Below are 70744 nucleotides of genomic sequence, written 5' to 3'. Positions count from 1 at the left end.
GCACGAAAGTCTGATACTTATTTCCATTGTGGTCCCAGATGCCTGTTGTGTAGCCCATAAAGATTGAAGCAACTTTAGTTTTATCTCTATGATGGTCCACCTCTTCTGTCCCACAGATCAAGGACCTGAACATCAAAGTTCTGGACCTGAGGGGGAAGTTCAAGCGGCCCAACCTGAGGAGGGTGAGGGTCTCTGCTGATGCCATCCTGCGCTCCCTTCTGGGCTCCAAACACAAGGTCTCCATGGACCTCCGGACAAACCTGAAGTCAGTCAAGAAGGAGGACACAGAGAAGGTATGTTTTGTTTGCCGTGGTATATTTAGTGGGTCCTCATCAGACCAAAGGTAGCAAGCAATAGTGTAAAAAAAAGTCTGTCCTGCTCCTCTCCTCTCTACCTGACTTTCCCTCACAGTCCCTTCAGTTTCCCTTAAGTCATGCAAGTTTGGCTTGTGACCGAGTTTTCAGTGTCTATTTTAAAGAAGTGATCTTTGTGTGTACTAATGTGTGCTGGTGAACTATAGAATACAACTATGGATTTGGGACATCTGACTGGTTCTTGCCAGACCGCTTGTAGTGGGGTTTGACCAAAGTAGCATTAAGTCACAGGTGGGTGAGGGCATCGACAGCCAACTGCCCAGATGGCTCCAGCTAGATGTTTTAACATGGCCCTTAGAATCACCGGATTCTGGTCTGCTATAGTTGACACCTCAGCCCAGAACACCACAAAAAAACATCATGCACCTGAGGAAGATGAGGGGGCACACTCCAACACTCAGACATCATTTACAAACGAAGCATTTTTGTTTAGTGAGTCTGCCAGATCAGATGCAGTAGGGATGTTCTCTTGATAAGTGTGTGAATTGGACAATTTTCCTGCCAAAATGTAACGAGTACTTTTGGGTGTCAGGGAACATGTATGGAGTAAAAAGTACATTAATTTTCTTTAGGAATGTAGTGAAGTAAAAGTAAAAGTTGCCAAAAATATCAAAAGTAAAGTGATGTACAGATACCGCCAAAAAATACTTAATTGTTAAAGTATTTTTACTTAAGTAACTTTGACCACTGCCCATGCCTTCACACCAGTACATTCGCATACTTTATATACTGTTACATGCACACTTATCACATAGTATTTTATACATAAGTTAAGGCCATGCAGCCATATATGTATGTGGTGGACACTTGATACGGTCACATGATATTGTTGTATTATGTCACAAAATCATGTTACAACCACACATATCAATATTCATTATATATATCAATATTTTGCTAAGTGAATGGGTCTCTACAGAAGGTGTAAATGGTACAGCCAAATGGTTACTTGCATAGTAGCAATATCAGAAGTAGATCGTGTCAAAATAAAATAATATACAGTATGTAAAAGAACAATATCAATAAAGATATCAGTGATACACGAGGTAGTTGTATGCATACAATCAGGGGTAAAGTGACTGAGCAGCAGGATAAAAAAATAAATAGTAGCAGCAACATATGGCGTGTGGGTTAGGAGAGAGTCATTTGAATAGAGGCACTGCAGATAGTGCAGATTACTGGTCCGTCCGAACCACACATGAACAGGGAATCTATATTCGGAGAGCATGTTTCTGTCCTGCCCTTGACTTTGGTCAATCAATAAATCAAATGTATTTATAAAGCCCTTCTTACATCAGCTGATGTCACAAAGTGCTGTACAGAAAACCCAGCCTAAAACCCCAAACAGCAAGCAATGCAGGTGTAGAAGCACGGTGGATAGGAAAAACTCCCTAGAAAGGCAGAAACCTAGGAAGAATCCTTGAGAGGAACCAGGCTATGAGGGTTGGCCAGTCCTCTTCTGGCTGTGCCGAGTGGAGATTATAACAGAACATGGCCAAGATGTTCAAATGTTTATAGATGACCAGCAGGGTCAGATAATAATAATCACAGTGGTTGTAGAGGGTGCAACAGTTTAGAGAGTTGAAAACAGCAGGTCTGGGACAAGGTAGCAGATTCGGTGAACAGGTCAGGGTTCCATAGCCGCAGGCAGAACAGTTGAAACTGGAGCAGCAGCACAACCAGGTGGACTGGGGACAGCAAGGAGTCATTGGGACAGGTAGTTCTGAGGCATGGACCTAGGGCTCAGGTCCACCGAGGAAAAGAGAGAGAGAGAAATAGAGAGAGAGAACTAGAGAGAGCATACTTAAATTCACACAGGACACCAGATAAGACAGAAGAAATACTCCAGATATAACAGACTGACCCTAGCCCCCGACATAAACTATTGCAGCATAAATACTGGAGGCTGAGACAGGAGGGGTCGGAATACACCGTGGCCCCGTCCGACGATACCCCCGGACAGGGCCAAACAGGCAGGATATAACCCCACCCACTTTGCCAAAGCACAGCCCCCACACCACTAGAGGGATATCTTCAACCACCAACTCACTATCCTAAGACAAGGCCGAGTATAGCCCATGAAGATCTCCCCCATGGCACGAACCCGAAGGAGGGGGGGGGGGGCACCAACCCGGACAGGAAGACCACGTAAGTGACTCAACCCACTCAAGTGACGCACCCCTCCTAGGGACAGTATGGAAGAGCACCAGTAAGCCAGTGACTCAGCACACGTAATAGGGTTTGAGGCAGAGAATCCCAGTGGAGAGAGGGGAACCGGCCAGGCAGAGACAGCAAGGGTGGTTTGTTGCTCCAGTACCTTTCCATTCACCTTCACACTCATGGGCCAGACTACACTCAATCATAGGACCTACTGAAGAGATGAGTCTTCATTAAAGACTTCAAGGTCGAGACCGAGTCTGCGTCTCTCACATGGATAGGCAGACCATTCCATAAAAATGGAGCTCTTCAGGAGAAAGCCCTGCCTCCAGCTGTTTGATTAGAAATTCTAGGGCAGTAAGGAGGCCTGCGTCTTGTGACTGTAGTGTACATGTAGGTATGTACAGCAGGACCAAATCGGAAAGATAGGCAGGAGCAAGCCCATGTAATGTTTTGTAGGTTAGCAGTAAAACTTTGGTGCAGGGCATGTGATGTCCATAGCCTCTTTGTTGTAAAACTCCCTGATCTTACATTTACATTTACGTCATTTAGCAGACGCTCTTATCCAGAGCGACTTACAAATTGGTGCATTCACCTTATGATATCCAGTGGAACAACCACTTTACAATAGTACATCTATATCTTTTTTTTTTTGGGGGGGGGGGGGTTAGAAGGATTACTATATCCTATCCCAGGTATTCCTTAAAGAGGTGGGGTTTCAGGTGTCTACGGAAGGTGGTGATTGACTCCGCTGTCCTGGCGTCGTGAGGGAGCTTGTTCCACCATTGGGGTGCCAGAGCAGCGAACAGTTTTGACTGGGCTGAGCGGGAACTGTGCTTCCGCAGAGGTTGGGGGGCCAACAGGCCAGAGGTGGATGAACGCAGTGCCCTTGTTTGGGTGTAGGGCCTGATCAGAGCCTGAAGGTACGGAGGTGCCGTTCCCCTCACAGCTCCGTAGGCAAGCACCATGGTCTTGTAGCAGATGCGAGCTTCAACTGGAAGCCAGTGGAGTGTGCGGAGGAGCGGGGTGACGTGAGAGAACTTGGCAATGTTGAACACCAGACGGGCTGCGGCGTTCTGGATGAGTTGTAGGGGTTTAATGGCACAGGCAGGGAGCCCCGCCAACAGGGAGTTGCAGTAATCCAGACGGGAGATGACAAGTGCCTGGACCTGCGCCGCTTCCTGTGTAAGGCAGGGTCGTACTCTGCGAATGTTGTATAGCATGAACCTACAGGATCGGGTCACCGCCTTGATCTTCTCAAAAATATAAGTTTGTCTAGCTGTGTCCAGTCCAGGTGGTGCAAGTACAGGCAGACCATCTATGGGAGGAAGGATGTCAGCGTTGCACAGCAGCTGAAACCTGGTCCCGACAGTCCGAACGCTCCTTGGCGACAACAACGCCAGGCTCCAGAGCATAGAAGCTGTCAGAAGACATTACAACCCTGCACAACAGCAATTCACCTCCCAAGTTTAGATAACGTCAAGTTATGAATAACGTCATGCAATGCAATGAAAATGATTTTCACCTGAAGTGCTGGTACTGCTTGATCTGTGGCAGCGGCCTGAAGTACCAAGTCGGGCGTTGTTGCCAGCCATAGCTTTCCACCAGCACCATACCATCCTCAAGTCCAAACAAAGTGTTCACTCTGGTCTTTCTGAAGCGTTGCTTGATGAGGCCGAAGCACAAGTCGAGGGCAAACTTGGTGTGGCCTGTGATCAGGAAGTGAAGATCCAGACTGTGGTGGAGCTTGTGCATGGTCACCCAGGCACAATACCAGAGCACAAACTTGTTCTTGTTTTGGCCACTGCAGTTATCACAATTCAGGTCCACACGTGTTTCCCCAACCCCGTAGTTGGTGAAGAAATGGTGCATGTAGTTGATGACTGCGCTGCTGCCTTTGCTTGCTTGGGCCAGCTTTCTTTTTGATGAGAGGCATTAGACTATTCTCCTTGTATGACTCGTGGAGGAGAGTCAGGCGTGTTCTACTGATGCTGAAAGACAAATTCCAGACACAAATATTTTAGCATTATTATACAATAGATGTGAAATGGCATTCTGAGATAACATCACTACACTCACTTCAAACACGTAATGTTAGCTAGCTAGCCTGCCATCTAACGTCAGCTGGCTAGCTAGCAGAAAGCTTTAAAGACTGAGACTCTCTCCAATACAACCCAACATTGCAGAGTTATGTGCATAGCAATATAACCAAGTGTCATAGCTACCTAAAGTTAACCAAATAGGTTCAGTGTTAGCTAGCTAACATTAGACTATAACTAGCAATGCGAAATGGCATCTGAGAAAACATCACTAAAGTTACACACAATTCATACACGTAAATTAATGTTAGCTAGCAAGTAGCCATCTAACCTCAGCTAATGTTAGCTAGCTAACAGCAAGCTTTAACTTGAGGTATTTTGTTTAGACATGTCACGTTAGCTAGCAAAAAAATGAACTATAATCCCAATCCATAGAGTAACGTTACTAGCAATACAAACCGATTGTCATAGCTAAAGTTAACCAAATAAGTTAGGTTCAATGTTAACGTTAGTTAGCAAGCAAGCCATCTAACCTCAGCTAGCTAACAGCAAGCTTTAACTTGGGGTCCTTTGTTCAGACATGACACGTTAACGTTGTCTAGCTAAAAAATTAACTACACTGCTCAAAGGGAACACTTAAACAACACAATGTAACTCCAAGTCAATCAAACTTCTGTGAAATCAAACTGTCCACTTAGGAAGCAACACTGATTGACAATACATTTCACATGCTGTTGTGCAAATGGAATAGACAACAGGTGGAAATTATAGGCAATTAGCAAGACACCCCCAATAAAGGAGTGGTTCTGCAGGTGGGGACCACAGACCACTTCTCAGTTCCTATGCTTCCTGGCTGATGTTTTGGTCACTTTTGAATGCTGGCGGTGCTTTCACTCTAGTGGTAGCATGAGACGGAGTCTACAACCCACACAAGTGGCTCAGGTAGTGCAGCTCATCCAGGATGGCACATCAATGTGAGCTGTGGCAAGAAGGTTTGCTGTGTCTGTCAGCGTAGTGTCCAGAGCTTGGAGGCGCTACCAGGAGACAGGCCAGTACATCAGGAGATGTGGAGGAGGTCGTAGGACGGCAACAACCCAGCAGCAGGACCGCTACCTCCGCCTTTGTGCAAGGAGGAGCAGGAGGAGCACTGCCAGAGCCCTGCAAAATGACCTCCAGCAGGCCAAAAATGTGCATGTGTCTGCTCAAACGGTCAGAAACAGACTCCATGAGGGTGGTATGAGGGCCCGACGTCCACAGGTGGGGGTTGTGCTTACAGCCCAACACCGTGCAGGACGTTTGGCATTTGCCAGAGAACACCAAGATTGGCAAATTCGCCACTGGCGCCCTGTGGTCTTCACAGATGAAAGCAGGTTCACACTGAACACATGTGACAGACGTGACAGAGTCTGGAGACGCCGTGGAGAACGTTCTGCTGCCTGCAACATCCTCCAGCATGACCGGTTTGGCGGTGGGTCAGTCATGGTGTGGGGTGGCATTTCTTTGGGGGGCCGCACAGCCCTCCATGTGCTCGCCAGAGGTAGCCTGACTGCCATTAGGTACCGAGATGAGATCCTCAGACCCCTTGTGAGACCATATGCTGGTGCAGTTGGCTCTGGGTTCCTCCTAATGCAAGACAATGCTAGACCTCATGTGGCTGGAGTGTGTCAGCAGTTCCTGCAAGAGGAAGGCATTGATACTATGGACTGGCCCGCCCGTTCCCCAGACCTGAATCCAATTGAGCACATCTGGGACATCATGTCTCGCTCCATCCACCAACGCCACGTTGCACCACAGACTGTGCAGGAGTTGGCGGATGCTTTAGTCCAGGTCTGGTTGGAGATCCCTCAGGAGACCATCCGCCACCTCATCAGGAGCATGCCCAGGCGTTGTAGGGAGGTCATACAGGCACGTGGAGGCCACACACACTACTGAGCCTCATTTGGACTTGTTTTAACCTCTTACATCTAGACGTTCCGCTAGCGGAACACCTGCTCCAATATCCAATGATGGGCGTGGCGTGAAATACAAAGTCCTCGAAAATCCGAAAACTTCAATTTTTCAAACATATGGCTATTTTACACCCTTTTAAAGACAAACTCTCCTTTATCTAACCACACAGTCCGATTTCAAATAGGCTTTACAACGAAAGCAAAACATTAGGTTATGTCAGCAGAGTACCCAGCCAGAAATAATCAGACACCCATTTTTCAAGCTAGCATATAATGTCACAAAAAACAAAACCACAGCTAAATGCAGCACTAACCTTTGATGATCTTCATCAGATGACACTCCTAGGACATTATGTTATACAATACATGCATGTTTTGTTCAATCAAGTTCATATTTATATCAAAAACCAGCTTTTTACATTAGCATGTGACGTTCAGAACTAGCATACCCACCGCAAACTTCCGGTGAATTTACTAAATTACTCACGATAAACGTTCACAAAAAACATAACAATTATTTTAAGAATTATAGATACAGAATTCCTTTATGCAATCGAGGTGTCCGATTTTAAAATAGCTTTTCGGTGAAAGCACATTTTGCAATATTCTGAGTAGATAGCTCGCCATCGCGGGCTAGCTATTTTGACACCCACCAAGTTTGGCCCTCACCAAACTCAGATTTACTATAAGAAAAATTGGATTACCTTTGCTGTTCTTCGTCAGAATGCACTCCCAGGACTTCTACTTCAATAACAAATGTTGGTTTGGTTCCAAATAATCCATAGTTATATCCAAATAGCGGCGTTTTGTTCGTGCGTTCAAGACACTATCCGAAGGGTGACGAAGGGTGACGCGCCCAACGCGTTTCGTGACAAAAAAATTCTAAATGTTCCATTACCGTACTTCGAAGCATGTCAACCGCTGTTTAAAATCAATTTTTATGCGATTTTTCTCGTAAAAAAGCGATAATATTCCGACCGGGAAACCCTGTTTTCGTTCAAAGACGAAAAAATAAAAACATGGTTTTTGATGTAAATATGAACTTGATTGAACAAAACATGCATGTATTGTATAACATAATGTCATAGGATTGTCATCTGATGAAGATCATCAAAGGTTAGTGCTGCATTTAGCTGTGGTTTGGGTTTATGTGACATTATATGCTAGCTTGAAAAATGGGTGTCTGATTATTTCTGGCTGGGTACTCTGCTGACATAATCTAATGTTTTGCTTTCGTTGTAAAGCCTTTTTGAAATCGGACAGTGTGGTTAGATTAATGATAGTCTTGTCTTTAAAATGGTGTAAAATAGTCATATGTTTGAGAAATTGAAGTAATAGCATTTCTAAGGTATTTGAATATCGCGCCACGGGATTACACTGGCTGTTGCGTAGGTGGGACGATTTTGTCGTACCTAGCCCAGAGAGGTTACATTTTTAGCTAGCCAACATTAAAGTGACATGTCTAAACAAAAGACCCGAAGTTAAAGCTTGCTGTTAGCTAGCTAACATTAGCTAATGTTAGATGGCTGGCTTGCTAGCTAACGTTAGCATGAACCTAACTTATTTTGTTAACTTTAGCTATGACAATCGGTTTGTATTGCTACTAATGTTACTCTATGGATTGGGATTATATACTGCTCAAAAAAATAAAGGGAACACTTAAACAACACATCCTAGATCTGAATGAAAGAAATAATCTTATTAAATACTTATTTCTTTACATAGTTGAATGTGCTGACACCATTCAAACAGTTTTAGAAACTTTAGGGTGTTTTCTATCCAAAGCCAATAATTATATGCATATTCTAGTTACTGGGCAGGAGTAGTAACCAGATTAAATCGGGTACGTTTTTTATCCGGCCGTGTCAATACTGCCCCCTAGCCCTAACAGGTTAACTATAATCCCAATCCATAGAATAATGTTACTAGCAATAAAAAGCGATTGTCATAGCTAAAGTTAAACAAATAAATTAGGTTATATGTTAACGTTAGCTAGCAAGCCTGCCATTGAACTCCAGCTGGCTAGCTAACAGCAAGCCTTAATTTGCAATGAAAACAACTTTCTGCCAAAATTAGAAACGCATAATATCTGAAACTTTAGCTAGATTCTTACCTGTATACATGGATGAAAGCTTCACCGCAGACTGCAACCCCATTCATTAAATAAGACGTCCTGTGTCATTTCCATTTGGTTTGCACAGCTTGTTTGGCCCATTGTGTTCCACTGATTTCAAAACCTGGTCAACTTCTTCCGTGACAACAACACTGTTGATCGCCGTTTCTTCCCCATCACCGTCATCAGAAGTCTCTACATTGTCTTCTTAAATTAAAATGTTTTTACCTAAATCAGGGATTTCCTCATCGTCTGATTCATTTTCAGAGTCAGCATGGCACGATCGTCCTCCAGAGAGTAGTCCGTGACAACTTTTTCCCACTGACCTTTGTCGATAGTGCCTGATAAATTCAGGGCAGCAATGTTGAGAGTAGTAGCAACATATTTGCAGTTCTCCATGGCTAAGTTATATCTTTAGAAAAAACTGCAGTAGAAAGGGTTATCTACGCATAACGAACAGTTCATTTTATAGACACAAGATACTACAACACCGAACAATCTGAAACTCATCTCTCGGCATGTCCAGCCCACTCATCTCAGCCAGTCATGGCTAGCGGGAAGGTTCCTGACTTTTTCTTTGGCTAAACCAAATATGTTATTATTACATTGGTTCTTTTACAGAAGTGGTTTAATTGTTGCATTGGTAAACATAGTATTTTGCATGAAAACGCTACAGCAGTGTTTTCCATAGTGGCCTTTATTAAGGAGTTTTATTGCTCTGCCATGGGTGAGCATCCATAGTCATCCCAGACCCTACTGATTTGATTTGATTTTCTTGAAGCTTGCTCATGCGCAGAGTAATTTACGACCCTGTGGGGGCAGATCAGATAAGATCTCAGCCCTGGAGATTCTCACAACAGGCAGGAGAGAGAGTGCCATAAATATTGTCCCCTTCTCAAGCCAAGCAATTAGTTCCTGTCTCTCCAAGAGGTGAATGTTTAGTTTTATGTTTATATTGACGCTGTGTTTATAGCCCTTCGTAGACGTCTTAAAGTGCATTGCCATTTATTCATGTACATATATATTGAATAGTTAACTAATACTGTTTACATGTGTGCATATCTTTGCCTATACAACCACAAACATAAGATTCCAAGTCATTTGGATTATCACACATAAAGAACTACCTTCAATAGAAGCAGCTGTGTCCACGTTTGTGTGTGTGTGCACGTGTGTGTGTGTCCACGTGTGTGTGTGTGCACGTGTGTGTGTGTGTGTGTGTGTGTGGCACGTGTGCATGTGTGTGTGTGTGCACGTGTGTGTGTGTGTGTGTGTGCACATGTGTGCACGTGTGTGTGTGTGTGTGTGTGTGTGTGTGTGTGTGTGTGTGTGTGTGTGTGTGTGTGTGTGTGTGTGTGTGTGTGTGTGTGTGTGTGTGTGTGTGTGCATGTGTGTGTGTGGTGGAGACTATCAAGAGAGTAATGGGCCTCAACATGGTGTTCTAACCAGACAACACTGTAGTGAGCAGAACCTAATCAATCAGCATAAGTTAATAATGGGTAAGGTCATTCACAGTCGATCGCTCTGACGAGTTCCTGCTAGTCGTTTTTACAAATAGTGTGACGCAACGATGAGTTTTGCTGTTGTTTTTATTATAATATACTGTCTGGAGTTTTGTTTGGAGTTTTGTTTAAATTGTCAGGTCAATGTTTCCCTGAGTCTGTACATAAATGACACGATCTAACAGTTTGTTTTTGTACCTTGAAGCTGACCAGGCGTAGGGCTGACAAACTGAAATCCTACTGTCATGATAGTGACTGCCATTGTCTGTGTGCCTGCAGGAGAAGACAGTAGAGGTCAGTGACTGGAGGAAGAATGTGGAGGCCATGTCTGGCATGGAGGGCAGAAAGAAGATGTTTGACGCAGCCAAAGGCCCCGCCCCATAGACACAGAAGAGAATACTAAACACTTGATTACCTTGTTTCGTGTTTCTTTCATTTTTATTAGTCCCGGACATTCAAAATGTACGAATGGTTGGCCTTTTTATCTCTTGTGAGTGTATCTACTTTGTCTTTCAGTGCCATTAATACAATTGTTTTATTCTTTGTTCAGCATGGTTTATACAGCACAAGCTGTAAGCTAATCACAATTTTATGTTATTTTGTTATGGGTGAAAAAGGGCATGAAGACAATTTCTGCTCCTTACTAATAATATTGGCCTGAGAATAAATGATAAAGTAAGGTAAGCCAGCTTTACTTTAAAGCTGTAGATGCTGTAGATGTTTTGTTTGCTGTACATTCATCGTGGCATATCCTTCTACTACAATAAAAATATGATTATTTATGCAAATGTGTTATTTAGTTCATCCGACTAGTGCTCTTAGCGTTCAACACCAAATGAAAGCTATAAAGTATCTACTAGAGTGCACACCATTCACACAACTACACTCTCCTGGTGGTGTCCTTACGAAGGTAACAACCAGATCAGAAAGAAAACATTAATGGGAACCTGTGGGTAAATTATGATTGTCTTGAAATGACTGACGTAAAAATATATAACTAAATATTTCAAAACCTTACTCCAATCATCAGAAAGCAATACAGTAGGACATTATACATACATGAACAAACATGGACTCAAACATAGACTCAGACATGGACTCAGACATGGCATCATTATTTTCAATAGACAGATGGTACTCCTTTGTATCAGAGTCAAATAGAAAATGAAAAATATTACCATAGCTCTTTGTCTACTGAGAACTTTTTGTAGGCCAGGGTACTAAACATTGGCCCTGTCCGGAAACAACCCCAGGTTTAGATCTGAAATAATTTGATAGGTATAAGCAATATGGTAGTAGCTCTGCCTTTCCCCTTGATAGGCCAGGTGGAACATTAAAGAAGGTAGCTTTTTCAGAACCAAATCGATTTTTTTTTTAATGTAAGTGGTATTTTATAGAAGGGTCCAGACTTACCCCAACGAGCGATTCCTTTCCTCATCCTCGTTGTGCAGTACGGGTGATCTGAAAAAAACTAACATTAGCAAAGGCTCCAAAAACACCCAAATAATAGAAACAGTCATAACATGAAAAGGGTCGTCATGACAGGGTGTGCTTTGTTACAATTATTGTTACCAGTTATTAGGCTATTTACCAACCCCGGTATTACTTGTGGAATATTGCTTAAACCCATCCACTCCTCTCATATCTCAACACAAGTGCAGAAGGAGTTTGATTAGGGTTAAGGGGTTATGTCTCAACAGGGCCCACCTCAGTCTCAGAGCAGTAACTGCAGCGAAGGTAGAGGGCAGTGTTACCTAAGTGCGGAACGGACGATCAATGCTGTAGGATAGTCTGTGTTCAGATTTCCATTCAAACTTGTAGTAGGCCTGACAATGTTGCATTAGTAGCTGAATGGAATTTATTAACTGTGGATTGCATCCTAACTTGAATCGTCTGTAACTTATTATTATATTTATTATTTCTGTGAAGAGTACATGGCTTTCCAGTCAGGCTTTGTCCCTGGAGTTCTCAAGTCCTTCAGTACAAGTATGGAGGGATATGCAGTATCACTAGATACTGTAATATCACTTGTATCTAATTTAGCATTTAACCTCATGTCTGCCATGATAAGGCCAGGTATGTATGCATGAGGGCAGTTTTATTCATGAAGGTTATTATAAAGTGTTACCCATGTCAGTTACAAAGACAAGAGGATTGTTTTTCTATAACCACATTAGCATATATGCTCGGTCTCTAACTGTGCATCTCTGAGCTATGGGTAACTCAGTCATTTAATGCTAGGACATTGATTTCAAGATTTTGGCTCTTTGATCCTTAGCCTCTTAACCCTCCTGCTGTGTTCCGTTCGAATTGGACCGATTTACAAGTTTTCTCTCTGAAAAATGTAGTTCATTTAAGGTTCCATGACTCTGTCCACACCGGGCATCTGAAAACACAAAATACATTTTGATGATTTTCATTACATTTTGGGTGTTTTATTTAACTTTTGTACACCTGTGGTGTTCCCGGTCAAAAATGACCGGTCATTAGAAATGAATGGGTGAGACTACAATTAGTGTATAAAATTGAGTTCAGGCACATGCCCAGTCATCAGATGGACACACTTCCTCTCCCAGAGCTCCCACATGCATTTGGGACGGCACGTAGCCAAGTGGCTATTAGGGCGTTGGCCCCGTAACCGAAAGGTTGCTGGATTGAATCACCGAACAAACGAGGTAAAAATCTGTCGTTCTGCTCCTGAACAAGGCAGTTAACCCACTGTTCCCTGGTAGGCTGTCATTGTAAATAAGAATTTGTTCTTAACTGACTTGCCTAGTTAAATAAAGGTTAAAAAAATGCATGTGTGTTTGAGCACATGCAAACACACCTCACTCCGCTTCCATGGCAACTCCCATGGGAACCTTTCCCCAATAGAATCTTTCCCCCATGGGAACCACACATGTCGGCATTCTCACAAACAATTGCAACATTGTTTCAATAATATATAGATTGTCACAGCATGACCATAGAGAGCTCTTGGTTCTCTATGGTATAGTAGGTCAGGGCGTGACTGGGGGTGTTCTATGTTGTTTATTTCTATGTTGGTGTGCTTGGTATGGTTCCCAATCAGAGGCAGCTGTTTAGTATTGTCTCTGATTGGGGATCATATTTAGGCAGCCATTTCCCCACTGTGTTTTGTGGGATCTTGTTTTTGTGTAGGTGCCTATTTGCACTTCACTGTCTTCACGTTTCGTTTGATCATTTATTGTTTTTTTGCTGAAGTTTCACATTATAATAAAGATGTGGAACGCTACTCACGCTGCGCCTTGGTCCAATCATTACGACGACCGTGACAGAAGATCCCACCACAACAAGAAGGACTTGGGAGGAGATCCTGGATGGGAAGGGATCCTGGACTTGGGAGGAAATCCTGGCAGGACAGGATCGCCGTCCTTGGCAGGAGCGGCAGATGGAAGGTTAAGATGGAGGACAGCGATGACGGCGGGTTCGTGGCCACATAGAAAGCCCAAAAACAGCCCCAAAATATTTTTTTGGGGTGGGCACAAGGGGTGGTCGGCGGAGCCGAGGAGTGAGCTCGTCTGGGTGAAGAGGGAGAAACTGGAGGAGAGTGAACGGAGAGAATTAGAGACCGTCAGTGAGTTGAGGGAGAATTTGGAGGAGAGAGAAATGAGAGAGTTATTGAATTGGTGGAGGATGCACGACATTTGCCCTAAGGAGCGTGTTATCGATTTAATGTCACCTGAGTCAGCTCTCCGTACTCGTCCTGAGGAGCGTGCTATCAGTCTGGTGAAAGTTGTACCAGCTCCACACACCAGGTCTCCAGTACGCCTTCCCAGCCCTGTACGTCCTGTGCTAGGTCTCCACACTCGCCTTGAGGAGTGTGTCATTTGTCCGGTGCCATGTGTGCCGGTTCTACGCACCAGGTCTCCAGTGCGCCTCCACAGCCCAGTACGTCCTGTGCAGCTCCTAGCACGTCATCGAACCGGTACCATTGATGCCGGCTATACGCACTAGGTCTCCAGTACGTCTCTACAGCCCAGTACGTCCTGTGTCAGCTCCATGCACCAGGCCTCCGGTGAGCCTCCCCAGTCCGGTATGTCCTGTGCCAGCCCCACGCATCAGGCCTCCAGTGTGCCTTCACAGTCCAGAGCTTCCGGCGACGGTCCCCAGTCCAGAGCTTCCGGCGACAGTCCCCAGTCCAGAGCATCCAGCGACGGTCCCCAGTCCAGAGCATCCAGCGACGGTCCCCAGTCCAGAGCTTCCGGCGACAGTCCCCAGTCCAGAGCTTCCGGAGACGGTCCCCAGTCCAGAGCTTCCGGCAACGGTCCATGGCCCGGAACCTCCTGAGATGGTCCACGGCCAGGAACCTCCGGCAACGGTCCACGGCCCGGAACCTCCGGCGATGGTCCACGGTCCGGAACCTTTGGCGACAGTCAATGGTCCTGAGCTTCCAAACACGGCGTCCAGTCCAGCTCCATGGCAAAAGCTCTCCTCTGCGTCGATGCCCAGTCCAGACACGGCGTCCAGTCCTGCTCCATGGCAGGAGCCTTCCTCGGCATCAAGATCCAGTCCAGGCACAGTGTTCAGCCTGGGTCCATGGCTGGATCTGCGGGATGAGCGGTTTCTTCGGCCCGCACCAGAGCCACCCCCGATGCTGGCGGGATGAGCGGGCACTTCGTCCCGCACCAGAGCCTCCACCAACACTAATTACCCTCCCTATTTGGTTTCAGGTTTTGCGGCCGGAGTCCGGACCTTTGGGGAGGGGGGGGGGGGGGGGGGTAATGTCACGCCCTGACTGAGTGTTCTATGTTGTTTATTTCTATGTTGGTGTGCTTGGTATGGTTCCCAATCAGAGGCAGCTGTTTAGCGTTGTCTCTGATTGGGGATCATATTTAAGCAGCCATTTCCCCACTGTGTTTTGTGGAATCTTGTTTTTGTGTAGGTGCCTATTTGCACTTCACTGTCTTCACGTTTCGTTTGATCATTTATTGTTTTTGTATTTTGCTGAAGTTTCAAGTTATAATAAAGATGTGGAACGCTACTCACTCTGCGCCTTGGTCCAATCATTACGACGACCGTGACATGTATATACTGTATGTGAGGCTCTTGATCATATCTTTGATCATGACACTGGTGAGGAGGAGAGAGTCCTTGTTAAACTTTGACAGAAAGTAGTCTGTGATAAATAGCACAATATGTTTCATCAAAGTATTGTTATATTCAAAATAATCCATGCATTACGTTTTTTTTACTCAAAAACAAGTTGTATGAGCTCAGATCAATGAGGCCTACAGGACATAAATAGAAGTTCAAAACTTGTAATGTTCACAAGAACTTAAGTTGATAAAAAGATCTAACACAAAAAAAGGTGACAATATATGGATTTATAATCAGCTATAATGGGGTGGTCATTTTGGACCGGGAACACAGAATTCATTAACATGAAACGAACACAACAGGAGGGTTAATAACTGCATAATGGTAAACTTAGACGCATGCATCTTATAGTATTCCGAGTGGTGACGCAAGGCTCACAACCTTGGCTATACCCACTGGATATGATTATGGACCTATAGCATTCACATAGTAATGGAGTCAGATTGATAAATGTTGTTTATTATTCAACATCATTGTTACACGTCTACATAATGGAGACCCCGTCATCCTCAATTGATGGGAATTTCCACCAACTAAATAATGGTTGGGCAATTTCCACCAACCCATCCACCAACCCACATAATGGTTGGGAAATTTCCACTAACCCACATAATGGTTGGGCAATTTCCACCACACTATAAATGATGACTCATTCAGTTGATGGGGTGTTCTATATTACACAACATTTACAGGCCAGAAACACACTGTAAATATTTGGGGCAACATGGGTACCTATAAAAAATGTTGAAAGGCTGTGGAGGCATGTTCTGATTCATAATGTCACATCAGATCTGATACGTGTGGGGTCACATTAATAGAGAACGCTGGGGTGTATTAACAGATTTGGCAGGGAGATAAAGAGTGCTGCTAACATGCTGATGCAAGTGAGGCCAGAGGAATAAGACACTGAACAGTGGAGGTGCAGCAGAGGGTGCAGCAGTTCAAGAGTGTGAAGAACGGAAATAGGCCCATACCCTTCAACTGTAGTGTAACAATACTTTTATATCCAATAGGAATATACAGATGTAGGATTTTAATTTGCCATCACTAGCACATTAGAGGATGCTGCCTATATACGTAGACTTGAAATCACTATCCACTTTAATAATGGAACACTAGTCACTTTAATAATGTTTACATATTTTGCATTACTCATCTCATATGTATGTACTGTATTCTATTCCACTGTATCTTAGTCTATGCCACTCTGACATTGCTCGTTCATATATTAATATATTCTTAATTCCATTCCTTTACTTAGATTTGTGTGTATTGTGTGTATTGTTGTGAAATTATTAGATATTACTTGTTAGATATTACTGCACTGCCGGAGCTAGAAACACAAGCATTTCGCTACACCCACAAAAACATCTTCTAAACATGTGTATGTGACCAATACATTTTGATTTGATTTGATTTGGAATTTGAGACAGTTTGCTCCAGAAGGAAAATAATCCTGTAGCAACAGGATATGTGATTTATTACATGGATTATATTTAATGAACGTTTTTGTAGGGGTTGATACATTTTCCGTAAGGGAAAATCAAGTCTGAAATTTCAAAGTGGATATTCCAAACTTTAGAAGCCTGTTTACACCTCAAATACACTGCAAATTTTCTTGCAACAGGGGGTCAAATTAAGATCAGACATCTGTCTGTACATTTATTTCCTAATCTGACAGTTTATTTTTTTCTTACTGTTGTTCCTAATTGGAAAATATTATATGCAATAATTGCTGCCAATGAATAACAGATGAGCAGATTAAGCAGATCAATAATATCTATTCGATGAGGGTGACATTTCATAATCAGAAACAACAGTAGAATGACCCACACATCTAGATATGTCCAGTTAGTTCTGTACTGTATGTGATGTGTATCAGGGCTATCCTGTGCTGCCCCCTCATGCTACCTGGTGACCACTTTGAAGAGATTGGCCCTGTAATAACTCAGGTCAGAGGTCACAAGTCAGAGGTAGCCTAATGTTGAACAATGCTCTTTTGTTCTTTGGCGGAGTGGTGCCTGGCAGAGTTCTTCCTGGCGGAGTGGTGCCAGGAAAATAACCTCTTCCTCAATGTCAACAAAACAAAGTAGCTGATCGTGGAATTCAGGAAACAGCAGAGGGGGAACGCCCCTATCCACGGGACCGCAGTGAAGAAGGTGGAAATCTTCAAGTTCCTCTGCATATATATCACTGACAATTTGAAATGGTCCACCCGCACAGACAGTGTGGTGAAGATGGCGCAATATCGCCTCTTCAACCTCAGGAGGCTGAAGAAATTTGGCTTGGCCCCTAAAACCCTCAGAAACTTTTACAGATGCACAATTGAGAGCATCCTGTCGAGCTGTATCACCACCTGATACGGCAACTGCACCTCCCGCAACCGCAGGGCTCTCCAGAGGGTGGTGCGGTCTGCCCAACGCATCACCAGGGGCACACTGCCTGCCCTCCAGGACACCTACTGCACCCGATGTCACAGGAAGGCAAAAAAGATCATCAGGTGCATAAAAGCTGGGACCGAGACACTGAAAAACAGCTTCTATCTCAAGACCATCAGACTGTTAAATAGCCATCACTAGCCGGCTCAACCCTGCAACTTAGAGCCTGCTGCCCTATATACATAGACATGGAATCACTTGCCACTTTAATAATGGAACACTAGTCACTTTAATAATGTTTACATATCTTGCAATACTCATCTCATATGTATACACTGTATTCTATTCTATTCTATTCTACTGTATCTTAGTCTATGCCACTCTGACATTGCTCGTCCTAATATTTATATATTTCTTAATTCCATTATTTTACTTTTAGATGTGTGTGTACTGCTGTGAATTGTTAGATATTACTGCACTGTTGGAGCTAGAAACACAAGCATTTCACTACACCTGCAATAACATCTGCTAAATATGATTTTATTTAAAGTGATGTCAGACTTCGTTCTGGGGTAAGGTGTTAAAATGTTCCTGTGCAAATGCTTTTCTGTGTTTGTGGAAGGGTCTGCATGTACAGTATTAGCAGGGGCATGAGCTACTCATTGTATGTGATGCTGGCAACCATCTGTTAGGGAATTGGTGCTCACAGGCTGTAGACACATTCAGAGAGGTCCATGTGATCCACAGCAGGGTTTAAAAACGTATGGCTCCAACAGAGCCTGGCATACAATACAATCTTGCAATACAATCCTACATTGTGTCCTTATCTCAAGCCCACACTGCACCCCTCTGGGTAACTCTGCATGTTGTGTGTTCATATATACACTACCGGTCAAAAGTTTTAGAACACTTCAAGGGTTTTTCTTTATTTCCACTATTTTCCACATTGTGGAATAATAGTGAAGACATCAAAATTAACAGGTTTGCCTTCTTAAAAGTTCATTTGTGGAATTGCTTTCCTTCTTATTGAGCCAATCAGTTGTGTTGTGGCGAGGTAGGGGGGCTATACAGAAAATAGACCTATTTGGTAAAAGACCAAGTCCATATTATGGCAAGAACAGCTCAAATAAGCAAAGAGAAACGACAGTCCATCATTACTTTAAGACATGAAGGTCAGTCAATACTGAAAATGTCAAGAACTTTGAAAGTTTCTTCAAGAGCAGTTGCAAAAACCATCAAGCGTTATGATGAAACTGGCTCTCATGAGGACCGCCACAGGAATGGAAGACCCAGAGTTACCTCTGCTGCAGAGGATAAGTTCATTAGAGTTACCAGCTTCAGAAATTGCAGCCCAGTTAAATGTTTCACAGAGTTCAGACACATCTCAACATCAACTGTTCAGAGGAGACTGTGTGAATCAGGCATGCATGGTCAAATTGCTGCAAAGAAAACACAACTAAAGGACACCAATAATAAGAAGAGACTTGCTTGGGCCAAGAAACACAAGCAATGGACATTAGACCGGTGGAAATTTGACCTTTGGTCTGGAGTACAAATTGAGACGCTGTGTGGGTGAACAGATGATCTCCGCATGTGTATTTCCCACCATAAAGCATGGAGGAGGAGGTGTTATAGTGTGGGGGTGTTTTGCTGGTGACACTGTCTGTGATTTATTTAGATTTCAAGGCTCAATTATCCAGCAAGGCTACCACAGCATTCTGCAGCAATAAGCCATCCCATCTGGTTTGGGCTTAGTGGGACTATCATTTGTTTTTCAACAGGACAATGACCCAACACACCTCCAGGTTGTATAAGGGCTATTTGACAAAGAAGGAGAGTGATGGAGTGCTGCATCAGATGACCTGGCCTCCACAATCCCCTGACCTCAACCCAATTGAGATGATTTGGGATGAGTCAGACCGCAGAGTGAAGGAAAAGCCGCCAACAAGTGCTCAACATATGTGGGAACTCCTTCAACACTGTCGGAAAAGCATTCCAACGTTCCAACATTACATATTGTGGGGTGGCAGGTAGCCTAGTGGTTAGAGCGTTGGACTAGTAACCAAAAGGTTGCAAGATTGAATCCCCGAGCTGGCAAGGTGAACATCTGTCGTTCTGCCCCTGAACAAGGCAGTTAACCCACTGTTCCTTGGCTGTCATTGAAAATAAGAATTTGTTCCTAACTGACTTCCCTAGTTAAATAAAGAAAAAATATATATATAAAAAAATGTCAGATGGTGGTTGAGAGAATGCCAAGAGTGTGCAAAGCTGTCTTCAAGGCAAAGGGTGGCTACTTTGAAAAATGTATTTTGATTTGTTGAACACTTTTTTGGTTACTACATGATTCCATTTGTGTTATTTCATAGTTTTGATGTCTTCACTATTATTCTACAATGTAGAAAATAGTCAAAATAAACAAAAACCCTTGAATGAGAGGGTGTTCTTAAACTTTTGACTGGTAATGTATATATATTGTCAAAAGCACAACTTAACTGCAAAAGAGGCAGGTTGGAAAATCAATTCTCATCAAATTAATAGGAAGTCTGACTGAAATATGGGACAAATCAATATTTTTTTGTAAATTTGTGGTGTTTTAATTTGTTAATAAATTGCAGGACATGATTGATTGGTTTGCGGGACTTGGGACGTGGGTCAAAAACGTGGTGACTGTCCCACACAACCCGGGACAAGTGGTCACCCTACCCTGCCTCTCTGTCTCTGACTGCCTCCTAAGGATGTTCCCTGGGGGATGCTTTCTGTCTTTGACTTGAAAAGTTTGCTGGTGCTTGGGTCCTATCTCTGTTTCTTTCCCATCTTGTGGCCATATTGTTGGGCTACAGCGCGGCCCAGCTAGGCTTGACTTCAACCGGCACCTGTTTTTGTCTCACCCCCATGTCGAGCTAGAGACTGTAGAACTGGTGTTATAGTGCTATTATTCCAGAATAGGGGACCCTAGGGAAAAGATGCACAATGCCACTCTTGGTTGGTTGATGTGGTTCATGTTTCCCTCTAGGCAGAGCCACAGAGTTAGTGTTGCCGACCACTGCACAGTCACTGGCACTTTGACTAGGGAATCAATGGTGACCTTTGATTTTCAGCCTTGAAATGCACAGACTGCAACAATGAGAGAGCTGTAGCGAGCTGTATCACTCTCCCTGGAGTGCTGCTCACATTGAGGACACCAATCCAATGAGAAGATACATTTCAGCTGTGCTGTTACACTCAATCAAGCTGTGTGAGAAAAGGGCTGACACACTAAATAATTGCTTTGATCCATTGATGGAAACATAATAATAGAATGCTGTATAGAATTATTAGAATTATGACTTTGCTCTTCTGTTAGTACATTAGTTAGGACCCTACTGTCTTGGTTGGAGAATGCTCTGCTGTCTCACAATATGCACTTGTTCTGCAACAGAGGAGGAGGAGGAGGCCGTGGAGGAGGAGGTTGCAGAGAACAAGGAGGAGGTAGAAGAGAAGAGGTGGAAGAGGTGGTAGAAGAGGTAGGGGAGGAGGAGGTTGCAGAGGAGGAGGAGGAGGATGTAGAGGAGGTTGCAGAGGAGGATATAGAGGAGGAGGAGTTTGCAGAGGAGAAGGAGGAGGTAGAGGAGGTGGTAGCATTTGCATATTTCCATTAGGGAACGCCTACTCGGTGAAGTGCGCGTAGGCAATAAATCAATTCGCTTTTGCATTTCTTCTAAACAACTACATTATTTTAAACTTTGGCAAAGGGTAAAGTCTACACATCTTAGTCCACTCTGTTCGTAACAGATTCTAGTTTTGTGAACAGAAAACTACATTGAGATTGAATGTTTTATCGATGAGAACATTAGTAGAATGTTGGCCAAACTCCATCTCGTTCCATCTTCTCCCACTGCCGGCCACTGGGCTTCCTCGCTCTACCATATTTGGTAGTGAGTGGAAACGCCAAGCAGATGCTTCACATTTACACATCCAGTAAAATATCTGTCTCTGGGTGATTTGAAAAGTCATAGTCAATCAATCAATAATTTAATAATAATTTTGGCAAAATGTTTATCTTTAATTTACAATCTGTAGAAGATATGAGAATAGAGAGGTTCAGTATTTTTGTGAAACATCACAGCACAGTTGAAAAATACATGGCAAATAGAAATCCAAAATGGATGGTGTTAAGAGATAGTTGGGAGGAGTTGAATGGAGTTGAAGGGTGGGACTAATAACAACAAGATAACCAATGTAAAACATACGGGGTCTGTACAATGTATATAGGTTCAGAAATTTTGTGAAATAGCACAGTTACAAATAGAAATCAAACTGGATGGACATCAATAGAGGAAGGACTAAAAACAAACAAAATATAACTATTGTAAAATAGATTGTGTCTGAAAAATGTGTATACTATGTATAAAAAGGTAGAAGCCTAAGTGTTATTGTTTTTTAGTTTACTCCAATTGGGGGAGGGGTGGTATGGTTTGTGGGGAATAATAAAGGTATATTCTAAAAAAAGTATGTATGTGTATGTATGTATATATGTATGTGTATGTATGTATATATGTGTATATGTATGAATGTTTATGTACACATATATATATGGGTATGTATGTGTATGTATGTATGTATGTATGTATGTATGTATGTATGTATGTATGTATGTATGTATGTATATGAATATATATATTTACGCAGAAAATATATGGAAGAAAAAGAAATCAGTCTCATTGTCCTATCTGTGGTAATACTGCTTGTGCTCATGCATGCATCCTAGCTAGCTTAGTAACACTGAAAGTGTACAAAACATTAGGAATAAATATAATGGCGTCGAACGGGATGGCTGTCGTTTTACGGGCTCCTAACCAACTGTGCTATTTTGTTTTTTCACATTGTTTGTAACTTTGTATGTACATAAAGTTACTGCTACCGTGTCTTATATCCGAAAAGAGCTTCTGGACATCAGAACAGCGATTACTCACCTCGAACTGGACGAAGATTTTTTCTTTAATGAGTCCGACGTGAAGGATATACTGCTTTCCCAAGAACAGGTACAAATCCCAGTCATTTGCATGAAGAAAAGGTGAAGATAATTAGGGAGAAGGTCGGGATGTCTTGTTAGGATTCGTAGGCGAGTGAGTAAATCACCATTACCATCGGTTCTATTGGCCAATGTGCAATCACTGGAAAACAAACTCGATGATCTACGGTCGAGACTATCCTACCAACGGGACATTAAAATCTGTAATATCTTATGTTTCACCGAGTCGTGGCTGAACGACAACACAGATAATATAGAGCTGGCTGGTTTTTCTGTGTATCGCCAGGACAGAGTAGCTATGTCTGGTAAGACGAGGGGCGGGGGTATGTGTCTATTTGCCAACAACTGCTGGTGCGCGACGTCTACTGTTAAAGAAGTCTCGAGGTATTGCTCACCCGAGGTAGAGTAATTCATGATAAGCTGTAGACCACAATCTACCAAGAGAGTTTGCATCTGTATTATTCGTAGCCATCTATATACCACCTCAAACCAATGCTGGCACTAAGACCGCACTCAACAAGCTGTATAAGGCCATAAGCAAACAAGAAAATGCGGACGACGTCCCCACAGTGACCGTACGTACATATCCAAACCAGGAGCCATGGATTACAGGCAACATCCTCACCGAGCTAAAGGCTAGAGCTGCCGCTAAAAGGCTCCTTAGCTTCTACCCCCAAGCTATAAGACTGCTGAACAATTAATCAAATAGCCACCCGGACTATTTACATTGACACCTCCCTTTGTTTTTACACTGCTGCTACTCGCTGTTTATCATCTATGCATAGACACTTTACCCCTACCTACATGTACAAATTACCTCGACTAACCTGTACAACCCGCACATTTACTCGGTACTGTATTTCTACTGTGTTACTTTTTATTTTTACTTCATTTTATTTATTTTGTAAATATTTTCTTTACTCTATTTTTTGAACTGCAGGGCTAGGGTCCTTTTTTCTCAATTTCCGCCTGACTGACATGCCTGGACGCCTGGCCCAAAGAGGTTTTAAAGGCTTGTAAGTAAGCATTTCATGGTACGTGACAAATAAGTTTATTTGATTTGACCTTCCTAATGTTGAGTTGCACCCCCTTTTGCCCTCAGAACAGCCACAGTCCGTTGGTACGTGGACTCACCAAGGTGTCGAAGCGTTCCACAGGGATGCTGACCCATGTTGATTCCAACGCTTCCCACAGTTGTGCAAGTTGGCTGGATATCTTTTGGGTAGAGGACCATTCTTGATACACACAGGAAACTGAGCATGAAAAACCCAGAAAAGTTGCAGTTCTTGACACACTCAAACCGGCGTGCCTGGCACCTACCACCATACCCTGTTCAAAAGCCCTTCAATCTTTTGTCTTGCACATTCACCTTCTGAAATGCACACATACACAATCCATGTCTCAATTGTCTCAAGGCTTAAAAATCTTTCATTAACCTGTCTTCTCCCCTTCATCTACACTGATTGAAGTGGATTTAACAAATTACATCAATAAAGGATCATAGCTTTCACCTAGATTCACCTGGTCAGTCTATGTCATGGAAAGATCAGGTGATCCTAATGTTTTGTTCACACACACACACACACACACACACACACACACACACACACTCTCTTTTCATGCACCCATGTGTGTTGTTCATGACAACATGTGTGGCTGTTTCAGTGAAATGCAATTCCGTATATTCTAAATCTGGAATTGGACAGTAGAATAGGATATAGGACAGTAGAATAGGATATAGGATAGTAGAATTCAACCCTCTCTATGGCTCTTGAAACCTGAGATCAAGACAAATGGCCTTAAATGCTTCTGATCTGAGCGAAAATGTCACAGTTGTTGTCGGTGAATGAGGACCAAAACGCAGCAGGTACGTGAATGCTCATCTTGATTTTTAATTATCTTTCAAAACGAACATACAAAATAACAAAAACACGAACGATCAACAAAAACAGTCTGGTAAGGCACAAGGCGAAACACAGAACAATCACCCACAAATCACACATACAAACACACCCTAATATATGGAACTCTCAATCAAAGGCAGATAGACAACACCTGCCTTCAACTGAGAGTCCCAACCCCAATCAACCAAACATAGAAACACACAACCTAGACTAACCATAGAATACTAAACATAAACCAAAACCCGGAATTACTAAATCAAACACCCTTTACACAAAACACACCACCCCGAACCACATAAAACAAATACCCCCTGCCACGCCCTGACCAAACTACAAAACAATTAACCTTATATACTGGCCAGGACGTGACAGTACCCCCCCCTTAAAGGTGCTACCCCAGAAGCACCTTAACAAAAAATAATCCCAAGCAACACCAACAAAAAGTCCCCTTTTCTAAAGGGAGGGAAGGGAGGGTGGCTGCCGTCAACGACGGCACTGTGCTACACCCCCCCTCCCCAACCCACCTATTTCTGGAGGTGGCTCTGGCTCCGGCCGTTCCAGGCTGTCGGGCCACTCTGGCATCGCCGGGGGGCAGTCGGGGCAGTCTGGCAATTCGGGAGAGTCTGGGCAGTCTGGCAATTCGGGACAGTCTGGGCAGTCTGGCAATTCGGGACAGTCTGGGCAGTCTGGCAATTCGGGACAGTCTGGGCAGTCTGGCAATTCGGGACAGTCTGGGCAGTCTGGCAATTCGGGACAGTCTGGGCAGTCTGGCAATTCGGGACAGTCTGGGCAGTCTGGCCACTCCGGCAGTTCAGGGCAGTCTGGCCACTCCGGCAGTTCAGGGCAGTCTGGCCACTCCGGCAGTTCAGGGCAGTCTGGCCACTCCGGCAGTTCAGGGCAGTCTGGCCACTCCGGCAGTTCAGGGCAGTCTGGCCACTCCGGCAGTTCAGGGCAGTCTGGCCACTCCGGCAGTTCAGGGCAGTCTGGCCACTCCGGCAGTTCAGGGCAGTCTGGCCACTCCGGCAGTTCAGGGCAGTCTGGCCACTCCGGCAGTTCAGGGCAGTCTGGCCACTCCGGCAGTTCAGGGCAGTCTGGCCACTCCGGCAGTTCAGGGCAGTCTGGCCACTCCGGCAGTTCAGGGCAGTCTGGCCACTCCGGCAGTTCAGGGCAGTCTGGCCACTCCGGCAGTTCAGCGCAGTCTGGCCACTCCGGCAGTTCAGCGCAGTCTGGCCACTCCGGCAGTTCAGCGCAGTCTGGCCACTCCGGCAGTTCAGCGCAGTCTGGCCACTCCGGCAGTTCAGCGCAGTCTGGCCACTCCGGCAGTTCAGCGCAGTCTGGCCACTCCGGCAGTTCAGCGCAGTCTGGCCACTCCGGCAGTTCAGCGCAGTCTGACCACTCCGGCAGTTCAGCGCAGTCTGACCACTCCGGCAGTTCAGCGCAGTCTGACCACTCCGGCAGTTCAGCGCAGTCTGACCACTCCGGCAGTTCAGCGCAGTCTGACCTCTCTGGCGACTGTTGACTGGCGGGCAGCTCTGACGACTGTTGACTGGCGGGCAGCTCTGACGATGACTGTTGACTGGCGGGCAGCTCTGACGACTGTTGACTGGCGGGCAGCTCTGACGATGACTGTTGACTGGCGGGCAGCTCTGACGATGACTGTTGACTGGCGGGCAGCTCTGACGATGACTGTTGACTGGCGGGCAGCTCTGACGATGACTGTTGACTGGCGGGCAGCTCTGACGATGACTGTTGACTGGCGGGCAGCTCTGACGATGACTGTTGACTGGCGGGCAGCTCTGACGATGACTGTTGACTGGCGGGCAGCTCTGATGATGACTGTTGACTGGCGGGCAGCTCTGATGATGACTGTTGACTGGCGGGCAGCTCTGATGAAGACTGTTGACTGGCGAGGCTGGGTTGACGCACTTGTAGCCTGGTGCGTGGTGCTGGTACTGGGCTTACCAGATTATGTACACGCACCTCCAGGCTAGTGCGGGGAGCGGGAACAGGACGAGTCGGACTGGGTTGACGCACTTCCGGGTCCGCACGAGAGACAGGAGCTGGAAACCCAGGGCTATGGAGGCGCACAGCCGGTCTAGATCTTACCTCCTGCACAACCCGCCTTGGCTGGATGGAACTAGTAGCCCTGTACGAGCGGGGTGCTCGTACAGGGCAGACTGGGCTGTGCAGGGGCCTGATGGTAGCCGTGCGTAGAGCGGGAGTTGGGTAGCCTGGTCCTCGGAGGCGTACCGGCGACCAGATGCGATGCGCAGGCATCCTCCTACCAGGCTGGATGCCCGCTCTAGCACGGCACCTGCGAGGGGCTGGAATAACGCGCACCGGACTGTGCGTGCGTATGGGTGAGATAGTGCGCTCCTCAGCGAAACATAGCGCTCTCCACCCCATACGCTCCTCCATATAACCACGAGTAGCTGGCTTCCGGCTCTTCTTACGCCTAGCCAAACTACCCGTGTGCCCCCCCCCCCAAATTTTCTTGGGGGTGCCTCTCGTGCTTCTCCTTCTGCGCGTACTTGGCCTCGTACCACCGCCTCTCTGCCTTGGCTGCCTCAATTTCCCACTGCGGGCGTCGATAATCCCCAGCCTGATGCCAGGGTCCGGCCCCGTCCAGAACTTCCTCCCAAGTCCACTTCTCCCGCCAGTCCAACTCGAACTCCGTCTGCTCCTTCCTCTGCTGCTTGGTCCTTTGGTGGTGGGTGATTCTGTCACAGTTGTTGTCGGTGAATGAGGACCAAAACGCAGCAGGTACGTGAATGCTCATCTTGATTTTTAATTATCTTTCAAAACGAACATACAAAATAACAAAAACACGAACGATCAACAAAAACAGTCTGGTAAGGCACAAGGCGAAACACAGAACAATCACCCACAAATCACACATACAAACACACCCTAATATATGGAACTCTCAATCAAAGGCAGATAGACAACACCTGCCTTCAACTGAGAGTCCCAACCCCAATCAACCAAACATAGAAACACACAACCTAGACTAACCATAGAATACTAAACATAAACCAAAACCCGGAATTACTAAATCAAACACCCTTTACACAAAACACACCACCCCGAACCACATAAAACAAATACCCCCTGCCACGCCCTGACCAAACTACAAAACAATTAACCTTATATACTGGCCAGGACGTGACAGAAAATAAAAAAAGGTCTGGTTAAAATCAGCATAACAAAGTGAGCGCCAAAACCTCATTCAGAAAATGGAAGCTACTGTATGTGGTGTGTTGTTAAAAGTGTAACTTTTTTGTCAGGCGGGTGTGTCCCTATATTAATTGAATCTACCCTGAGTTGAAAGAGAGAGTGTATACAGTGTGGAAGAGAGTGTTTAAGCAGAGTGGTAAAAGACTGGAGAATCTGTTTCTATCCCTAGGGGCTCAGGAAGGTAAAAGCGATGCAGGTATGGACACACCTAAACCACACCTGCACACCTTCCTTATGTAGTATGACTCACACAGATTCAGGCTGAACCAGACAATGCAGTGTTGTTCAATACCGTCACGGTCTCATCTCAACTGATTATCTAAAACAATAACATGGCGAGTCATAGGTCTATAACCCGTGGGTTAAATACCTCACTGGCTAACTCCATCACTATTGACAGCAACTGCTTGACATGCATGACAGAGCCTGTGTTCGAAAGGCCTGTATATGGACAAGGGACAGAACACCCAGAAGAGGAGAGAAGTGAGCTGGGGGGTAGGAGGACTGGCTGGGGGGTAGGAGGACTGGCTGGGGGGTAGGAGGACTGGCTGGGGGGGAGTAGGACTGGCTGGGGGGGAGTAGGACTGGCTCGGGGGGAGTAGGACTGGCTGGGGGGTAGAAGGACTAGTTAAGGCAGGCGAAGTAGGACTGGATTTTGGGGGGGTGGTATTACTGACTGGGTGGATAGTAGGACTGGCTAGGGGGGTGGGTAGTAGGACTGGCTGGGTAGTAGAACTGGCTTGGGGAGGTGGGTAGTAGGACTGGCTGGGTAGTAGAACTGGCTGGGGGGTTAGTAGGCCTAACTGGGCGAGGGGGTAGTAGAACTGGCTGGGGGAGGTGGGTAGTAGGACTGGCTGGGTAGAAGAACTGGCTGGGGGGTTAGTAGGCCTAACTGGGCGGGGGGGTAGTAGAACTGGCTGGGGGAGGTGGGTAGTAGGACTGGAACAGTTGTTAATCAATACCTTGTTATGGGTGGAGGGGTATATTTTTGTGTGAAAATGAAACAGATATTGTTTGGTTGTGGAAACCAGTTTTGCAATGTTCTACCTAAATTGAATTGTGTCAATAACTGAATTCTCCTTTTTCCCACCTGGGAAGAAGATGGAGCAAAAACCTAAACCAAAGTAAGTATACTGAACCTAAATTATAATCGATAAATTGTACTCAAAAAAGGTTCAGGAGCACATTTCAAACACCATTACAGCAGCAGTTTTTCTGAAGTGTTATCAGAGCTAATGTCTGTTCTTTTTATTATAACTAAAGACAGAAAAGAATGGCAGGCCAAAAAAGAAAACAGAGTGAGAGAAGAGAGCGATCTTAAGTGGACGACGAAAGGAGCTGAATATTGCCCATCTCTGTCACAATGTTCATCGTCTGAAGAGGAGAAATCATCGGACCAATATGCAGTGGTTAGAATGCTCATCTTCTTTTTATTAGAAGGGAAAAAAATACTCATACAAAACAAACAACGAAAAACAGTCCTGTAAGGTGCTCAGACTATACAAGGAAACAACCACCCAAAAACACAAGTGAAAACACACATAACTAAATATGGCCTCCAATCAGAGATAACAACAAACAGCTGCCTCTGATTGGAGGTCAATGACAAAACTAACATAAACTAGAAAACCCACAAAGAACTAGAAAACATAGAACATCAACCAAAACCCTGAAACACACTAAACAAACACCCCCTGCCACGCCCTGACCAAACTATAATAACAAACAACCCCTTTTACTGGTCAGGACGTGACAGTACCCCCCCCCCAAAGGTGCACCAGAACACATAAACCCCACAAAAATAACCCCAAACTAGGGAGGCTACCGTCACCGACGGCTCCTGTGCTACACCCTCACCCTCCCCAATCCTCCAACTACGGAGGTGGCTCAGGCTCCGGCTTTAGTCCCCATTCTAACCTGCCCACCCCTCTTGAAGGCTCATGAGGCGCGTCTCTGGAGACCTCGGGCTGAGGCGCGTCTCTGGAGACCTCGGGCTGAGGCGCGTCTCTGGAGACCTCGGGCTGAGGCGCGTCTCTGGAGACCTCGGGCTGAGTCGCGTCTCTGGAGACCTCGGGCTGAGTCGCGTCTCTGGAGACCTCGGGCTGAGTCGCGTCTCTGGAGACTCAGGGCTGAGGAGCGTCTCTGGAGACTCAGGGCTGAGGAGCGTCTCTGGAGACTCAGGGCTGAGGAGCGTCTCTGGAGACTCAGGGCTGAGGAGCGTCTCTGGAGACTCAGGGCTGAGGAGCGTCTCTGGAGACTTAGGGCTGAGGAGCGTCTCTGCAGGCTCCGGACTGTGGGCCGTCTCTGCAGGCTCCGGACTGTGGGCCGTCTCTGCAGGCTCCGGACTGTGGGCCGTCTCTGCAGGCTCCGGACTGTGGGCCGTCTCTGCAGGCGCCCGGACTGTGGGCCGTCTCTGCAGGCGCCCGGACTGTGGGCCGTCTCTGCAGGCTCCGGACTGTGGGCCGTCTCTGCAGGCTCCGGACTGTGGTCCGTCTCTGTCGGCTCCGGACTGTAGGACGTCGCCGGAAGCACTGGACGGGGAACTGTCGCCGGAAACTCTAGACGGGGAACTGTCGCCAGAAGCTCTGGACGGGGCACTGTCGCCAGAAGCTCTGGACGGGGCACTGTCGCCGGAAGCTCTGGATGGGGAACTGTCAAAGGAAGCTCTGGACGGGGGACTGTCAAAGGAAGCTCTGGACGGGGAACTGTCATCGGAAGCTCTGGACGGGGAACTTTTGCCGAAAGCTCTGGATGGGGACTGCGCACTGAAGGCCTGATGCGTGGGGCTGGCTTTGGAGGTGCCAGACTAGTGACACGCACCACAGGGCTAGTGCAAGGAGCAGGAACAGGACGTACTGGACTGGGCAGGCGCACTAAAGGCCTGGTGCGTGGGGCTGGCTTTGGAGGCACCAGAACAGTAACACGCACCACAGGGCTAGTGCGAGGAGCAGGAACTGGATACACTGGGCCATGAATAAGCACTGGAGGTCTGGAGCACACAGCCTGCACAACCCATCCTGGCTGGATTGTCACTGTAGCCCTGCACGGGTGGAGTGCTGGCACAGGGCGAACTGGGCTGTGCTGAGGCGTGATGACTGCCATGCGTAGAGCAGGCGCAGGGTAGCCTGGGCCTAGGAGACACACTGGTGGCCAGATGTGCTGTGCCGGCGCACTTCTCCCTGGCTGGATGCCCACTCTAGCATGGCACTTACACCCGGGGGACTGGTATCACCCGTACCGGACTGTGCGTGCGGATGGGCGAGACCGTGTGCACTTCCGCATAGCCCGGTGCTCTCAATGCCAAACGCTCCCCATAATAAGCACGAGGAGTTGGTTCAGGCCTATTGCCTGACTTACTCCAACTCCCTGTGTGCCCCCCCCAAAAAAATTTGGGGGGCTGCCTCCTCACCTGAAATGGAGGATATAGTGTCTCATACCTCCGACGCTCAGCCTTTGCTGCCTCCAGCTCCTCCTTTGGGCGCCGGTACTCCCCAACCTGGTGCCATGGTCCCTTTCCATCCATTATTTCCTGCCATGTCCACAACTCTAAGTAGCTCCTCTGTTGCTCCTTCCTCCGCTGCTTGGTCCTCTTATGGTGGGTGGTTCTGTCACAAACTTCGTCGTCTGAGGAGGAAGAATCATCGGACCAATATGCAGCAGTTAGAATGCTCATCTTCTTTTTATTAGAAGGGAAAAAAATATCCATACAAAACAAACAACGAAAAACAGTCCTGTAAGGTGCTCAGACTATACAAGGAAACAACCACCCACAAACACAAGTGAAAACACACACAACTAAATATGGCCTCCAATCAGAGATAACAACAAACAGCTGCCTCTGATTGGAGGTCAATGACAAAACTAACATAAACATAGAAAAACTAGAAAACCCACATAGAACTAGAAAACATAGAACATCAACCAAAAACCCTGAAACACACTAAAGAAACACCCCCTGCCACGCCCTGACCAAACTATAATAACAAACAACCCCTTTTACTGGTCAGGACGTGACAATCTCAAAGAGGACAAACTAATGTAACTGGGTTCAGTTAGAATTCAGCCTCTCTATGTAACTGGGTTCTGAAGAACTTTACACAGGCATATAGTTCTGATAATAGTATGAGGGACATTATCCAATAATTCATGTTAAAATATTACTCTAACCAGATGAACGACTACTCTCTCATTATTAATTATACACACTTGTATATGTGTGAAATAGGACAAATGTAAGCCTCCCACTACTTTATTATTATTATTATTATGCCACAGATGTTCAGTTAACCACTGAGCAGAATTATAGGGTGTTCCTAATTTCCCCTTTGTTCTATGATTTCCACTCTCTCCCTCAGAGAGAAGGCTACTGAACTGTGGAAGTGGATATATCAACTTGAGGCAGAGAAAATTGATCTGCAGTACCAACACTCACAGCAGAAATATGATGTAAGGTTGACACTTACTTTTATTTCTAGACTTTAGGCCATAGTGTCAAACTAAGTAAACAGTATGTTTATACGATTCACATGAAAGAGAAAGTGGGGATCTAGGTCTTTTTTTTTACAACAGCATTGCTTACACATGTACTATAAAATGACATGAGTACATAGATGTATATACTGCTTTCTCATAAAATTAACACGCATATACATTACCACAAAACCACACCCTCTTCATTACTGGAACTACTGTATATCTCACTTGAATGGACTTGACAGGGAGACAAAGAAAAGTCTGTTGGCTGTGATCCAAGAGAAATATAAAGACATGCAGTGCGTTTGGAAAGTACTCAGACTCCTTGCTTTTTCCACATTCTGTTACATCCCTATTCTAAAATCTATCTATCTATCTATCTAAACACAGCACATGACAAAGCAGAAACAGCTTTTCAGAAGTTTTTGCAAATGTATAAAAAAAGAAATATCACATTCACATAAATATTCAGACCCTTTCCTCAGTACTTTGTTGAAGCACCTTTTGGCAGCGATTACAACCTTGAGTCTTCTTGGGTATGACGCTACAAGCATGGCACACCTGTATTTGGGGAGTTTCTCCCATTCTTCTCTGCAGATCCTCTCAAGCTCTCAGGTTGGATGGGGAGTGTTAATGCACAGCTATTTTCAGGTCTCTCCAGAGATGTTCGATCAGGTTCAAGTCCAGGCTCTGGCTGGGCCACTCAAGCACATTCAAAGACTTGTCCCAGCCACTCCTGCGTTGTCTTGACTATGTGCTTAGGGTTGTTGTCTTGTTGGAATGTGTGAGGTCCTGAGTGCTCTAGAGCAGGTTTTCATCAAGGATCTCTCTATACTTTGCTTCGTTAATCTTTTCCTCGATCCTGACTAGTCCCAGTCCCTGCCGCTGAAAAAAAATCCCCACAGCATGATGCTGCCACCACCATGCTTCACCGTAGGGAGGGTGCCAGGTTTCCTCCAGACGTGACGCTTGGCATTCAGACTAAAGAGTTCAATCTTGGTTTCATCAGACCAGAGAATCTTGTTTCTCATGGTCTGAGAGTATTTAGGTTCCTTTTGGCAAACTCCAAGTGGGCTGTCATGTGCCTTTTACTTAGGAGTGGCTTCCGTCTGGCCGTCGTACCATAAAGGCCTGATTGATGGAGTGCTGCAGAGATGGTTGTCCCTCTGGAAGGTTCTCCCATCTCCACAGGGGAAATCCTGAGCTCTGTCAGAGTAAACATTGGGTTCTTGGTCACTTCCCTGACCAAGGCCCTTCTCCCCTGATTGCTCAGTTTGGCCGTGCGGCCAGCTCTAGAAAGAGTCAAACTGATGGAGGCCACTGTGTTCTTGGGGACTGTCAATGCTGCACAACTGTTTTGGTACCCTTCCCCCAGATCTGTGCCTCGACACAATCCTGTCTCAGAGCTCTACAGACACTCCCTTGACATCATGGCTTGGTTTTTGATCTGACATAGACTGTCAACCATGGGACCTTATATAGACAGGTGTGTGCCTTTCCAAATCATGTCCAATCAATTTAATTTACCACAGGTGGACTCCAGTAAAGTTGTAGAAACATCTCAAGGATGATCAATGGAAACAGGATGCACCTGAGCTCAATTTTGAGTCTCATAGCAAAAGGATTGAAAACTTATGAAAATAAAGTATTTGCATTTTATATTTTTAATACATTTGCAAAGATTTCTAGAAACCTGTTTTTGATTTGTCATTATGGGGTTTTGGGTGTAGATTGATGAGGATTTGTATTTATTTAATCTATTTTAGAATAAGGCTGTTACGTAACAATTGTGGAAAAAGTCAAGGGGTCTGAATACTTTCCAAATGCACTGTATGTTATAAATATGATAGATGTATGTATTCACTGTCAAAACTCATTATATAAGTCACTGTGCTGAGGAATCGAGTCAGTGATCATCAGAAAATGTGAGTACAAAGACATAACCTAGATTTAAGGTAACTCCCAAAATAAAGGAAACACTTGATTAAATTAGATATATAAAGCATATTGAAAGCAGGTGCTTCCACACAGGTGTGGTTCACTAAGCAATTAACATCAGATCATTCTTAGGGTCATTTATATAAATGCCCAGTGGCCCATTATTTTGGGGTTAGTGCTATCCGAGATTCTTGGGACATCCCTACCCAAAATCCTTACCATAACCTTAACCCTTACCTAACCCTAACCTTAACCATTTTAAATTTCAACTTCAATGGTGTAAGGACATCCCAAGGATACCACAGAACATTATTTTGGCTACCATGGCTAGATCTCAGTGACTTTGAAAGAGGGGCCTCTAAGTACAAAGATACTGTGTGACCTATACTGAACAAAAATATAAACGCAACATGCAACAATTTCAACAATTTTACTGAGTTACAGTTCATATAAGGAAATCAATCAATATAAATAATTGAATCAGGCCATAATCTATGGATTTCACATGACTGGGCGTGTGCAGCCATGGGTGGGGATAGGCCCACCCACTTGGGAGACAGGGCCACCCACTAGGGAGCAGGCCCAGACAATCAAAATGAGTTTTTCCCCACATAATGTGTTTATTACAGACAGAAATACTTCTCAGTTTCCTCAGCTGTCCGGGTGGCTGGTCTCAGTTGATCCCGCAGGTGAAAAAGCCGGATGTGGCGGTCCTGGGCTGGAGTGGTTACATGTGGTCTGTTGTTGTGAGGTCAGTTGGACGTACTTCTATATCCTCTAAAACGACATTGGAGATGGCTTAAGGTAGAGAAATTAACATTCAATTCTCTGGCAACAGTTCCAATGTAAAAGCTCACCTTGAGCCTCATCAAGTTTCTGCCCCCTCTTGTCTTTCCATCCTCTCCACTCTCTGCCCATTCCCAGTTGTTTGAAATGAATCTGCTGAAAGCTGCTGGGTGACCCTGAGAGGGGCTGAGAGGGGCTGGCGCTGTGGCACAACCGGCCCACCACAATCCAGACAACCAAGGCCTGGGGTAAAGAAAATTGTATCAGAAGAGACCAACCTATAGCTGAACAACCAAAACAACAAATGCATGCACCCCAACATGCACACAACACTCACACCAGTGTATGCACACACAGAAACACACACACACAGTGGGTACAATGGAACCGCAATAGCTGAAAGGCCTCAAATCTGCCTGTGAGGTCACCACTAGTAATACACCTTACAATAAAATACAGAAGACCCAACAATGGTATTGTAAGCATGTCAGCCCTACCGTCAGATACCTCATGTAGTGTATCTAATACATTCTATCTTTAGCTCTTATCTGACGGTTTAGCTCCCAGGCTCTTGCCTGGATATTGACTAGCCTGAGCATGTCAGTAGTGTATGTACTAAGAACGACATGAAACAGTTATTATAAGTCTGTGGGCCATACACTTTTGGAATCGTAAATGAACGGTGTTATACATCAAATTATTTCTCACTGGTTTCAGACCTGCACAAACATTCCGGACTCAGTCTCACTTCAATATGGGTGTAAACCACTACTATCAATATTGCCTAAAATATCAGTGTGTAGCAAATATCTGGGGAGGTGAACCGGGGGAGGTAAACCGAATGCTGAAATCCCACATTGTAGCATATTACATGTGGCATAATGGGCTGGCTGGTAGTCAGCATTTAGCAACAGGATCACTCACCGGATTAGTTACATAAAATAACTACGTAGTTATTCACACAGGCAGAGTCAAACACTAGGAATTTGCCTAATCCCTGTCCCATGGCACATTTCTTTCAACAGCCTTCACTAGCTTCTCTCTGCAGCCTTCACTAGCTTCTCTCTGCAGCTTTCACTAGCTTCTCTCTGCAGCCTTCACTAGCTTCTCTCTGCAGCCTTCACTAGCTTCTCTCTACAGCGTTCACTACCTTCTCTCTACAGCCTTCACTAGCTTCTCTCAGCAGGTCATCACATTCAAACACCCACTGATAGGGTAGAGGGCATGATCTGCACCATGCTACACATGCCGCTAGGGGGCTAATCATCACCAAATAACTGACCGTGCATGCAGGGCATGTGCTCTGGGGCGTGACCTCCATGGGGCCCCCCATTGATTTTGTTAGTCACTCTCACACAGCTATCACAAACATGGCATAAGTAATGGCAAATGTGTAGAATTGTTATTGTGAAATTGGAAACATCTAGGAGCAACAACTGCTCAGCCGCGAAATGGTAGACGACACTCGTGTAAAACTCCCTTGGTTGCAAAACTCACTACAGAGTTCCAAACTGCTTCCGGAAGCAACATCAGCACAATAACTGTTTGTCGGGAGCTTCATGAAATCGGTTTCCATTGCCGTGAAGCCACACATAAGCCTAAGATCACCAGCATCGACTGGAGGGCTGTAAAGCTCGCCGCCAATAGACTCTGAAGCAGTGGAAACACGTTCTCTAGAGTGAAGAATCCCGCTTCACCATCTGGCAGTCCGACGGAAAAATCTGGGTTTGGCGAATGGCAGGAGAACGCTACCTGCTCCAATGCATAGTGCCAACTGTAAAGTTTGCTGGAGGAGGAAAAATGGTCTGGGGCTGTTTTTCATTGTTCGGGAAAGGTCCATTAGTTCCAGTGAAGGGAAATCTTAACGCTACAGCATACATTACATTGACATTGTAGACGAGTCTGTGCTTCCAACTTTGTGGCAACTGTTTGGGGAAAGCCCGTTCCCGTTTCAGCATGACAATGCCTCAGTGCACAAAGCGAGGGCCATACAGAAATGGTTTGTCGAGATCGGTGTGGAAGAACTTGACTGGCCTGCACAGAGCCCTGACCTAAATCCCATCTAACACCTTTGGGTTGAATTAGAAGGCTGACTGCGAGCCAGGCCTAATTGCCCAACATCAGTGCCCAATCCTCACTAATGCAGGAAGCGTTCTAATAGCATCCGCTAAACCCACATTCGTCTGTTGGAATGGAAGCAAGTCCCCGCAGCAATGTTCTAACATCTAGTGGAAAGCCTTCCCAGAAGAGTGGAGGCTGTTATAGCAGCAAGGGGGAACCAACTTCATATTAATGCCTATGATTTTAGAATGAGATGTTCGACAAACAGCTGTCCACATACTTTTGGTCATGTAGTGTGCCTATATGGGGTTTCCCAACAGGATGAATGATGATGGCCAGCTTGCTGATATTACCATGGCGGAAGCAGTGCAGTACCTGTCCAGTGGAAATGTGAACTACCAGCACTATGGCGCCTCATTCATCCAACACTCAGAGGACAAGGCCAAGCAGGAGGTGAGGACACAGCCGTGGGTCTCCAGGACCCGGAATGAACAATAAAGTCCTGTTAGGACGTCCACTTTGTGCATGACACAACTAATTTTTACAACAATTGTTTAGACAAATTATTTCACTAATAATTCACTGTATCACAATTCCAGTGGGTCAGAAGTTTACATACACTAAGTTGACTGTGTCTTTAAACAGCTTGGAAAATTCCAGAAAATGATGTCATGGCTTTAGAAGTTTCTGATTGGCTAATTGACGTCATTTGAGTCTATTGGAGGTGTACCTGTGGATGTATTTCAAGGCCAACCTTCAAACTGAGTGCCTCCTTGCTTCAGAAAACAAATTGTAGACCTCCATAAGGCTGGTTCATCCTTGGGAGCAATTTCCAAACGCCTGAAGGTACCACGTCCATCTGTACAAACACTAGTATGCAAGTATTAACACCATGGGACCACTCAGCCGTCATATCCCTCAGGAAGGAGATACGTTCTGTCTCCTAGAGATGAACGTACTTTGGCTCAAAAAGTGCAAATCAATCCCAGAACAACAGCAAAGGACCTGGTGAAGATGCTGGAGGAAACAGGTACAAAAGTATCTATATCCACAGTAAAACGAGTCCGATATCGACATAACCTGAAAGGCCTCTCAGCAAGGAAGAAGCCACTACTCCAAAACCGCCATAAAAAAGCCGGACTACGGTTTGCAACTGCACATGGGTACAAAGATTGTACTTTTTGGAGAAATGTCCTCTGGTCAGTTGAAACAAAAATAGAACTGTTTGGCCATAATGACCATTGTCAGGTTTGGAGGGAAAAGGGGGAAGCTTGCAAGCCAAAGAACACCATACCAACCGTGAAGCACGGTGGAGGCAATATCATGTTGTGAGGGTGCTTTGCTGCAGCAGGGACTGGTGCACTTCACAAAATAGATGGCATCATGAGGGAGGAAAATTATGTGGATATATTGAAGCAACATCTCAAGACATCAGTCAGGAAGTTAAAGCTTGGTCGCAAATGGGTCGTCCAAATGGACAATGACCCCAAGCATACTTCCAAAGTTGTGGCAAAATGGCTTAAGGACAACAAAGTCAAGGTATTGGAGTGGTCATCACAAAGCCTTGACTTCAATCCTACAGAACATTTGTGAGCAGAACTGAAAAAGATTGTGTGCGAGCAAGGAGGCCTACAAACCTGATTCAGTTACACCAGCTCTGTCAGGAGGAATGGGCCAAAATTCACCCAACTTATTGTGGGAAGCTTGTGGAAGGCTACCCGAAACGTTTGGCCCAAGTTAAACAATTTAAAGACAATGCAACCAAATACTAATTGAGTGTATTTAAACTTCTGATTCACTGGGAATGTGATGAAAGAAATAAAAGCTGAAATAAATCATACTCTCTACTATTATTCTGACATTTCACATTCTTAAAATAAAGTGGTGATCCGAACTGACCTAAAACAGGGAATTGTTACTTGGATTAAATGTCAGGAATTGTGAAAAGCTGAGTTTAAATGTATTTGGCTAAGGTGTATGTAAATTTCCGACTTCAACTGAATATATATACAATGCTCAAAAAAATAAAGGGAACACTTAAACAACACAATGTAACTCCAAGTCAATCACACTTCTGTGAAATCAAACTGTCCACTTAGGAAGCAACACTGATTGACAATACATTTCACATGCTGTTGTGCAAATGGAATAGACAACAGGTAGAAATTATAGGCAATTAGCAAGACACCCCCAATAAAGGAGTGGTTCTGCTGGTGGGGACCACAGACCACTTCTCAGTTCCTATGCTTCCTGGCTGATGTTTTGGTCACTTTTGAATGCTGGCGGTGCTTTCACTCTAATGGTAGCATGAGACGGAGTCTACAACCCACACAAGTGGCTCAGGTAGTGCAGCTCATCCAGGATGGCACATCAATGCGAGCTGTGGCAAGAAGGTTTGCTGTGTCTGTCAGCGTAGTGTCCAGAGCATGGAGGCGCTACCAGGAGACAGGACAGTACATCAGGAGACGTGGAGGAGGTCGTAAGAGGGCAACAACCCAGCAGCAGGACCGCTACCTCCGCCTTTGTGCAAGGAGGAGCAGGAGGAGCACTGCCAGTGCCCTGCAAAATGACCTCCAGCAGGCCACAAATGTGCATGTGTCTGCTCAAGCGGTCAGAAACAGACTCCATGAGGGTGGTATGAGGGCCCGACGTCCACAGGTGGGGGTTGTGCTTACAGCCCAACACCGTGCAGGATGTTTGGCATTTGCCAGAGAACACCAAGATTGGCAAATTTGCCACTGGCGCCCTGTGGTCTTCACAGATGAAAGCAGGTTCACACTGAGCACGTGACAGACGTGACAGAGTCTGGAGACGCCGTGGAGAACGTTCTGCTGCCTGCAACATCCTCCAGCATGACCGGTTTGGCGGTGGGTCAGTCATGGTGTGGGGTGGCATTTCTTTGGGGGGCCGCACAGCCCTCCATGTGCTCGCCAGAGGTAGCCTGACTGCCATTAGGTACTGAGATGAGATCCTCAGACCCTTTGTGAGACCATATGCTGGTGCGGTTGTCCCTGGGTTCCTCCTAATGCAAGACAATGCTAGACCTCATGTGGCTGGGGTGTGTCAGCAGTTCCTGCAAGAGGAAGGCATTGATGCTATGGACTGGCCCGCCCGTTCCCCAGACCTGAATCCAATTGAGCACATCTGGGACATCATGTCTCGCTCCATCCACCAACGCCACGTTGCACCACAGACTGTCCAGGAGTTGGCAGATGCTTTAGTTCAGGTCTGGGAGGAGATCCCTCAGGAGACCATCCGCCAACTCATCAGGAGCATGCCCAGGCGTTGTAGGGAGGTCATACAGACACGTGGAGGCCACACACACTACTGAGCCTCATTTTGACTTGTTTTAAGGACATTACATCAAAGTTGGATCAGCCTGTAGTGTGGTTTTCCACTTTAATTTTGAGTGTGACTCCAAATCCAGACCTCCATGGGTTGATAAATTGGATTTCCATTGATTGTTTTTGTGTGATTTTGTTGTCAGCACATTCAACTATGTAAAGAAAAAAGTATTTAATAACATTATTTCTTTCATTCAGATCTAGGATGTGTTGTTTAAGTGTTCCCTTTATTTTTTTGAGCAGTATACATTTGATCCCATCTCAGTGAACAAATCCATTGCGGAGGCCTAGACTAAAAGCCAATCTATGCTTGATCCAAAAATGTGGTCGGAGGCTCCATATGGAGGGTGTGACGCAATTGCGGAACCTCCAAAGGCAAGCAGAGGACATATCGAGCTCTGTACCACATCGCCATGATCATCCCAAATTTGTAACAATGCTCCTCATTGACATGATTAGTTGACGGTAGATGGGGGCGGTACATCCTGTACAAAATACAAACTCACTTCCTTGACAACAGCTCTGCACTGCTCCACAAAGCGCAAGAAGTATGAATGCCTTGACTTCTGCTGAGGCCGTCACCATAAATGTTGCATGGCCAATGCAGACGTCGGATTCACCATGCGCTCAGATGCACAATGCACTTCTCTCTCAAGAATGCGCTATCTCCAGCCAATTTATGCACATGCATTGTTTCATAACTTCATTGTGTGAATTGTTTTTCATTTGATTGTTAGTGTATATCAATTCCCCATGACATATAGCAAAAGTAGGACATTTACCGTTAATTCCTATCATTTCTAATCTACAATGTTTGTTACTTTGGTAATGGTAATTTGTGGTTAATACATTCATTATTATTCCAGTCTTCCCATTATCATTGTCAGAATGGACACATTCTTTGCAGAGTGCACAACCTATGCTACACTTGTGAGAAACAAGTTTTGGTTAATTTCATTCCTTTTACGAGTTTTGTCACTTTAGTCATTGTCTTTTGTGTCGAGCGCTATTGTCAATATTGACTAAGGATGTGCACACATAGAACTAGGCCTTTTGGCTACGTGTTCTACGTGCAAAAGTAGGCATATAAATGTGTTCATTTTGGGATTTGATAGTATTTCTGATTGGGTTAATGCACCACCACTAATGACCTGTGGAGCTTCTCAAAGTAATGTTTTCTTCACCTCAAACAGCAAGCAAGCAAAGTCTGTTTTTACATCCATTGAGAATTGTATGGGCTCCTGAGTGGTGCAGCGGTCTAAGGCACTGCATCTCAGTGCCAGAGGTGTCACTAGAGACATTTTTTACATTTACATTTTAGTCATTTAGCAGATGTTCTTATCCAGAGCGACTTACAGTAGTGAATGCATACATTTCATAAATGTTTTCTCCTTACTGGTCCCCCATGGGAATCAAACCCACAACCCTGGCGTTGCAAACACCATGCTCTACCAACTGAGCCACACGGGACCCTACCTGTGTGGCTCAGACCTACCCGTGTGGCTCAGACCTTGGTTCGATCCTGGGCTGTATCACAACCAGCCGTGACCAGGAGTCCCTTAGGGCCGAGCACATTTGGCCCAGGGTTGTCTGGGTTAGGGGAGGGTTTGGCCGAGGTAGGCCATCATTGTAAATAAGAATTTGTTCTTAACTGACTTGCCTAGTTAAATAAAGGTTAAATAAAAATTTGAAAATTCTCTCCATTTTGATAACCACTCAGCATGAAAGGGAAAAATGTCATGCTCTTATCCAGCGGAAACGTCATAAAATAGCCTGCCAGATTACTTCTTATCAGTGCCTGACTTGGATTGAAATAGTTTCCGGTACTCATTTTGGGTGCTGGTACTGTTTATATTTAGGTGCAGGAGCTCCACAAAAGTTTTCAGGTAATATTCTATAAGAGGAACAGGAGCTCAAGCAGTAGAACATTTGAGTTGTGGTACTCAGCTCCGGTGAGCTCCTGCAGAATCTGCGAAAACCAGCAGGAGCGGGAGGAGAGTAGTTGGGTCAAGTTAAGTTTTTAAAATTCTGGTTATCTAGATCTCTGGCGCTCTCTTGAGGCATTTGTCCTTTTTATTCAAACAGTAAGCTTAAAGCATCAGACAAGCTCAATGCATATAGTTGATTTTATTAAAACACATAGGTTGTGTCATATATTATATATGGAAAAATACATGTAGAAAAATGTCAACAAATCGATTGGTCGAAAGAACAGACGACTTTCGGTCAACCAAGATTTTTTTAGTCAGCGACAGCCCTACAGGGCCCTGACCTCAACCCCATCTGACATCTTTGGGATGAATTGGAACGCTGACTGAGAGCCAGGCCTAATCTCCCAACAGCAGAGCCCACCTAACTAATGCTCTTGTGGCTGAATGGAAAGAAGTCCACGCAGCATTGTTCCAACATCTAGTGGAAAGCCTTCCCAGAAAATTAAAGGCTGTTATAGCAGCAAAGGGGGGACCAACTCCATATTAATGCCCATGATTTCAGAATGAGATGTTTGACTAGCAGGTGTCCACATACCTTTGGTCATGTAGTGTATTTCAACCCTGCTAAAAAATGTATCCACTGCCAAAAGGGGGCACTAAAACATTTGCTCGCGAGGTGGGGGGGCCTCCTGACCAAATCTCCCAAAAGGCTAGAGCATGCTTTGGATACACTGGATACAGTAAATGCTCATGTGTGTACAGTATAAATCTGAGAATGCCACACAAATTGTTACATCACAACAAAGCCAAACATTTCTGGTGGTAAGATTTTTTTGCTTTCTGAATTTTTTGTTTACCTATTGGGTTTACCTATTACTATTGCATTGCGTTTACCTATTGTGTTTACCACTCATACCTTGTGGTGCTAACCTCTCTAGTGTAATAAAACATTTTTTTTAACCTTTATTTAACTAGGCAAGTCGGTTAAGAACACATTCTTATTTACAATGACGGCCTTCACCTAGCAGGACAAATTCAGACTTAGTGTAAGGGGCCAGGAGAGAGCTTAAGACAGGTAGGGTACAGGCTGGTGCTGATGGAGGATGATAGCACCCAGAAAAAGTCAACAAAGAGCTATTTGAAAGTTTAATACTTAAAACTAGCGAATCAAATTGTTTGGGGACAGACTTGGTGTAGACAACCGAGCACTGAAGGTGATCCTTGGTAAAGTTTCCCACTCCCCCCACATTCGGAAGATCTGTCTTGCCAAAAAAGGTTATAACCAAAAAGGTTAACATCAATATTCAAAACACATCTCAGTAATGACCAACACATCTGGATTGGAGCTGTGAACCCACACTTTCAATTGATCCATTTTAGGTAATAAGCTTCTAGTGTTAACGTACAGTAAACCTAGGCTTTTACGAGAGCAGAAATCAGTAAAGCAGATATCAGAGCACAAGTCAGAATTGGGGCTAGCAAGAGTAGATGGACCAGGGTGTACACGCACATTTCAACGTGGGTTCAGTATGGATTAACTTGGATATATACTTGTCTTGTTGGCTGGTGGCCTGGTTGACATAACAGTGCTAGCATTGTCTATCTTCTCAGTACCAAGTAGAGCAGGAGCAAACAGAGTATGAGGAAATAGTGTTGCAGATCAGAATGGGGAAAATGAGAGGCTTGCCCGATGGACATCCTGGTACTCTACAGACAAGGAAGACTTGTGTGACATTTTTATTTTATTTTATAAAATAATATTTGTTAGTAACTTATGTGGATTGTTATGTCAGGGGGAAATGTATCATAATAAACAAAAAAATGTGTGATGAGCAACAGCATAAATGACTAAGAAAGTTAGAGGGTGTTGCAATGGAGGAAACAAAATGCTAAACATTGTTATGACCACCCTTACAACTTTTAAATCCTTGATCCTTTCAGTAAATAAAATGTGATCTCAACATTATAAACATGCAGCCCTGATACACATATCACACAATGCCAAATAAAAACCATTTACCTCACAATACAAAAAAAAGTTTTAAGTGAGAAGTAAGCATTGGTCTGTAGCTGAACAATAAAGGAAATTCACATGAAGACCACAATGCCTACTACTCCCATGCCCTACCGAGGTTTTCCAGCCCACAGATTTGATCTACCACAGTACCTATATATGTTGGTCTATTGTACTTCAAACAATGTGTATGCAGGTTGCTTAGGATTCAAACCTTCTCAAACAGCCTAATGCATTCTCATATATATATATATATATATATATATATATATATATATATATATATATATATATATATATATATATATATATATATATATATATATATATATATATATATATATATATATATATATATACACACAGTGCGGGAAAGTATTCAGACCCCTTCCCTTTTTCCACATTTTGTTACATTACTTATTCTAAAATGGATTAAATAAATAAACACACAATACCCAATAACGACAAAGCGAAGACAGGTTTTTAAAAAACAGAAATACCCTATTTACATAACTTTTCAGACCCTTTACTATGAGACTCGGAATTGAGCTCAGGTACATCTTGTTTCCATTGATCATCCTTGAGACGTTTCTACAAATTCATTGGAGTCCACCTGTGGTGAATTCAATTGATTGGACGTGATTAGGAAAGGCACACACCCGTCTATATAAGGTCCCACAGCTGACAGTGCATGTCAGAGCAAAGACCAAGCCAAGAGGTCGACGGAATTGTCCATAGAGCTCTGAGAGAGGATTGTGTCGAGGCACAGATCTGGGGAAGGGTACCAAAACATTCTACAGCATTGAAGGTCTCCAATAACACAGTGGCCTCCATCATTCTTAAATGGAAGAAGTTTGGAACCAGCAACACTCTTCCTAGAGCTGGCCGCCAGGCCAATCTGAGCAATCGGGGAAGAAGGGCCTTGGTCATGGAGGTGACCAAGAACCTGATGATCACTCTGACAGAGCTCCAGAGTTCCAGAGCTCCAGAGTTCCTTCCAGAAGGACAAACATCTCTGCATCACTCCATCAATCAGGCCTTTGTGGTATAGTGGCCAGTTGGAAGTCGCTCCTCAGTAAAAGGCACATGACAGCCCGCTTGGAGTTTGTCAAAAGGCACCTAAAGGACTCTCAGACCATGAGAAACAAGACTCTCTGGTCTGATGAAACCAAGATTGAACTCTTTGGCCTGAATGCCAAGCATCACGTCTGGAGGAAACCCATCCCTACGATGAAGCATGGTGGCAGCATCATGCTGTAGGGATATTTTTCAGAGGCAGGGACTGGGAGACTAGTTGGGATCGAGGGGAAAATCAACTGAGAAAAGTACAGATAGACCCTTGATGAAAGCCTGCTCCAGAGCGCTCAGGACCTCCGACTGGAGCGAAGGTTCACCTTCCAACAGGACAACGACTCTATGCACACAGCCAAGACAATGCCTTAGTGGCTTCGGAACATGTCTTTGAATGTCCTTGAGTGGCCCAGCCAAGAGCCCGGACTTGAACCGATCTAATAACTCTGGAGAGACCTGACAATGGCTATGCAGCGATGCTCCCCATCCAGCCTGACAGAGCTTGAGATGATCTGCACAGAAGAATGGGAGAAACTCCACAAATACAGGTGTGCCAAGCATGTAGTGTCATACCCAAGAAGACTCAAGGCTGTTATCACTGCCAAAGGTGTTTCAACAAAGTACTGAGTAAAGGGTCTGAATACTTATGTAAATGTGATATTTCAGTAAAAAAATTGTAATACATTTGCAAAGATTTATAAAAACCTTGTTTATTATGAGGTATTGTGTGTAGATTGATGAGGACTTTTTGTAACGTAACAAATCTTTCTGGCTAGCTAGCTAGCCAGTTAGCCCTATTGACTTACTATGGATTTTCCCATTCACTTAACCTTCCTTCTTCTAGCCAGGACAATGGCAATAGAGACGAAACAAGATATACACAAAGTAAACATTTTACTTCAGAACTATCAGCTAGCTATATGTGAATAGCAATAACGTAGCTAACCAGATAGTATAGGAGGCAAAAATGACCTAAAACCAATGTTATCCAAGGTAGATGTCAATTATTCTTGGGTAGCTAGCTAACAATTCTTTGTGGCTATATGGCTAACTAACAGTAGTAGCTAGCCAGTTAGCTCTATTGACATACTATGGGCTTGCAATCTACGCACAGTACAGAAGGCAGGTAACCATGCCAAAATTAACACAGCATGTATTTACTAACATAGCAAGATAACAACATATTTTAGTCAGGCAACATACTGTATAAAATGTGAATAGTCAACATTTCATTCCGAAGTCCGAGTGTATTTTCTCACACTTCCACCATTGTTTTCAAGAAAGTTAGCATAATTTTTGCGTGGTTGCTTCATATTTCATTCCATACTTTCCATTAAAGCTTGCAGTGATGCATGCTTCAGAATACATACAAACAGAGTATGCATTACGAGAAGTGCCCTCCGTGCCCCGTTTCGCATACTTTGATTTGGACATACACTCCAACCCTCACGTAGTCCAATTTGCATGCTCAGAGCACGGTAGTACGTATGCATTTTGAAAAACAGCCATTGACTTAATCCTTTGACATGCCTTAGTTCCTGGGAGAAATAAATAATTGCACCAATGCATCACATCCAAAAGTGAGAATGCTCTTCAACAGTACAATGATAAGTTTGTTTTAAGACCATTTTAAGTGCATTTATAAACTATTATTCAACCAAGCTTACAATTTGGTAAGCACAAATGCCTATCTCACAATTTTAACCATAACTGTTTATTAATTTGTCAAAAAATATTTCATTGAATTTAATTGTCAAATACACGGTTAAATGATTTAACAATTATTTTGTTTTGGGGGGGTAAATTGAGGGCCAGCTTGTCAGGATGGTTAATGTACTGTATAAGTACACATTCATTACAAGTAAGTACTCCTCAAGATACAATTCATTTTAGCTAGGTAAATCATGTGTAACAACTAGTAATTATATTGTACTTAGGCAAACATTACATATGCTTTGAAATATTATTTGACCCTGCTGGTCATCTATGAACATTTGAACATCTTGGCCATGTTCTGTTATAATCTCCACCCGGCACAGCCAGAAGAGGACTGGCCACCCCTCATAGCCTGGTTTCTCTCTAGGTTTCTTCCTAGGTTCTGGCCTTTCTAGGGAGTTTTTCCTAGCCACAGTGCTTCTACACCTGCATTGCTTGCTGTTTGGGGTTTTAGGCTGGGTTTCTGTACAGCACTTTGAGATATCAGCTGATGTAAGAAGGGCTTTATAAATACATTTGATTTGATTTTAAATAATGTTTTATTCCTCATCTGGGATTACACTCGTATTAAATTTGTTAGCGTTAACTCAACCAAGTTAACCCAGATGGTACGCTTTATTTTGGGGCCAAGTGCTAGCAACAATGTTGACTGGAGATATATTTTGAACTGTGCACATTCATGGTTAAGTAATTAGAGCCTATTGAGCATAGGCTATAATCTCTCAGACACCCAGCGCATCCATAAGGTATCCCAACCTTTGTCACAGTTGTTAATGAATCAGATGCAGCTGAGAAGAAGCGAAACAGTTGAATTTAGTGGAACCCATTAGTAACAAGAATGGTAACAAGCATTTGTTGTTACACGTCTCTAATTACAGACCACAATTACTACCAGGTACATGTTGTTAGTACATTGTAACTATGAGCCATTACAGTTAACTACTATACGTGTTACAGTGCAATTACACATGTAATTACACTGTAATAAGGGCCCCTTTAAAAGAAGTGTCACCGAGATGGATAGAGTTTCTCTCATTTTTAAATCAGGCGATCCCAAATGCGGTCGAAACCCCTAGTTTGGAAAATGCTGGGTTAAGTTAAGGGTTAGGGTTAGGTAAAGGCATGCAAGTTACAGGTCCAATTCAGCCGTTCTTATCTCTATATCAAATTATTTCTGGGTAACAATTAAGTACCTCAGTGTACACATTTTCAATTAAAATAGTAAAAAAGCAACAAAAATAGCTTCTTAGTAAAGGGACATTTCTCAAGCAGGAATTCATTTTGCTAAGACTGTATGGGAGTGGTCTGAGTGGGGAAGGAAAAGCTGTTATTGGCAGAGAGGTTTGGAACTATCTTTCTTATTGGTCTATTAACTAATTTACTGCATGGTGATGTCACCATGGAAGGCCAAAACTCCATCCCACCAATACAGGCTGAAATCTCAGGCGTTCTATTCAAAAAGCTCTTACACTGAAATGTCAGCTCTTACATCTTTTTCAAAATGTCACACTATTATTCCTACCTCATAGTGTGTAAATATATATATAAAACACAGGAAAGTCACGTTTTTCACTGCACTGGGCCTTTAACATTGGTTTGGCATTGGTTCTGACACCATTCCTTTTCTGCCAGTTAAATATACACTTCCATAATTAGATAATGAAACACCGTGGAGGTAGAATAATGATGTGACAGGGTGGTGCTTCACAAGATCCAGACAGTACAATGCTCTGCCTCTTCCTGATATACAGTATCCATGGCTCTATACCCATGGATGTGTTGGTGAGAACCTGAAGTATCTACGTTAATGATGATTAATGCCATGGTCATAACCACACCTTCCTTGTAAACCACTTATATGCCGACCTGGCTAAGTGCCAAGTCTCAGTAGTGTCAATGATCTGGGATTGTTTCACACTGTGGTTCTGTACCATGTGACAGAGTAGATATTGTGTTCTTTGGTGGGTGTAGTCATCCTTAAAATTAGTTGTAAGCAAAGAATATATCTCAAGTTAAAAGGTCAAACATTACCCAACTCCATTCCCTATACATCCCTCTTAGAAAAAAAGGTGCTATCTGGAACCTAAAAGTGTTCTTCTGCTGTCCCCATATGTATGGGAGTGGGTAGCCCTTTCACGAACCTTTTTGGTACTAGGTAGAACCCTTTCGAGTTCCTTATAGGACCCTTTTCACAGAGGGTTCTACACGTAACCCGTTCTACCAGCAACCAAAAACGGTTCTACCTGGACCTAAAAAGGGTTATCCTATGAGGACTGCCGATGAACCCTTTTGGAACCCTTTTATCTAAGAGTTTATATGGTGTATATTAAAACATTACAATATTCAAACGGGCCAACAAATCTGTACACACCATAGTTTGTTGTTACTTCCTAATCCCAGAGCCATAAATCAGTAAGATACAGTAAATACTGGATGAAAGACATAAACTGGTATTGTGCCCACAGAACAGTTTGCGCCCTATGCCCAGACACAACATTTTTTTATTTAATCTTTATTTAACTATGCAAGTCCGTTAAGAAGAATATCTTGTTTACAATGACGACCTAGGAACAGTGGGTTAACTTCCTTGTTCAGGGGCAGAATGACAGATTTTTACCTTGTCAGCTCGGGGATTCAATCTAGCAACTTTTTGGTTACCGGCCCAGTGCTCTAACCACTTGGCTACCTGACACCCCATGAGACAAGACAGGCAGGGTAAGCAAAACAAATCACAGTGAGGTAATGGGCGTAGACCAGAGCACAGGGTGTGTCTGCTGCTGCACCACCTGCTGTTATTCAGGTGTAGCTCAACCGTCCTTGTATGACCAAGTGGCTATCAAGAGTCGTCTGTGTTTCTGCAGCATTTACCGTGAATGCGATCTCCGTGAACGTCGGAAACATTGCCTTTAAAAGAATGTAAACGTTTAGACAGGCAGCCCAATTCAAAGACCAAAAAATATAACAATTGGGCCGCCTGTCTAAACGCAGCCCCAGAGTGGCATTCCACATTTACTGATCTGCTGCCTCTGGTTGATATGGTTGTGTTAATCAAGGTTTCCCAAACTCAGTTCTCAGGACCCCAAGGGTTACACGTTTTGGTTTTTGCCCTAGCACTACACAGCTGATTCTACTAATCATCAAGCTTTGGTCATTTAAATCAGCTTTGTAGTGTTAGGGCAAAAACCAAAATGTGAACCCTTTGCAGTCCCGAGGACAGAGTTTGGGAAGCGTTATTTAAAGTAGACCATGCATTCACACGGTATTGACATTGGCACTGTTAAGACTGGTAATGCCCTGCGATAGACTAGCATCCTGTCCAGGGGGTGTATTTGTACGTAAAGATGTATCACTCTATAGAAATATGCTCCTGCTCCTATGAGCCAAGACTCGTGCAAGGCTACTTACTGGTATCGTCTTAGAATTTGTGAACTTGGGGAAACAACACAAAAAGCTAACAACACAAAAAGCTAACAAGCATAGAGTTCTCAAGAACAAATGTTTTGAAATTATTCTTTATCCATTATCAATTGAGATCATACAAACAGAATAACAGCAATTATCTTTGGCAAAACATTACATATACAATTTCTCATCTGAATTTAACCCAAGTGTGGAGGTTGGGTCTGTAGGATCCATTTTCAATGTTTACTAAATTAAAAATTATACAATGAAGAGAGACAAGCTCGCAGAGAGACAAGCTAGCTGCAATCAGGTCAGTGTGGGACAAGCGGCTGGACCGCCTTCCCCTGTTTTACAACCCTGGGCACAACGTTACTGTTGATGAGCAGCTTATGCCTTAACGGCCGCTGCCCTTTCAGGCAGTACATACCGTCTAAATACGGAATCAAGATCCGGGCTGCCTGTGATGCTGCTTCATCACATGCGTGGAACTTGCAAGTGTATACGTGGAAGCCAGATGGAGGAGCCCCTGAGAAGAACCAAGGAATGCTGGTTATCCTGGACATGACACAGGGACTCCGTGGCCACAACATCACATGCAATAACTTTTTTACTTCACACAAGCTGGGACAGGAGCTCCTCAAGAGGAAGCTGACGATGGTAGGAACAGTACAAAAAAAACAATCCAGAGCTCCCACCTCAGCGGATCAATACATGGAACAGGCCTATCAATTCCTCTAAGTTTGTGTTCACGGCTGACAAGTGCCTAGTGTCCTACGTGCCAAAGAAAGGCATAAATGTTGTACTCATGAGTACGCTTCATAGAGATGGGAGAATCTGTTGCCAGGAACATCAAAATACAGAAATCTTAATGGATTACAATGCCACAAAGGAGAAGTGGACAATTTAGACAAGCTGCTGACTGGCTACAGCTACAATGCGTTTGTCATCTGGAAGAAATGGCAGCAGTTTTACGGTTTTTTTTTGGCGTTATTTGTAACTTATTTTGTACATAATGTTTCTGCCACGGTATCTTACCGCAAAAAAGAGTTTCTGGATATCAGGACAGTGATCACTCACCTCAGATTAGACAAAGACTTTTTCTTCAACAAACAAGACACACAAGAAATTCTCCAAACACCCGGCAGGGCCGACATCCACGTTATTTGCAAAAGGAAACGACGCAGGTACAGAGGACAAAGAGCCGGATGCCTGGTCAAGACCCGGAAAAGGCGAGTGGGAAAGCTGCCGTTACCATCAATACTACTCGCCAACGTGCAATCATTGGACAATAAACTAGACGAGGTACAATCACTAATATACTACCAACGGGACATCAAAAACTGTAATATCCTATGTTTCACGGAATCGTGGCTGAATGACAACATGGATATTCAGCTAGCGGGATTCACGCTGCACCGGCAAGATAGAAAAACACTCCGGTAAGACGAGGGGGGGGGGGGGGGGGGGGGGGGGGGGGCGGTCTGTGCATATCTGTAAACAACAGCTGGTGCATGAAATCTAAGGAAGTCTCTAGATTTTGCTCGCCTGAAGTAGAGTATATTGTGATAAATTGCAGGCCACACCACTTGTCTAGAGAGTTTTCAGCTATAATTTTCATGGCTGTTTATTTACCACCACAGACAGATGGTGGCACTAAGACCAAACTCCGTCAGCTGTATAAGGAAATAAGCAAACAAGAAACCACTCACCCAGAGACGGCACTCCTAGTGGGCGGAGACTTTAATGCAGGGAAACTTAAATCAGTTCTACCAAATTTCCATCAACATGTTAAATGTGCAACGAGAGGGAAGAAAATTCTAGATCACCTGTACTCCACCAACATAGACGGGTACAAAGCTCTCCCTTGCCCTCCATTTGGTAAATCCGACCACAACTCTATCCTCCTGCTTACAAGCAAAAATTAAAGCAGGAAGCACCAGTGACTCAGTCTATAAAAAAGTGATCAGATGAAGCAGATACTAAACTACAGGACTGTTTTGCTATCACAGACTGGAACATGTTCCAGGATTCTTCCGATGGCATTGAGGAGTACACCACATCAGTCACTGGCTTTATCAATAAGTGCATCAAGGACGTCGTCCCCACAGTGACTGTACGTACATACCCCAACCAGAAGCCATGGATTACAGGCAACATTCGCACTGAGCTAAAGGGTAGAGCTGCCGCTTTCAAGGTGCGGGACACTAGCCCGGAAGCTTACAAGATATCCTGCTATGCCCTGCGACGAACTATCAAACAGGCAAAGCATCAATTCAGGGCTAAGATTGAATCATACTACACCGGCTCCGATGCTCGTCTAATGTGGCAGGGCTTGCAAACTATTACAGACTACAAAGGGAAGCAAAGCTGCGAGTTGCCCAGTGACGCGAGCCTACCAGATGAGCTAAATTACTTCTATGCTCACTTCGAGGCAAGCAACACTGAGGCATGGATGAGAGCATCAGCTGTTCCAGGCGACTGTGTGATCACGCTCTCTGTAGCCGACTTGAGTAAGACCTTTAAAGAGGTCTACATACACAAGGCTGCAGGGCCAGACGGATTACCAGGACATGTGCTCCGGACATGTGCTAACCAACTGGCAGGTGTCTTCACTGACATTTTCAACATGTCCCTGATTGAGTCTGTAATAAAAACATGTTTCAAGCAGACCACCATAGTCCCTGTGCCCAGGAACACAAAGGCAACCTGCCTAAATGACTACAAACCCATAGCACTCACGTCTGTAGCCATGGAGTGCTTCGAAAGGTTGGTAATGGCTCACATCAACACCATTATCCCAGAAACCCTAGACCCACTCCAATTTGCATACCGCCCAAACAGATCCACAGATGATGCAATCTCTATTGCACTCCACACTGCCCTTTCCCACCTGGACAAAAGGAACACTTACGTGAGAATGCTATTCATTGACTACAGCTCAGCATTCAACATCATATTACCCTCAAAGCTCATCACTAAGCTAAGGTTCCTGGGACTAAACACATCCCTCTGCAAATGGATCCTGGACTTCCTAATGGGCCGCCCCAGGTGGTGAGGGTAGCTAGCAACACATCTGCCATGCATATCCTCAACACTGGAGCTCCTCAGGGGTGCGTGCTCAGTCCCTCCTGTAGTGCAATAAATTCATTTGCAACACTCACACAGTAAAACTCTGTCCCTCATGTGGTGTCTAGACCTGCCTTAATTTGTGTTCAATGGGGCTCATTTATAATTTCCATAAAATACTGTATGTAAAATTTGTCCTTCTAATTTGTTCACTTCAAAGCAATAAACATCAACAGTTTCACTTATTTTTGTTCAAGATAAACATGATTTCTTCCACCCATGTCTTGATTATAATTGATTTTTGTTTCCAATAGCTTTTATTGATGAATGTGATCTAGCAGAGGTAAATGGCAAATGTATACAAAAAAAATGTATTTAACCTTTATTTAACTAGGCAAGTCAGTTAAGAACAAATTCTTATTTACAATGACGGCCTACCCTGGCCAAACCCGGACGACGCTGGGCCAAATATTAACCATCTATGCTGTCTATATTGCTTGCAATTGATTTAAGTCAACATCTAAGTATTAAGTATTTTTACGTAAATTCTTACAGCTGTATTGTTTTAAATACCCAATAATGTTGTGGGTCCATTAGACCCAAGAACATTGGGGCAATAACAAAACATGTACACCACACAAGGGTTAAATACACAGAAGTGACTAAAATGTCAAGGTTAAACATTGGTGACAAACACAATATGTCAGTTACAACATCTGATCATTTCAGTAGCCTATGGCCTAGATTCAGTCCGGACCGCGGAATATCCATGTTATAGAGCTGTTGATATTTAAAGGAAACGTTTCCGTGTTCATGGAGACTGTAATAAACCATACTTTTCAGGCAAGCTAAGGGGCTCTATTCAAGCAAATCCCTTATCCTTTCAGTAAAGATAAAATATTCTAAACATTAATCCCTGATACACAATATCATCCAATGGCAAATAAAGACCATAGGGTATCAGAGTACAAAAGGCATACATCCTTATGACATAACCGGATCATTCATACAATATAACACTTCAGCAAGGTTGGGTTTAGTTAAGTTAACCTTAAGGTTAGGTATATCTTTAGTGAGGTTAAGGTCAGAGAAAAGCATAAAAGTTACCATTGGATTAGAGTACCGCTGTCCGCCGCCATTCATTTTCCTGCCAGTTAAATAGACTGCCCAGTTCATTAGACAATGAAACACTGTGGATGTAGAAGAATGATGTCACAGGTTGGTGTATCACAAGATCCAGACAGTACAATGCTCTGCCTGACTCTATCCACGGCTCTATACCAATGGCTGTGTTGGTGGGAACCTGAAGTATCTACTTTAATGAGAATTAATGGCATGGTTATTACTTGAGTCCCACAATCACACTGGCGTTATTTAGTGCTTCAAAACCCGTTTAAACTGTGTGTGTTTACAGATTATTCAATTTCTTCTCCCTCCATAGATACCAACCATTAGTCTGTGTGATTAATGGCGGCTGAACTAGAGCGGTGTTTGTGAGACATGGGTGGATCCCGAAGGGGATTTTGTCAAAAGTGTCTGTAGAGACCGAATGGTTTGCGCTACAATCTATGAAAAGCTGAGACTCTCACAAACACGCAGATGTAATCTCTATGACGCTCACAAAGAACATCAGAGTCGTTATACGATAATGGGTTCTTCTGCATAGAGGATCATAGGAAATCCCAGGACACAGTGTCTATAATACTGTAATTAGCTCACATAGTTGCTGTCATAAACTCCAAACAGTTGTCACTGACCAGTTGGATATTCATTTCCCACTGAGAAATTATAGCATTCTTATCAATTCATTTTTAGCGGGTTTTTTCTTGGCTGACTTTTTTTTTTAATTGCACATCATTGTCTGTTGTTACTGTACTAATACCTCTTGCTAATCCCAGAGCCATGAATCAGTAAGATAGAGTAAATACTGGGGGAAAGACATAAGCTGGTATTGTGCCCACAGAACAGTTTGCGTCCTATGCCCAGACCAACCACAACATGAGACAAGACAGGCAGGATAAGCAAAACAAATCACAGTGAGGTAATGGGAGTAGACCAGGGCACAGGGTGTGTCTGCTGCTGCACCACTGGCTGTTATTCAGGTGTAGCTTAACCGTCCTCATATTTCAAACATAATTTGTCTTCAGGCCTCACAGAGTTGCATTTCGCATTTACTGATTTGCTACCTCTGCCAATGGTTGTTATAGTTGTGTTAAGTAAAGCATGTACAGTGAGGGAAAAAAGTATTTGATCCCCAGCTGATTTTGTACGTTTGCCCACTGACAAAGAAGTGATCAGTCTATAATTTTAATGGTAGGTTTATCTGAACAGTGAGAGACAGAATAACAAACAAAAAAATCCAGAAAAACGCATGTCAAAAATGTTATAAAATGATTTGCAGTTTAATGAGGGAAATAAGTATTTGACCCCTCTGCAAAACATGACTTAGTACTTGGTGGCAAAACCCTTGTTGGCATCACAGAGGTCAGACGTTTCTTGTAGTTGGCCACCAGGTTTGCACACATCTCAGGAGGGATTTTGTCCCACTCCTCTTTGTAGATCTTCTCCAAGTCATCAATGTTTCGAGGCTGATGTTTGGCAACTCGAACCTTCAGCTCCCTCCACAGATTTTCTATGGGATTAAGGTCTGGAGACTGGCTAGGCCACTCCAGGACCTTAATGTGCTTCTTCTTGAGCCACTCCTTTGTTGCTTTGGCCGTGTGTTTTGGGTCATTGTCATGCTGGAATACCCATCCACGACCCATTTTCAATTCCTTGGCTGAGGGATGGAGGTTCTCACCCAAGATTTGATGGTACATGGCCCCGTCCATCGCCCCTTTGATGCGGTGAAGTTGTCCTGTCCCCTTAGCAGAAAAACACCCCCAAAGCATAATGTTTTTACCTCCATGTTTGACGGTGGGGATGGTGTTCTTGGGGTCATAGGCAGCTTTCCCCCTCCTCCAAACACGGCGAGTTCAGTTGATGCCAAAGAGCTCAGGATTTCAGTCCTTCACGGCGTAGTGTGTTACCAATTGTTTTCTTGGTGACTATGGTCCCAGCTGCCTTGAGATCATTGACAAGATCCTCCCGTGTAGTTCTGGGCTGATTCCTCACCGTTCTCATGATCATTGCAACTCCATGAGGTGAGATCTTGCATGGAGCCCAAGGCTGAGGGATATTGACAGTTCTTTTGTGTTTCTTCCATTTGCGAATAATTGCACCAACTGTTGTCACCTTCTCACCAAGCTGCTTGGCGATGGTCTTGTAGCCCATTCCAGTCTTGTGTAGGTCTACAATCTTGTCCCTGACATCCTTGGAGAGCTCTTTGGTCTTGGCCATGGTGGAGAGTTTGGAATCTGATTGATTGATTGCTTCTGTGGACAGGTGTCTTTTATACAGGTAACAAGCTGAGATTAGGAGCACTCCCTTTAAGAGTGTGCTCCTAATCTCAGCTCGTTACCTTTATAAAAGACACCTGGGAGCCAGAAATCTTTCTGATTGAGAGGGGGTCAAATACTTATTTCCCTCATTAAAATGCAAATCAATTTGTAACATTTTTGACATGCGTTTTTCTGGATTTTTTGTTGTTGTTATTCTGTCTCTCACTGTTCAAATAAACCTACCATTAAAATTATAGACTGATCATTTCTTTGTCAGTGGGCAAACGTACAAAATCAGCAGGGGATCAAATACTTTTTTCCCTCACTGTATTCACACAGTATTGGCATTGGCAACATCAGAAGGCCCTGTGATATGCTAGTGCATGTCCAGTGGGTGTACTTGTACATCAGGCTGCATCACACTACATAAACAGGAGATCATAGGCTCCTAAGATCATAGGCTCCTGCTCCTATGAGCAAAGACTCATGCAAGGCTACTTACTGGTATCCTCTTAGAAAACAACACAGAAAAGCTAACAAGCATAAAGAGTTCTCATGAACAAATGTTTTGAAAATATTCTTTATCCATTATCCAATGAGATTTTACAAAAATAATAATAGCAAGTATCTTTGGCGGTACATACAATACATCAGCTGAATTCAAATACACAGAGGTGACTAAAACAAAAAAACTCAATTCAGCCGTAGACAGAAAATTGACCGCAAGAAGCCCAAACAGATCAAATAAAAACGGAATAATTTCATACCTTGCTTATGTTTGTATACAATCAAATACTGTATGTCTCTATTATTCATGGGAATACTTTGGAACAAATTTCCAACAAAAAAAAAAGAAAAAAAAAAAAAAAAGATGGTACAATATTTTATGGAAAGAAATTGAAAAAATAACAATATATATTGGGATATATATATTGCACAGACAAAATAATACATGTATCAAAAATGCTTACAGTATGGCTGTACTATACAGAAGAACATAGTAGGTTAAACATTGGTGACAATCACAATATTTTAGTTTTGTGATGTGCTTTGTGTATGCTTTAATTGATTCTATGAAACCCATGAATCCCTGGAAAACGGTGGCAACTGTTAGTTAGTGAACTATTCTGGCTTAATAAATCTAATGAAATGAGTTACAACATCTGATCATTAGCTTTCAGTAGCTTTTGGGTAATCAACCATAATTGTCATGCAAGCTAAGGGGGCCTATTCAAGCAATCCCAGTAACCAGCCATTACCAAATCAAAATCTACATGTTTACAGTGCAAAGGAAAACAAATGATTTCTAGTAAAAACAAAAAGAGCCCAGAAACCCCCCAGAAATACAAGATTACAAACCTTTATACGGAGGTAAGATGGATAACACAATTTAACATAACAGATAGACAATCTGACTAATTTTAATGTGTTTTGAAATCTAAAGTAAACATTCAGTAACCATATAAACTGGACACAGTCTGACATGTACTGTAGTAGGTGTATAGTCCATAGGTACATTGGGAGGAGGTGATGTGAGATCCATGTCAGCTGTCTTCTTGTTACTCAACAACCTGCACAGACCTGTGAGCCACACTGGTGATGTCATTCACAAAGGAACCCTTATTCATCCCTTGCTGTAGGACAAATGATTAAATAGACATTAGAATCCCCCCCCTTGATAGTGATTGTTTTCCTAAATAATGTCATGGTAACAGTTTCTAGCTCACAGCAGGTTTCTCACTAAGTGAAACTGAAATGTCAAGCAACTGAGGTAAGAGATCTAAGCAAAACTATGTTCAGTATCAGGTAAGCATTAAAATACAAGGGATAAGATGTCCTGCGTGTACAGATAAGAGTCTAACACTGTGGTGTGAACCTGTATCCTTAGATTCCTTGGCTGTACCATTGCAGCAGCTCTACAGCTCCTGTGTACATACCGTTGTTCAGGTGAACTGTATACTGTATTCGCCCACCAGACAGAACATAATCCCTCCATTCATTCTCCACTGTTGTAAACAAATGCCTGATCGGGGCGTGGACTAGGTTCTTACTACTGAGGAAACAAATGGCACACCTCGCCTAATACAGACAGATACCAGGGATCTCTACAGCTATAGAAACAGCAAGTAGAGACAACATCAGTCAGCCACACTGAGTCATCCTCCTCTGGGGAAGGAAGGGGTGAAGAGTGATCATGAAGATACCCGTCTTTGTCCTGACTGAGCCAGCCTATTCAGATCCTCCTTTCCTACAAGAGTTATTGCCTCCATTGAAAAAACTCTGCAACCTAATAACGTTGTCTTCGCTGTCATTTTTTAAATGCATTGAAGCGTAAACTGATTGATAAAATGCAATAGCTCTTGACAAAAAAAGGTAAATATCTGCCACAGGGATATCCCATATTACTATGACAAAATTTGTTTGAAATATCAGCTCTAAATTCTTACCTTTTTTAGGAAACTCTGTATGTCCTTCTCTGACCAGAGGCTGTAGAGGAGCACACCTGCAGCTTTGCTTGCCTTTGGGAACAGCCTAACGAGAGAAAGAACAATCCCTGTAAGGCTGGAGTATTCTGAGCCCTTACCCTCAAAGTCAAAGCTCTGTTATCTGGCTTCTTTGGAAAGTCCCCAAAGAGGCTGTCCACAATTGTTAGATTTTGCAAATGTTTTCTTTACATAGAGCAGATCTTGTACTTTTTTGTTACAAAATATAATGAGCAGGCCTTACTTGTTCTTGCTCAGGTCGTTGAGTGAGTTGACCAGGTTGTTGCTCAGCAGGCACTTCCCCAGCTCAGGCTCCTTCATCAGAAGACTGTGGCTGGTTTGGCACGCCATGGCCAGGGTGTCGTCAGACTCCGTCCCTTCCTTGGTCCATGAGCTGAGGATGCCAACCAGCTCTGGTAAGGTCTGTCGGGCTTCAAGACACATCCCATTAGGTCATTCACTTCCCGCAAACACACTCTATGAAGTGTTGCTAACTCGACAACAAGAACAAAATGTTAAAACTAACACAAACTCAGGTATAAATGAAATGTTTTCTTTTCTTGTTTAATCCTCTCTGAAAATAAAAGTGGCAAAATTGTTTAGCTAACCTGACCCTGCTGGATGTTTGCTCTCAATGCAAACTAAACCATTATTGAAACAAGGTAGCCTAACATTCTAGGTTCTATCCATTTCACTATGAACATGGTTATGATTGGTGTCCATGCTCACCCATGATGCTCTGAAGGCGTTGGTTCTTGGCTAGGTTTCCCACCAAAGCCACAGCCGTCTTCTGTAGGCTGGGGTTGGAGGATTGCAGCAGGGGAGAGATTTCAGGCAAGCCATTCAGCTTCTGGACAATGCTCTGGCTCATCACTCTAGAAACCTGTGAACACAGAGATGAGGGTCTTATAACGGGTCTATGAAGGGTTTCTAAAGATTTTTTGGGAGGACCATGATTTTAATCGTGATTTTTCTACACACATTTGGTGCATGTTTTTCTCTATACATTTGATGCATTTAAAATCATTTTTGTGTGAAAATAAATAATTAAATAAAGAGTAAAAATGATGTGTCGTTCGTACAATGCCTTGGTTAGCGGTGAGGTTCTGCAGGGCTCCACAGCAGGCCTCCAGGGTGTCTTCTCTCTGGCTGGACCTCAGCAGAGACAGGTAACTCTGCATAGTCTTGGAGTGGAAGAGCCAACCTGCTCCTTTAGGATGCTGCTCCTCCATCACGGGGTAGTCAAAGTGACTCTACAGGAGTAAAAGTTATTATCAATCATCAGATTTTTTAGGTGTTCAGATCTATGATGGACGTTGATGTACACAACATTTGTGTGTTTTAAAACATTCAATACTGTGCAGTACACGATGATGTCATTGTGTATCTATGTACAGTTTCCATCCATCTCTCTCATCTCTCCCTTGATGTCATTAGACCTATATGCCTGTCTCACCTCCTGCTCCTGGACCTTGCTGCTCTGTTGGCTGAAACAGCCGATGGGGCCGGTCTCAGCGGAGGCGTTGGCCCGGCTGATGGTCCCGGCCAGGGCAGAGATCCGGCTGAACAGGGCCGGGGCCTCATTCTCCAGCTGGAAGCTCAGGTTGTGCAGGACACAGACACAGTTCTCCACAGACTGGCACAAACAGAGGCAAAATAACTGGTTTGGTTAGTTTGCATTAATCTGTACCTACCATACACATGTCCATGGTATTATTCTTCAAACACCAAGATAAAAAGTAGGTATCAAGAAAACGTAAGTAATGGAGAAAATGTATCCCATGATATTTTCACATGCAGGTAGAACTTATATTATTTGGAATTGTGAAGAATGGCATTCCATAAATGCATCATCACTTGTTTCAATGTTATTTTAAGATATTTAATGTTGCACGCCCACCTTGTCATCTGGCCTCTCTGCAGCTACACAATCCTGGACGTAACTGCCCAGAGAGTCGATGAGGCCTCGACAGTTACGCATGGCCTGCCTGTTGCTTTGCTTCGCACAGCTCAGATTTCTGTTGGAAAAGTTAAACTAGTCTTGTCATGCATCAGGAAGAGGCAGGTCAGCATTGTATAGTCTGACAGTGGAGGACATGACAGATTAGAACAAAACCGTACTTTATCATCCATTTGTGCCATTCACCCAATCCTCTGATACAGCACCGACAAGTTGTCGGCTGGGAGCCTACTGGTTCAGGCTACTGGTTCAGTCAATGCAGTGCCCCTGGAGCAATTTATGTTAAGTACCTTGATCAAAGGCGCAACAGTAGTAGATACTCCTCCCATTGCCAGTTCATACGTTTGTCTTTGTAACCTCTGAGCTAACTGCTAGTATACAGTAGATCTGTGCAGTGTGCACCCCGGTCTACAGTATTGATCGATGCGTCTCACCTTAGACATGCTGTAGCATGGTAGAAGACCTCTGGGTCCAGGTTCTTGTTGGTCTCATCTACTCCTCCTGTGTAAGGTACTACCACAGTCTCAGTCAGAACAGGCAGAGCGCTACGCACAAGCTCTGGCTTCAGACTGTCTGCAGACGACAGGTTCCAAAGAAGACCTGGAGAGACAGGACAAAGTTCTGAACTTCTGAGTTCAGTGGCAGTAGAAACAGCAGTTGTTCAAATAACTGATTACCTCTAATGCTACTACTGTGACATGATCATGGATCTTAGCCAGTTCAACTCAAACACAAAAATTAAACAAAAGCAATACTAGTTAGCGACACAGTGCACTTTGATCAAACTGTCATGACACGGGCATGGCATGTACTTTCCAATGCATAACTAGGCAAGAGAACAAAAACAAGCAATCCCTGTGAGTCTCCATGACCAGGGTTGACAGGCAATATGAGGTGTTTCAGTGCTTCAATCTACTACATCTCTGTCATTGTCACTGTACAGCATAGACACTGTAGCTACGTACTGTTGCTAGTCAAGAACCAGGGTAAATATTTGATAGCATTAGAGCCAATTTTAGAGCACGGCTTCAGGAAGACAGAACAATAGTGAGAGCAGGATGCTCTATCCTCTAGAACAGCCTACTGTGAGACATCTCACATATCAAGTTTCGCTGGTACAACGGCACACCATAGATCATTTGTGTGACTGACAGCAAGAACTGATTAGGATTAAGGTGACAGGGTTTAGTGAGTGTTTCCCTGTGCTTTATGGCATGAATGCACTTAAAGCAGAAATTAGCAGTTCAAACAATAACAAAGCGTACTCCCCGCCCCTGTTTCGGTAAAAAGCAGAGGGATGGGCTGGGAAAATATGACCAAAATAATAGACATAATAGAGCTATGGATACAACTGTTACGTTCGTCGTAAAGATTGGACCAAGGTGCAGCGTGGTAGGCAAACATTTTACTTTTATTTAAAATGAACACCGACAAAACAACAAAATACAAAACGAACGTAAAGGCTACACAGCAACTATACAAAAACAAGATCCCACAAACTAAGGTGGAAAAAAGGCTGCCTAAATATGATCCCCAAATCAGAGACAACGATAGACAGCTGCCTCTGATTGGGAACCATACCCGGCCAACAAAGAAATAGAAAACAGATTGCCCACCCTAGTCACACCTTGACCTAACCAAAAAGAGAATAAAAGGGATCTCTAAGGTCAGGGCGTGACAACGAGGACTGTTTTAACCATGTTTTAAGGCTATATAGTGCTTGTTTTACTTTGTTTACAAACACTGGAGTAAAACAAGCATGCATTTTTGGTTATGATGGGGTACGACAGTTGAACTAAGCTCATGACGCATTTCTAAGTTATATTTTTCATGAATCAAAGGTATATCATTCATTTAGATGTCCAAAAATGGATGCAGAAAATGCAGATTGCCCCTTCAATTTAAATCTGCACATTTTTGCATCAGAAAGCAACACAAGCGTGTTTCATAACCGCTTGCATTCACACACTGGTGCACATGTCTGCCAACTGTCAACTGTCTATGATGTCACTAGACAGAGAAGTGTTGAGTATAGAAAGAGAACAGTCGTCTGTACCTGTGAGTTGTTTCTGTGTCTCGGTAGAGTCTGTGTCTCGGAGCAGGGCTAGGGCCTCAGTGATGCCCCCACAGCGCTGGACCTCCTCCTTGTTGCCCGCATCTTTAAAGGCAAGGTTCCGCAGGGCGGCCGAGGCTGTCTGTTGGACCTGGGGACTGGGACTCTTCAGCAGGTTCACCAGAGGAGGGATCCCTTTGAGCTGCAACACCTGAGAGACAGGTAAAGCTGTTAGATGTCCTAACAGGACAGTGTTGTTTAGTCCAGGTCCTGGAGACCCACGTCTGTATCCTTACCTCCTGCTTGGCCTTGTCCTCTGAGTAGGTAGAGTGTTGGATGAATGAGGCGCCATAGTGCTGGTAGTTCACATCTCCACTGGACAGGTACTGCACCGCCTCCGCCATGGTAATATCAGCAAGCTGGCCATCATCATTCATCCTGTTGGGAAACCCCATATAGGTACACGACATGACCAAAAGTATGTTGACACCTGCTCGTCGAACATCTCATTCCAAAATCATGGGAATTAATATGGAGTTGGTCCCCCCTTGCAGCTATAACAGCCTCCACTCTTCTGGGAAGGCTTTCCACTATATGTTAGAACATTGCTGCAGGGACTGGCTTCCATTCCAATGGACGAATCTGGGTTAAGCGGATGCCAGGAGAACGCTACCTGCATTAATGAGGATCAGACACTGATGTTGGGCAATTAGGCCTGGCTCGCAGTCGGCCTTCTAATTCAACCCAAAGGTGTTAGATGGGATTGAGGTCAGGGCTCTGTGCAGCCCAGTCAAGTTATTCCACACCGATCTCGACAAACCATTTCTGTATGGCCCTCATTTGTGCACAGGGCACTGTCATGCTGAAACAGGAACGGGCCTTCCCCAAACGGTTTCCACAAAGTTGGAAGCAGAGAATCATCTAGAATGTAATTGTATGCTGTAGGGTTAAGATTTCCCTTTACTGGAACTAACGGGCCTCTCCCAAACAATGAAAAACAGCCCCAGACCATGATTCCTCCTCCACCAAACTTTACAGTTGGCACTATGCATTGGGGCAGGTAGCGTTCTCCTGGCATCCGCCAAACCCAGATTCATCCGTTGAACTGACAGATGGTGAAGCGTGATTCATCCCTCCAGAGAATGCGTTTCCACTTCTCCAGAGTCAAATGGCAGTGAGCTTTAAAATACTCCAGCCTGGCATTGCACATGGGATCTTAGGTTTGTGTGTGGCTGCTCGGCCATGGAAACCCATTTCATGATGCTCCTGACAACCAGTTCTTGTGCTGATGTTGCTTCCAGAAGCAGTTTGGAACTTGGTAGTGAGTTTTGCAATTGAGGACAGACAATTTCTACTTGCTACACGCTTTAGCTACCGGAAGTCCTGTTCTGTGAACTAGTGTGGCCTACCACTTCGCGACTGAGCTGTAGTTGCTCCTATACGTTTCCACTTCAAAGTAACAGCTCTTACAGTTGAATGGGGCAGCTCTAGCAGGACAGACATTTGATGAAGTGACTTGTTAGAAAGGTGACATCCTATGACGGTGCAACGTTGAAAGTCAATGAGCTCCTTCTACTGCCAAAGGTCTGTCTATGGAGATTGCATGGCTGTGTGCTTGATTTTATACATCTGTCAGCAAAGGGTGTGGCTGAAATAGCCAAATTCACTCATTTGAAGGGGTGTCCATACTTTTGTCTATACAGCGCACTCAAAGTATTTAGACCTCTTCCCTTTTTCCACATTTCGTTACATTACAGCCGTATTCTAAAAAGTATTAAATAAATTGTTTTCCTCACCAATCTACACAGAATACCCCATAATGAAAAAGCAAATGTATAAAAATAAAAAATGAAATACTTTATTTACATAATTATTCATACCCTTTGCTATGAGACTTGAAATTGAGCTCAGGGGTATCCTGTTTCCATTGATCATCCTTGAGATGTTTCTACAACTTGATTGGAGTCCACCTGTGGTAAATTCAATTGATTGGACATGATTTGGAAAGGCACACACCTGTCTATATAAGGTCCCATAGCTAACAGTGCATGTCAGAGCAAAAACCAAGCCATGAGGTTGAAGAAACTGTCCATAGAGCTCCAAGACAGGATTGTGTCGAGACACAGACCTGGGGAAGGGTACCAAAACAGTTCTGCAGCATTGAATGTCCCCAAGAACACAGTGGTCTCCATCATTCTTAAATGGAAGAAGTTTGAAACCACCAAGACACATCCTAAAGCTGTACGCCAGTCCAAACTGAGCAATCGGGGGAGAAGGGTCTTGATCAGGGAGGTAACCAAGAACCCGATGGTCAGTCTGACAGAGCTCCAGAGTTCCTCTGTGGAGATGGTTGTCCTTCTGGAAGGTTCTCCCATCTCTGCAGCATTCCACCAATCAGGCATTTATGGTAAACTGGCTAGACGGAAGCCACTCCTCAGTAAAAGGCACATGACAGCCCACTTGGAGTTTGCCAAAGGGATGTTTTTCAGTGGCAGGGACTGAGAGACTAGTCAGGATCGAGGGAAAGATCAACGGAGCAAAGTACAGAGAGATCCGTGATGAAAACCTGCTCCAAAGCACTCAGGATCTCAGACTGGGGCGAAGATTCACCTTCCAACATGACAATGACCCTAAGCACACAGCCAAGACAATGAATGAGTGGCTTCGGGACAAGTCTCTGAATATCCTTGAGTGGTCCAGCCAGAGCCTGGACTTGAACCCGATCAAACATCACTGGAGAGACCTGAAAATATCTGTGCAGCGACGCTCCCCATCCAACCTGACAAAGCTTGAAAGGATCTGCAGAGAAGAATGGGAGAAACTCCCCAAATACAGGTGTGCCAAGCTTGTAGCGTCATACCCAAGAAGACTCAAGGTTATAATCGCTGCCAAAGGTGCATCAACAAATGTGATATTTCTAAAAACCAGTTTTTTCTTTGTCATTATGGGGTCTTGTTTGTAGATTGATGAGGGGGGAAAAAAACGATTTAATTAATTTTAGAATAAGGCTGTAACATAAGAAAATGTGGAAAAAGTCAAGGGGTCTGAATACTTTCTGATTGCACTGTATAGTGTATCAACAGCTGTTCAGAAACATTTGAAAATCAACTCATCATCAAACCCCAAAGCAGCATTTACACAATATCTCACATTCACTCCTTCCACTCACCCTGCTTCAATCTTGCTCTTGACCACTGATATCTTGGGCTCGGCCATGGAGGGGTTTGATGGTGACCTCTCAATACGAGTTTGGTTGCTGGTAATTTGGCCGCTGCTTTTCGTCTGACGGGTGCCAATCAACTGGCTGTGCTTTTTCTGCACATCGTTGCCGTTGACAATGACCTGAGAGGGGCCGTTGCCGTTGGAGATGAACTGGCTGTTGCCCCTCTCAGTAAGGAAGAAGCTGGACCTGTTGGATTGGAGCTGCCGGGCGGGGGCCGAGGACTGCAACTGCTGCAGGGCTGAAGCCGGGGCCTGGGCAGGGCGCTGTGTAGTGGTGGGGAAGGGGTCCACATCAGGCACACTGCGGCTGCTGTTGCGCTGACCCCTGGCTACGGGGGGACTGAGAGGTAATCGTCTCTCCCACTGGCTGGAGCTGCTCATGTTTCTCTGAACAGTAGACCCCTTGGAGGACAGTACCATTCGCTTGGTGCTCTGCTCATAGCTGAGCTGCAGAACGAAGTCATTTTAGTAAATGCTAGCAGACACTTTGGAATCAGGAATATTGCAACACTTTCACCAGCACCTAGCAGCAAGTAGTGTAGCTGTTAAGAGCGTTGGACCAGTAACCAAAACGTCACTGGTTTGAATCCACCTCCCTGAGGTCAAAAATAAATAAATCCATTGATGTGCCCTTGAGCAAGGTACTTAACCCTAATTGCTATGGGTAAGAGTGCTGCTAAATGACTACAATATAAATGTAGCACTTACAACTTCATTCGAAAATAATAATATATATAATGAGTGAAGATAAATATTGTGTACTGCATATAATCAATTTATTGTTATTGATAACTATTGACTTGTCTAATTGGCAGAGGGCAGTGGGACATCAAAAACTCCAAAGCTGGTTGGAAACTTGGCTTGGACCAGATTTCAGTTCAGAGTACTCATAATGCCTCATCTATGTGAAAGTACATGATTAAGACAGAGGTGTGTGTTAGAAAAATGAGTCAGATGCCACTATGAGAGGATGCCTCTCTCTGGAGTTGTGCTGGAGGGAAAGCTCCTTGGAAAGAGCAACATTCCTCATACTTCTGGTGACTGGGCAGAAACTCACATGTTGACTCCCAGTCCTGTGGTTAGTCAGTCATCTGCAACACCTGCTTCTACCTGACTACTCTCATGACAGAATGTTCACATAAATCTAGTAGCTGGTCACAGTGGGTATAGTTCTGGGTTCCGAGATTAGTCTCAGACAGACTACCCCATCACCATGGTATTGCTTTCATATTAAAAGCCATCACTCAATAGGAAATAATTGTATGAGATGAACACTGATGCTCACTATAGTCCCCATACTGTATACTGCTAAATACAACGGATAAACCTAGCACAGTTATCAAAAACATGGGGCAATGTATTCTATCTTCGTATGTATGTGATGTGAAAATTAAAATTAAAAGCTTCATACCGTTCTTGAGAGGCCATTTGTACCATTCGAGAAGGCAAATCCATTGGGACTGGTAGGTGACTTAATGGAGTCAGTGAATACGCTGGTGTACATAGGACCTGTGGAGAGAAACATGAGAGATCGTAAATGACTCTTAAAAGCTGTGTAAATATGAATTATCACGGTAAAATATTGGGTGTAACACTGTTCATTAATTATATTTTTTACGTGATTGAATAAACGCCAAGAAGCAAGTCTCCAAGCCGTAATGATTCATGTTAATGCATGTGACATTTTCTATTGTCTGTGTGAACTGTTAACACGCCGTTCAGGGGCGGGTTCTACTAAGCTAACAAATGGAATTGTTTTAAGATGGTCATACCATGGCTCATTTAGCTATTTGATTTGGAATTATAGGACACGTTTAGGTATATATACAGTATTATTATTTTTTTTAAATGTAACCTTTATTTAACTACGCAAGTCAGTTAAGAACAAATTCTTATTTACAATGACAGCCTACCCCGGCCAAACCCAGACTACACTGGGCCAATTGTGCCCCGCCCTATGGGACTCCCAATCACGGCCGGATGTGATGTTCCAGTCCCTGGATTCAAACCAGGGACTGCAGTGACGCCTTGCACTGAGATGCAGTGACTTAGACTGCTGCCATCAAGGCAAAGTGTGGTTACTTTGAAGAATCTAAAATCTAAAATATATTTAGATTTGTTTAGCACTTTTTTGGTGATTCCATGTGTTATTTCATAGTTTTGATGTCTTCACTATTATTCTACAATGTAGAAAATAGGAAAAATTAGGAAAAACCCTTGAATGAGTAGGCGTGTCCAAACTTTTGACTGGTACTGTATATTTTTTTAAATAAAATATTTAATTTGGCCTTTACTACTATATCTCATAGAAACGCAGTAAATAGCACATTAATAAATAGCAAAACAGAGTTAAAAAAAATGTAGATGAATATGTTCCAAATGAGCCTGAAAACTAAATATTCTACCTATTTTCTGTTTTGACATGATCAATTGATTGGTATTGTACTCCTAACATCATTGTCATGCAATCCACAGTGTTTTATGCAGCTTTTAGATAATGAAAAGGGAACTATGCATTGTAGCGAAATATGTATTGTCGCTCTGGATAAGTGTCTGCTACAAGGCTAAAATGTCATAAACGTATTTAGCTATAATAGTTCAGTCATATAATTGGTTATTTGTTGTATGTTTATACATATTTTTCCTGAACCTGCTTTCTTTAATGTTGTTTTATTATTCAATGTAGGCTACTTATTACATATGAGAAATACAATTGACTAAGATTTCCAATGTAGGCTACTTATTACATATGAGAAATACAATTGAGTAAGATTTCCAATGTAAACTTCTTATTACCTAGTTTTTTTTTTACCAGAGTTGTGGATAACCAACTGATAAATCCTATTTGTCTAATGATTATTATCTCGTTATGGCAATTGATTACATTTCCTTTTGAACATTTAGAACAGGACTGAGTGGTAACAAACAAATTAATATTTTTGGCATCAATAGGCCTAAACATAATTATGAGAATATAGACTGTCCTTTAGCCTATGTATACTATATTAAAATGACACATGTTGCACTTTGTTTACTTAACAGAGTTAACAACAGTGGAGCTAATGATATCTAATGTATTGGGGTTATTAATTTACTCATGAATAAATCATTAACAATGCAAATCTAACGGTGGTAAGTCAAAACATATTAAACCATAACCTGATTAGACTGTAGGTAAAATAAAATAGCATTCAAATAACGTAATACGTTTTTATTCTAATAATGATGCTTACTCGTTGGCGATTTCGTTGGCGACGATAAAGATCCATTTTTACTGTACTTCGACTTGCCCCTCTTAATGGTTTGCACCTGATCCAAGACACGCTGCTGTTTGGACCGAAGTTTGTTATCAGACGGCAAAGCAAGAGATGTCTCCTCCACATTCCCAATGGCCATAGCCGATTTCAACGGGTCCATTGTCATCATGAAGGTCTGTTTCCAGTTGTAAATCCAAAGTGTTATGGTTCGTAGCCTACTGTACCTTGCTCCGTACAGGTGGCGTTTGTACAGGCAATCTAATATATGAAATGCGCACTTTACCCTGCCCTCAACAATGAACCACGCCCATTATAAATAATATACACAGTTGTCTGTGTCTGGTGTGTCTGATATGAATGTTCATATTACTAGTAATGATTGGTCTTCCTGTGCAGCTACTGTCTAGTGATTCTGTAGAAGACTATAAATGACTCAAACCCATATGAAGTCAGTGCTCAAACCCATCAAAGCCTGCTCTGACAGGTAGCCTACTTCTCCCCAGACATTCCAGCTGAGCTCATGTCATATAACCACTGAGGGAGCTGCTGAATCCTTTCAAAACCTCTTTGGGATTGTCTACCTCTCCAGCACATGCTCTTTTTTTGTAGACCTTTTTGACCCAGTGGCCTCATGTGTGGAATTTTATTCATATTTTTAAGAGTTTCATAATTAATAAACATTTCAAAAAAGCTGCCGAGTCAAACGGTTTTGTAATATTTCAGTCTTCTGTGATGTATATAGTGTAATATTGGGATGCAAACTCAAAATGTAATACATTTCAACTCTAAATCTGACATTGTACAG

The 70744-nt window shown here is 43.8% G+C and overlaps 2 protein-coding genes and 1 long non-coding RNA gene across 3 annotated transcripts in view; 1 reads left to right on the top strand and 2 right to left on the bottom strand.

Moving 5' to 3' along the window:
- LOC106566026 (troponin I, slow skeletal muscle) overlaps positions 1-10922 on the top strand; it is a 12619-nt gene extending 1697 nt beyond the window's left edge. Inside the window, exons 4-5 of the mRNA XM_014133826.3 lie at positions 117-293; positions 10414-10922. Coding sequence (XP_013989301.2) covers positions 117-293; positions 10414-10518 — 282 coding nt within the window. The 3' untranslated portion in view covers positions 10519-10922. The remainder of the gene's footprint in view (positions 1-116; positions 294-10413) is intronic.
- Positions 10923-34606: 23684 nt separating this feature from the next.
- Positions 34607-54773, bottom strand: LOC145859340 (uncharacterized). The gene is made up of 3 exons (XR_014379543.1): positions 54692-54773; positions 35051-35222; positions 34607-34970 (listed from the first exon to the last, which is right to left on the bottom strand). It is a non-coding gene; the product is annotated as an uncharacterized LOC145859340 (long non-coding RNA).
- A 2755-nt stretch (positions 54774-57528) lies between these two features.
- On the bottom strand, positions 57529-70355 carry LOC106566027 (plakophilin-1). The gene is made up of 13 exons (XM_014133829.3): positions 69916-70355; positions 68094-68191; positions 66630-67129; positions 63757-63898; positions 63464-63671; positions 61842-62007; positions 61348-61465; positions 60904-61083; positions 60530-60700; positions 60177-60330; positions 59692-59878; positions 59412-59496; positions 57529-58598 (listed from the first exon to the last, which is right to left on the bottom strand). The coding sequence occupies exons 1-13, from the start codon at positions 70106-70108 to the stop codon at positions 58524-58526; spliced, it is 2277 nt and encodes a 758-aa protein (XP_013989304.1). The 5' UTR covers positions 70109-70355; the 3' UTR covers positions 57529-58523.
- Positions 70356-70744: the final 389 nt, after the last annotated feature.

This window comes from Salmo salar, chromosome 12 (genome assembly GCF_965601325.2).
Source record: "Salmo salar chromosome 12, fSalSal1, whole genome shotgun sequence".
NCBI lineage: Eukaryota > Metazoa > Chordata > Actinopteri > Salmoniformes > Salmonidae > Salmo > Salmo salar.
Note: the sequence above shows the minus strand (reverse complement) of the source record. Positions and strands in the feature narration are given on the sequence as shown.

Coding starts and splice junctions, on each gene's coding strand:
- LOC106566027 (XM_014133829.3), bottom strand. CDS start 70,108: ATGATGACAATGGACCCGTTGAAATCGGCTATGGCCATTGGGAATGTG. Junction 68,192..69,915: donor GCCAACGAAATCGCCAACGA/GTAAGCATCATT, acceptor TTCTCTCCACAG/GTCCTATGTACACCAGCGTA. Junction 60,331..60,529: donor TCACCGCTAACCAAGGCATT/GTACGAACGACA, acceptor CTGTGTTCACAG/GTTTCTAGAGTGATGAGCCA.